The following is a 60,000-nucleotide window of genomic DNA, read 5'->3' as shown; positions in this document are numbered from 1 at the left end:
TATGTAAACCCCAGATGCTTTCATGCACAGATAGGGAATTTGATCTCCTTGGTATTAAGTGTTCTGTCAACACAATCGACAGTACGAACCAATGAGAGAGCTAGAGAGGCAGAGAAAGAGAGAACGAGAGAACAAGAGAAAGAGAGAAAGAGAGAGAGAGAGGTGAGGCAGATGAGAGAGAAATCCTTGAGGTCTTCTTTGTCCATTTGTCACAGAGTTACTGATCTGGGAATAAGATCAAATTTGGTCTTGTAATGTCAAACAACAGCACAGGACATTGTTTGATGGTGAATAGTACAATCTGCTACAATAAGCCTTTTGGGGTTTAACTAGGACACATTAAATAGAGAGACACCTCCTGATGGGCTCTTGCTGAGCTGACTTGCACTCTTGCACACACACACACACACACATGCACACACACACACACACACACGCACACACACACAGAATGTAAGAAACAGACCCAGACAGCTCCGTATTTCACATTTATTAGATTAAACATCAAGAGCAAGTCGTTTCCTGTTGACTGTGGGGGAAGACAACATATTCAATACTGCATGACAACAATTGTCAGCACATCTGTCTGTTAGCTATAATGAAGTTATAAACTTTTGGATTCAGAAGGGCTTAGCATATTGTCAACTGAAAAGAGATGATATGCAATAAGTGATGGGTGAATAGGAAACACGTGCAGCATTAAATCAAGAATGCAGTTTTAAAGGTCATCCTCAGAAGCTTTAGCCCCATTACATGTCTGCCTAGATGTAGAATACCATAGAATAAATGTAAAAATGCCACAAAACTATAGCAGATGTTGGACAAAATCCAAGATGTACATTGACTACGCTCAAAAGGGGTAAATTTAATATCTGCCCAAGTGATGTTTTGAACACACAGCTCTTCATTTAGGTTGTAATAGACATACAGACCATGGACTCTGTGTATTCACATCCAAGCTAAAACAACTGGGGAGATAGAGGCTGTTTGTGTGCAGCTCATGTAATCGACTGCTGCAGTGCTTCTGAACATGTAAATAACGACATGAATATTAGATGCTCAAGGACTTCTACTTGCGCTGCTTGATCAGCACAAGCGGAAAACATTTATGAATGGCTCAAGTCAGCTTTAATATAAGAAGTGGCACTGAAATTTAGCAAATTTAACAAATTTAGCCCCAATTTGATAGCTGAATTTGAGAATGACAAATTCCCAATAAAGTATCACAAAAATGTCCATGCTGAGTTTTGGTTTTTATGGATGTACGTGTAGCAAAGCCAAAACTTAGCAGGCAGTGTGGTGTTATGAGAAAAGGACTTGTAACAATCAGTGATACTTTCTTGGCAACTGATACACACTTTCAAATGTACGAATGATTGGAGGATTTTTTCCAAAGAAACCAGCCAAGTTTCCAAAGTTTGGTCTAAACAATACTAAATGAAATAATGAAACGAATAAAGAAACCTGTCATGTCATAGTACTTCAGCATAATCAGATGTGACTCACTGAAAAGTTTGAAACCGCATGCTAAGCTGGTGTCATGCAACTTCAGTCTCACACAGACACACACATTCATTTACATATAGCAAACAACACATGTGTGTGTCACTGTGTACTTGTATATTTTGTATATTTTGTACGTATCATCATACATCATTTCATAAAGGCCCTAGAAATTATTTAAAATGGAACCCTAAAAAGATCTATATTTGTAGACTACGGTTTGATATCCCAGAGAGAAGGCCCTGATTTCTAGTGATACTCTGGCAGTAATTAGTTATGAAACGGCTGGTGGCTGAAGATGGATTATGCTCTTCTAATCAGAAAAAGGGGATAGTGGACTTGCGTTCTCAAAAGAAAGACCCCTTTCTCTGGTACCTCCCTCTTCTTTCTCCTTCTACTCCTCCGTTACTCATCCTCTCTCCGCCTCCTTCCCACAAACCAGGCCCCTTTTCACGGAAGGAGAAATAATATAATGGGACCTGAGACAAAGCCTTAATTCTGCAGGCAATTCAAAGTAATGAGGTTCTGCTAATTGAATCTCATGATTAGATTTGAGATCATCCTGAGAGATAGTAGACGTAGTCACACAGAGGTCAGGGGGGCAGGGTGAGGGAGAGACCACAGCTAGGTGCCACGGTGCTGGAGGAGGACTCCAGCTAGGCCACGCCCTGCGGGAAGAAACCCTGGATAGGTTGCATGACACTGGAGGAATACCACAACACAGAAATAAAACAACAAAACCCAGTGAACTAAGAAGAAGGCCTCAGAGCATAAAAGGAGAGCTCAGTTGGACATTGAGGGAAGACCCTGAAAAAGCATTCCATAATACAGAGAAAGAAAAAAAAAAAAAAACACACACCCCACAATGCAAGGCAAAGACCGTAGCTGAGCCACACAGTGCAGGAGACCCCAAAGGAAGGCCCCATGGTATTGGAGGAAGACAGCAAAAACATGGCATGGAGGAAAACCCAAAAAGATCCCAACTATAAAGGCCCAAACTTTCAAGTCTCCAAGCTCAAGCTGGAAGCTTGGTGAGTCACCTTTGTCTGACTCCTTTCCTGGCCTGTAGCCCAAATTAATAATTAAGTGACTGCATTATTCGGCCATTTACTTTTCATTGAAGTAATAACATGACTTAATACATTTTGCTCAGCCAACAGAAAACATATGTCTGGGCTTGCATCATGACAGCACGGTCATAAGAGGTCTGTAAATACTCAAAGACACATTCCAGGTGTTATTTTGTGATGAAGTATTGTGTTTTTTTCTTTTTACCTCAACCTGTCTTGTCTACTTCTACTACTTCAGTTAGTGAATTCTCATGTTTTCCAGAATGACTTTTGACAGCCCCCAGAGAAAGGGTTTCTCTGTGCTGGATATGTGTAGGTGGAGAGAGTGAGAAAGAGAGAAATTGGCATCTCTTCCTCTTCTACGATGGATTTCTCTCTGTATGACTGTTGAACGTCGGTGCAAAAAAAAGTTTACCTTTGATGTTTTTGATAGTTGAAAAATTCTCTGCTATTAAACTCCATTGTAGTTGGACCGGAAATACCTCAGTGTGATGTCACATCATCTGCGGTTGGCCAGTAATATTATTTTCTTGTTTTTGTTCTCCTCTTTCGTCTGATCTGTTTTTTTTCCTTTTCTCTATTTGAGAATATTGGTGACACTTTTATTCACACCAAAAACTTGTATAACATGAATACCTCACCCAATGGGGTGGCAGCTTCAATGAGAGTCTCTATCCCCTTTTTCACCAAGGAGAGCTGTGAAATAATCATTTTTGCCAGAGGTGGAGAGGTTTCTCACATCTGATTCTGTTCTGCTGCATGCGCTTGCTAGCATCTTTCTGAGTCATGTGATGGCTTCCTGGATTGCTGTGGAAGCTGTGGAAGTCTCGTTTGATTTTGCAGATGTGATGATGAAAGGATGCAGACGAGCAGAGGCGAGAAGCTGCTGTGGACTGCAAGGAAACCCATGCAGTGTAGCTGTAGCGGCAAGGGAATCCACACCAGCACGAGAAAGTGTCCAGTGGCATTATGGGAAGGGAATGTGGAGAGAAGAGGTTGCTGTAGCCTCCTTGGTTGCAACCTCTGAGTCCACTCACTTAGAAAAGGAGGAAGTGGAGGATTCTCCTTTACAACCGCAGTAGTACTGTTCCAGGAGGAAAGTGCGTTGAGGCATTGGTCAGCTTTGGCTGAGGAGGTGACAGCTTGTTTGGTAGCGACTTCTTTTGAGGGCAGAGATTTTTGTCACAAGAATAGATGGTGGCAATAGGATTTTTGGAGGTGTGATCCTGGCCTGCAGAGGTGGGAAATTGTGGCCTGGTCTGTGGGAGCAAGCTCTATAGCAACCATGAGGCCAATCCACACCTTCTAGTTGTGGGAACCTTTTCAACTTCCAAAGCTGTGGTAGCAAGAGGATCCCACAGAGCATGGCAGGGAAATTTTGCAATGGTGTTGTTTGACACTTTGCTTACTAGCAAACTCAAGAGGTCAGCCCACCAGCTTTAGGAATTGGAACCCCTTTGCTGGCAGATATGTGGTGGCAAGAGGATCCAGAGAAGTTGAGCTGCATGAGAGACTCTGCCAGCGCATACTGGATTGTTTTGGCAGACCCAATACCAACCTCAAAAGCCTTGAAACTGACATTGGAAGTTGTGGAATCCTCATTTGATATCAAAGATGTGGTGACGATATGACCAAAGAGTGGTCAGAAGCTGTCCAGTCGTTACATCCTTGTATGCTTTGGCTTTCCATTGCAGGAGCATGTGAAGTGGGAGGCTGGTTAATGGCGATCTTGGCAGAGGCTGTGGCAGCCTGGTTGGTTGCAAACCCAATGTGAAAAGCCTAGAAAAGCCTTAGAAAATGTGGAGTCCTCCTTCACAACTCACTCATTTGAGTGTCGGATGGTGCAGAATCATCGCTCACGGTCACAAATGACGTGACAAGAGTACCTGAGGTAGAAAGCCGTAGCCGTTGACACATGTGAGTCTAGCTCACTCACTTCAGCCTTTGAGGGTATTAGTCCCTCCTTTGCAATACCACATGTGGCAGTGAGAGGATTAGATAACGGATATTTCTTGATGGAAGCAACGCAGGCCAGTTTATTCAAAGCAGCTTGGGAAAATATGGTTGCTATTTCCTCTCCATCGGTGCACCGAGGCTAGACAATTAACTCTTGTTTCCAGCCAATTTCTTGATTTGCCTGTTTTTTTTCAGCACGTCTCTGTATAGGTGCTCATCATGAAGATATCCATAAATTTCCACCACTGCCATCTCTCTGATAAATTGCGTGATACAATCAGGAGCCAAAGGTTCCTCAACTGTATTATTCGTTAGCATCTTGAAGCTCCTTTGCCATTCTTTCAGCAACCTTAAACACATGGCCAATTTATTCTGTCGAGGAATATAAACCCGGGTGAAGAAGCCTAGAAGGGTCAACAACTTGAACATCAAAGGTGGCCATCTTCTCTCTGTCAGAGGCTGATGGAAAGAGACGGCTGAGGATGTTATTGAATATTGTTGTGATTGTAGCAGTCTGTTGCCATTGTTTTTTAAGATTCATTTTTTGCCAATTGAGCCACAGGGATGCCCAGGAATACTGACTTCTTTACATAAAAAATCAGAGTTAACTTCTATTCATCATCATAATGTATCATGCTGAATAAAGAGGAATCATTGTTAGTTTTCTGTTGAGGAGGGATTAGAAAAATTCCTTTTGAAGGTCCAGTAATATTTTCCTTAGTCTTAAAAGCATTTTCTCGAGCAACTCTTGAGCAGAACACATGGTTCAACACTCTCTTGTTTCATGCGTTATACTACCTTCAGTTAATTACCTATCATTTCAACTGCACATATCCTACATGTGAAAAGGGAAATGTGTTAGAGTGGGCCTGTAACATCTGCAGTCTCTTCCTACAGTATCTTCCATCAAAGTCATGGGGTATCTTCCCATGTTTTTTCATTTGGTTATTATAACCTCAGTGAAGGCATAGTGTCATTTTTCATCCTCTAAAGCAAAAGTTGTTACCTCTATCCTGAAGCTATTTTCCTCCCACTCATGAGCTACGCTTGGGTTTGCCATCACTCTGCTGTCTGGAGCCTGAAGTGTCCTGAAGAGTGAAAATTTTTTTTACTCAAGCTGCCACTGACTGACAGGTTCCCAGAGGAACATAAAGCCACGCTAAAAAAGCAGTTACTGTATAACTTTAAGAGCCAAATTCTTATCTTTGTGTGTGTTAATACGAACACTGCTTGCTAAAAAAAAATCTCTAATGTCAATCATCAGAAAGTATATAATGTCAAGGCGTTATATTGAATTCATCATTGACTGTTGATCAGTTAGATCTAGTTAGGCTCATTCTTTGTTAAGTCAATTGAGACATGCTTCTAATAAAGGTTTATATAAATAAACAAACTTGACTTGACTTGATCATTCCCACACAGTCAAAATAAAGCTAAAGGCAATTTGACAAAGGTCCCAGCTCTGATTAATGTGGGTAATGTGCAAGAAACACAAAGACTCAATTCATTATCATCAAACCTTTTGTTTTGTCACACTTGAATAATACACTATATTTAGACTTTACAAAACTATTTTATTTTTATTTTAAACTAAATTATTACATGGTTGTCAATATGTAGTGCATCTACAAAACCCCAGTATAGTTCATTTAATTGCATGTTGTGGGGTAAATTGAGAATATAGACTCATATACAGTAGAATACAGAGAATATATAATGAACTCAGTAACTCCCTTGTGGTTGTAGAGTATTTCAGTATTGGAGACTCTAAATATTCTGTTTGTAACCCACAGTAGGCCACAAAAATCCAGTCAGTTTTGCAAGCACAGCAGTGGTTCAGCTATCAGTGCAACACCTTCACCTCTGCATTATCTCTGCAAAGTTATCTCAGTTATCTTAAGTGTAAGACTGAGATAGCTGTCTGCATGTGTGGATAACACACAATTAAAAACACATGGCAGACACATGCATGGAAAAAAACAGGGAAGTGGTCTATTTTTCATGTTTGTTTTTTCCCTGTGTGTTTGGAGCTCAGACCGCTTTTGGTCTCTGCTCTTGTGTGTTCATAAGTTCAAGTGCAAAGTTCATTTTTTATATAGTGTTATGCGAAGAAATAGTTTCCCAGCCACCTGTAGCCCAAGCACCAAGATAACGCGTTTATGTACAAAACTAAAAAGGGAAACATTTTGACATTAAATAAAATGAAAACTGAGAAAATGAATGTCTCTAGGACCAAGTGCCTGTGGTATGATTGGTGACTCACACCCGAGAGAGAGAGAGCGAGAGAGAGAGAGAGAGAGAGAGAGAGAGAGAGAGAGAGTTGTCGTCAGTGGAGCCCCACAGTCTGCAGCAGCATCAGCATCACAGGAATGAGTAACAGTGCGCAACTCGCAGAGGCAACTAGACTGACGGGAGGCGCGTGTGTTTCTGCTAAATGTCTCTTTACGAGCCTGTTTGTGGCGGTGTGTTGAACGTATTCATGAGGACGTAAAGGTGACAAAACTACACGGACACTTTTTTTTTTTTTTTACCAGGAGGGAGCCATGGATTATGTGAAAAGCCACACTAGTTATCTCGTCATCGTCATTTTGATAAGTAAGTAAATTGCTCTGAATATCAAACAACACGAACTGTTTAACTGCACTAAAAGTTTTTTCTCCCCTAAGTTCCCTCTTTATTTTTTTCCGTGAAGGGTTGAATGAATCAATTTGCCAACAATGTGTCAAATTAATTAGAGCAGCTGCTGCTGTAGGCTGCTGCGCACAGACAGAGCACAGGGCGTTTTTATCGTGTTACTCCACTTCAATTAATTGGGATCAGCAGTTCAGTATTAGACCAATTAGACTGAATCTATTGCAGTTTGATTTCATTTCTTTGAGTGGCTGTGAACATAACCGCCTCATCTCCACGCACACCTCCTGCTGGAAAGGAGGGGGGGTTCACGTCCACTTTGAAAATCAGTCAAGGTGTCATATTCTCCTGGGACAGGCATCAGGGAATTTGATTTACATTCATTTACATCGCAGCCGAACAGCAAAAATTGGCAGGGAATGTTCTCTGAAATCTTTCCAACAGCTTTCCTAACACTTCAGATGCAAAGTTGGCTGGTTTGCAGTTTTATTGTAGGCTACTGTTTAGTGAGTGAAGTCAGGTTAGTTAACCCACCTCACGCTGTTTGAAATGTGTAATTTTGTGGACCTGCTGATAACAGCCTGTGTAATGGAATATGTTTTAGTTTGGAATAGTTATGTTTCTTATGTGCTTGAAAGTTTGTCCCATCTGTAGTAAATGAGGGGAAAAAACGACCTACAGACAATCAGCACATTAAGACCATAATATTTCTTCACAGTGTCAGGACCTCCATCACTCCAGCTGGCACCGTAACACCGCACCTGGTCTCTCTTAAATTTGTAAATTTTCTTTTCAAGTCTAAAAAAACACATCTTTTACTGGGCCAAAATCATCTAAATCATCTAATCATCAAAAATCTGTACATACTCTATGTCTGTACATGCTTTTTATTTAGCAGACCTGTTAGGCATCATGTCATATGACTGTAGTGTGTGTTTGGGACCAGCAAGTTAGACCTTAGAGGCATCTGGACATACAGATTATGATGAGCTCACTTGGATTCACCACAGCTGGCCCACTAGTATCACTGCACTTCTCTGGCTTTAAATATTCACATGGAATACATTAGTTCATATCCTGTATGTTGATTCCAGTTTTTGATGACTAGCCTGTTTTGGTCACTAACCAAGTTTTTATGCCAATCAGTTTTTGAGAAATTGTCAGCAGCCTTCTGGTAGTGCACATGTGTTAGTGATTTTTGTACAAATTATTTGATACAAATCAACGTACTTGTCCTTGAAAGATGTCAGTGCTGGTATAAATTCCAGAATTTCTGTGCATACACTTTGTACATTTTTTTTTGTTTGTTTTGAAGAATAGCTTGTTGCTCCCTCTAGTGGCAGTTTCCTTCTGGAAAGTTGATAAACCCAGGTGAAGAAAGGTGGCAGAGTCCTGGATTGATACGTATGTCTTCCTGGCACTCTCTGCTCTCTGCTCTGTGTTTGCTCTCTGTTGGTACGCTTTGTGTTGTGAGGAGGATACAAAACAAGTAATGCAATCAATCCAGGAAGCCAACTTTAAGCCCCTGGTCCATTACTTTGTCCCGTCTGATGTCATACAGCAGATACGGTCCCCGCTCTGGACTCTGTTAACTCTTCCCTCCTCCCCTGCTCCAACAACGCTGCCAAACCTGCACTGTTGCATCTTTCAAAATGGCATAGAGGGGAAAACAGCCAAAACTTGACTATGCAGTTACTCTTCAAGAGAAAGTGTTTCTTTGCACATTCACTCACACCATCATTGCTACAGCACCAAATGCTAATAGGAATCTGCTGCCAGTTTCCTAAAAGTATGCACTGGCAAAGAAAGCATTTGCTGTCTTGAAAGGTTTCATTTTAAATTATGAAAAAGGATTGGCCTCCTAAGACCCAAACCCACCCCATCACTCTGGGCATTTGAGTGTGTGTGTGTGTGTGTGTGTGTGTGTGTGTGTGCACGCGTGTGTGTGTGTGTCTGCACTGTGTGCCTTTTAAGTATGCAACCCTGTAGCTTCAGATAAAATAAAGTTTTCAAAGAGCCCACAAGAAATTACATCCATGGATCTCAATGTAAGACTCGGCATCAGAGGTTCTGGTTTTGATTTGACTTTAGCTTTTAGTCTTATTGAAGAGGATCTTGCCTGGCCTGAACAGAGACTCCAAACCTGATTTGGCGTTACGTCAGTGAATATCGCTTATTCATTCTGAAAAATAGCAAGGCTCTTAGCGAATGATGAAGTGGTGCAATCAAAATATGCACTGAAGAGGTCAACATGGGTCTGGTTCTTATAATAAGTGAACAGTCTGATTTTGTTTTGGTTGTTGATTGGATGGCAGTATGAACGCTTACAGGGAGGAGTCTTCAGCCTCAGTCATTCCTCTCAAACCAGCCGTCTCTATTTGTTTTGCACTTTTCAGCCCCTGAGTGTCTCTGTGAATTTTATAAAAGAAGGGTCTGATCTCCACTTAACCATCACTGTTTGAGTCTCATTAATGATGACAGTGCACAGAATAGAGCACACTGGTGTATCAAAGCAATTGAGTGATTCGCCTCGTCAGGTCAGTAATTAGATTTTATCCGGTGTGGACCTTTTAGAGTTGATGCTGTGAAATGTCTCTGGATAAACACACACGCAGCTCAAACATTTATGTTCTATTCACTCAATTTAATTCTGTTGGTTGAATTTAGGTATGAAATTTACCCTGAGATTAAATAACAACTGCTAACATACTCTATTTATTTATTTCTTCTTGGAAAGCAAATATAGCTTTTAAAGGTTGACCCTCGTTTGACCCAGCTCTCAGAAACGTGGTTTAAAATAGAAATAAGGTTTGGGTTTAGGGGTAAATTGATTAGTCCTAGGCTCAAACATGGCAGGGAATTAAGAATAATTCTTGCGCTCCATCTTAGAATAATATCTTGGCAGCCAGAAGTCTTTCTGGCCTGTTATGTGAATATGGTCACTGAGTTCAAAAGGCTTTTTTATGATGTACAAGCTTTTGCTTCTGCATATTTTTCTCACTTTTCCCTGCCACATGTCTCATTTCTTTGCTGGTTCTCCTCGGCCTGCATCTCCTCGGGGCGCGTTTCTCTGGCAGACGCTTGGGAATGTGTCTCTGCAACCGGTGTTTATTCCGATCCACCTGCCGGACCGACACAGAGAGACAAGAGACAAGGAGAGGGTATCTCCTCTTGTGTTCTTGTAGTGCAGATGCTGGATGAGCGCCTGAGGTCTGTTGCTCAGGTCTAGTTAGAGTGCAATAGTGCGCCCGCAGTCTGTGATCAGAGAGAGGCAGCAGATCAAAGCTCTGCCTCGGGGGCGTCACTCTGCTGGCTGCTTGACAGACAGATGAACATGCAGCTGTGAGTCTCTCACATGTTCAAGGACGATGGCGGGTCGGGACAAAGCCAGTCAGGCGGTGTTTAAAGGTTTTGTTTTTTTTAATCAAACTCCTGATATTGGAAAAATAATACAGAGTGAGAGAGGAAAGAGACAGAGAGAGAAAGAGAGAGAGGGAGATGAAAATAGGCAAGGAGACAGTTCAGACAACATACTGTTCAATAAAGGAGCTACATTTAGAAATAAAGCTGACTGTGGGCAAGAAAGCCAAAACAAGAGCGAGATCTTAGACTTGGCAAGAAATGATAAGAGTGCAATATGTCACTTTGTGTTGTCAGGAGGCAAAACTGAAGAAGCATTCAAGCCAAGAGATGAAACAAAGGAAAACCAATTCCATTCATGCTGCTAAGTTTACAGTTCAGAGGGTCACACTTTATACTGAGGGAAGCAACAGATGTCACAGTTTACTGACAGTTGAAAGGGAAGCTTCTCTTTTTTTTCTTTCTCACATTTGTTTTATAATTGAGATGTTAAGCAAATGCACAGATAGTCTGCGGATCTAATAGTTTTTCTTAATCGTGACTCTTTTCTAAGTGAAAGAATGAGTTGTTATCCCAGTATTACAGGTGAATATTGACAGGAGGACTGGAGAAGATGGAAAGCCATTTTGCAACACAGGAGAATATGTTGAACCGAAGATCATGCGAGTGTGTCCATTCCTCATAGCTGGATTTCATTAGCTGAAATGAAAATGTGAACGGTGCTGCTTTGGAATGACGCTAATGGAAATGAATTTCCTGAGATGTATTCACAGAGAAAACTAAGAGGACAGGTTTCTGTGTCTCAGCGGGTGAAGTTATTGAGATAATGCCGGGAAATTGCAGCATTCTCCATATTGGAGCTGCGCAAGTGGGTGAGAGGCAGCGAGGATGTAACAGAATCACACGCAATATGCAAATGCCTGTTGGGGCCCTGATAATAAACGAGACAGAGAGTATGAGTGGGTAGGAAGAAAGAGGGACTGAGAGAAGAGAGAGAGAGACAGAATCTGTGTCAAATCACACACACGCACGCGCTTCTTTCTCATGTAAATACCATTTGTTATTTAACATCTGTGCTGTTATTGTTTAGAGATCCATTTACATGTTGCTTATAAACAGGCATTCATTTGATCTGGAAACATGTTTACATAACAATTAAAAACTTTCAATATCTTGCCAAATTGTTTAAATGTGGGACGATCACATCTCATCTCTACCCTTCCCTGATGCAGGAGGCTCAACGTTGATGGGCCTGATCACAATTCAGTCGACATTAATAGAATTACAGAAAATCCATTACAGGTTTTAGCGTCCCATCACACTAAAACTGTTTCTCTGCTTGCTGTAAAACTTATAACAGAACCTGTGAAATATTCAAAATGATCCGAGGCGCTTGTATTACATGAATTATTTCTTAACCTGCTGTGGGAAAAGCGTTCATTCAGCTTGAAAAAATTATCACTCACATACAGTGTAAATGTTTTGGAAAAAGCACCAACCAATCAACACAAAATGAATAATTAATGGCATAGAATAGCTAAAGAGAAGCAGCTGAGGATACTAATAGGACTGGTGTTTGTCATCATGTCTAACTTTCTTAAGTTAGTGCGAGCTGAGAGAATCCCGTCAGTTTCTCTGGCTCTGTCCTTTGCATTTTCTAACATCTGTGCAGCTGTCCTCCACAGTGAGTGTTTTTTTTTTTGGAGATAACAAGGAACTGACTGAAGTCCAGATATAGTCATGAAACGCTTCACATTTCACGGGCCCTCCTGCACATGTGGTGAAAAATAACTTGGGGAGTAACTTGACATGCTTGAATGAAAACAGAGGCCTCTGTCAGGAAAAATGAAAAGGGACAAAACAGAACAGTGTCCAGTGTCAAGGACTCAAGTGCTCATGGTGATTTATCTAGAAGTTTTAGATTTATTTTCGAGTGTTGCTGCATTCTGTTCCAGTGACCAGAGTTCAGTGTGTGCTGTAGTGTTATTGACTTGTGTTACACCAATATTGTGATTCATGACAAAAGTATATAAGATAAAGACTTTTTATAATTGTTAGTCTGCTAGATTAGATTTTGGTCAATAGCAGAGAGCAGAATAGAAACAGCCGTTCAGAGAAACAGAGTCCAGTTGATTTGCATTGCATTGCATTTATTAAGACAATAATACACAGAGCGTCATTTTGGGCAACACTCGGTGCTGAAGGAGATGCTTGAGCGTTCTTGCCTAAACAACACAGGAACATCTTGGTACCAGGAAACATTTTGATAGATTTGACCCTGTGTTTTCAATTGCTTTCCTGTCTCTGGGAACATTGCCTTAACATATTGTCAAAAAGAATCACCATTCAGTTACTGAGCAGCAGCTTTTATTCATGTCCAGAACAGCAGAGCAGTGACTCATAGAGGAGACGGCATTCACTCCGGTTGGTCACGGTAATATCCTGGCCTAATTTATGCCTCACCGTTGCTTTGCAAGACATAGTGAGTGCTCTAAGTGTGTGCACTCCTCCCTTAACACACAGTATAGTAGTAGACACTCTTGACAGATCACTACAGAAGAGGAGATTAACATGCCATTCACACTGAGTGGGTGTTTGACTTTGAGGCTAGAGGTGGGAGGGGCTACTTTTGTCCTGTACTTCCATCCGTATACTGTATATACCAGAGGGAAACTGGTGCTATAGCAGTATGGCCTCTGGTAGCTGGTACAATTCATGTCTTCAAAGCTGCTGAAGTGCCCTTGAGCATGGCAATGAATTCTTATTGCACTACAGCTAACCCTGCTCTGTCTCATGAAACACACGATACACAATATTATACAGAATGACAACCCTCTTTGTACAGCGTGGCTGCACAAAGTCATCCTATACTATAAAATGAGGAGAACTCTGTCCTTCTGTCTGTCTGCATCCATTTTGCTCCTCAGTGGGTTGGCAAATCAATCTGAAACTGTACATGGGCATTGAGCATTGGCATAGGCAGGGACTGACGAAGCTGATGTTTCCATTTTCCTAAATTTACGCTGTTTATGCGCATTTTTGGCAAGTTGTGGCACGCGCATCCCCGGGTATGGACAGTTTGTCATATTTACCATTTTTCCACATTTCATCACCTTGTTGTGACAAATGGCTGAAAGCTCTGCTGTGCTGCTCTTGTTTCTGTCTTATCATTATACTAAGATTTACTGTTTACTTTTATTAACCACATTGAAGCAGAAGGCAAATTTCCACGTTTGGACAATTACATGTATGTTTTTCTATTCTATTCTACTCTACTCTATTCTATTCTATTCTATTCTATTCTATTACAGTTGTGGGAGTAAACGCTTGTTCTTTTACAAATCTGCAGTGCTTCACCACAAGAAAACACCACACAAGTTTGAAAAAGGCATCGCAAACATACATCAGATGAATGTTACTGAAAGCTTTTTACCATCGCTCTACGCTTTTAGCCAATGCAACCCTCATCAAAGCATCTAATCACATGTACTGTGTGCTATCTCTGTCCCGAGTCACCTTGGATAAAATGCCTATTAGTTAATGTTCTGCTGCATTTTATCTTCATATCCATAACTGGCTGTCAGAGAAGGGGGAAAAACAGACAGGATGTCTGAAAGTAGAGTCATGTTGCAGGGTGTTTTTGTTGAAAGAGGAAAGTCCGAGAAGCGCCTGCTTATGGTATACCATCTAATTCAAGCCGAGCTGCAACCAATTAAATTATAAATTGAGTTATGGGACTTAATTCTTTTGGAAATGCCAAAAGCCTGATTCACTGCACATGAATGGGTCTTCAGAAGTGTGTCTGGATGGAGACAGACGTTTTTACGGTCTCGACAGCAATACGCATATTTTGACGTGGACATGCTCTAGTCTAATCCTTATCAACAGTGTGATATAATGGAGTCTCTGTCCAAGAAGGAATGAACCTCTTGGCCCTCCTCCACCTAGACACAGACCTAAAGGGGTGAAGAGGTATGAAGTAGTTTCTTTAGTTTCCTTTTGGACAAGCAGGAAAGTCTTTGTCTGCTGATCGTCTTGGCTGAATAGAGAGAGTGAGTCAGTGTGAATTAATTCAAGAGAAGATACATATTATTTCCATCTTGCTTATTCACTTCAAGTGGATTTCAATCAGCACAGCATTTCTGAAGCTGCTAGATAGGGATTGTTTTAGTGAGGAAACTGATATAAATATAAAAGGTGAGATATAAAAGCGTTACGTAAAGATTTTTCCTGTGGCTATTTTTCATACGTCTCTGGGTTGTCACATTGAGAAAAACCCCTCAGGACACAAAAAAGTGAAAACTCAGCTAGGGTGAGAACGATCTGAAAATATACTTTGAGTCTTGGTTGTATAAGAACGAGGGAATGTTTGGGAAAACAAGCAACAGCATTTTGAAACGTGTCCAGTAAGAAGGAGATATGTTTCATTTTCAAACTGAGATAACCTGATTTTCTATTTCCTCTGGGTGCTGCGCCAGTTTACTGGTATTGTTGATGAGTCCAGTGAATTTGTCCACATCAGTTCTGTTATTTCAAAACTATGACTTTGACACATCTAAAATTTAACACTTAATAAAATACTGCTGATGTTCTGAGATGAGACACAAAGGAGACAGTCAGGAGGAGACGAAATAAGGAATCGCATATCCTCACTTGTATCCAACAGAACTGCTATACACTTCACTTTCCATTTTGATTCTTGCGCTTTCCTTGACTATTTCTTCTCAATGTGCAGTTTGTAAATGTAAGAGGGAAGAATAGTAGAGTGTAGATGTGTAGAGTATAGAGTAGAAGTGGAAGGAATAGAAAAATGAAACGTGAAGCATTAGGAGGTCAGACAGTAAGAAATTAGGAATCCATGACCCTTCCCAGTAAATAGGAATCAGAATTGCATCCATTGTTGTTTCCATCATTGCTTTTTGTCATGGGTTTTGTTAGAAAATGAGGAAAAAACTTTCAGACCGATTGACAGCACACTCATAATGCTGCCTTGACCTCGATTTAGATACAGTGGATGGATAAAGCTGCTCTGAATCCTTCTGAGCCTCCAGCCAATACAATACTGTAGCGCCACTCATAGGTTAATAGAACATAATTTGTGTATTTGTGTATTAACTTCTGGACTTCACTGAGCACCATAATGAATTAGTGAGGTACTGTAAGTCAACTCACGCTTTTGTTTGTTTTTGGTTGAAACAGAGACAGTTTTGTTTTAGAGACACACAGTAGGTGGTTTAGCTTGTCTGGGGGTTTCCTGCTGACCATAATAGCAGCCCAGTGATTCAATAGCTGCAACCGAACCCAAAGCAAAGGCCGAGCATTAGCTTGGATTTCCAGTCGTAATGAAGGATGTCAGTAACCGCGGTGAATATGAGTAATTCGCCAAATGCCCAAAGGTTTGTTCTTTTTTTTTTTTTTTTTGCCCTCATTAAACCTCAGATCTGTATAAAAACACATCATAGCCAATTTGGAAGACTTCAGAGCGGTTTGAGTTTTGAGCTCTCTACATTACCTCTGCTTTCTAATCACACTGCAGAGGATTGAAAAAAAAATGTAGATTTATGGTTGAGAGTCGTGCAGGTATGCACTAGTGGTTTCCAAAATCTGTGTGTGTGTGTGTGTGTGTGTGTGTGTGTGTGTGTGTGTGCGGTTTAATGGCTGAAGTTTCTGGAGGTGGCCCTCTGAGGCCCTAATTAGAGCGCAGATGAGAGCGCAGATGTGGTTTTGCTGTGTGTGAGGGGCAGATCAATCAGGAGAGACATGAAATGCGAGCATGCAACAAGTGATACATTTCGAATTTACACACCAGGTTTAAGTGGCTTGTTCTTTTGCTACATATTGCTGTTAAAAATAAACTAAAATAAACACTGAACTGAAATAATCACACTGGATGATGCTTCTACAGGCGTTGCTCCCTCAAATGAAGCGTCTCTGCCTGATCATCTTCAGAGCATCAGTATAAACAAGCTGCTTCCATCTGGTAGAGAGATTAAAATACTTTTGAGCTGCATTTTTTGGTGTCACACTCAGACACCAGATTTTGAAAGCCTGTTGGCAGGGGCGGAGCAAGGCTGAAGGGCTTTTCACACCGACGCTTCATTTCACTGATTCTTCCCAGTTCCTAATAACAATTTACAAGTATTTCAGTGCTTAAAATATTGCAAACGGCATCTGCGATACAATTAGAGACATAGGAGAAGCAAACAGAAAGTGTCGAAAGTATACAAGTCTGACCCTTCATGCTTGCTTTCTTAAATTTCTCCCTTTGTCTTTTTTTTGTAACATCTGGCATCAGCACCAATAAGAATTGACTAGATTATAACAAATGACTTACAGTATGCATTTAAAAGAGTTAGATTAGATTATATTGAACTTTGTTAATCCCTGAGAGGAAATTGGATTTACATGACAACATGAAAGACAGAGATACAAATGGTCAAAAAGTGGCAGACCTTTAATTGACTGAACAAGAGAAAAATGCAGATGGACGATGTTTTCCTAGTCAGTTCCACCTCACAAGAGGAACTAATTGGCTAATACGCTTCGCAGCGAAGCACATGTGATTAAGTGCTGAATAAGTACGTCCACATTTTTGATCCGCACAGGGTCTGACTGCTGAGAAAGCAAAGGAAGAAAAGAAAAGGTGAAGAGAAGGGAACAGTTACAGAAAAGAGGGAAAATATGTCAAGGAACTATGAATACCAGTGCAGCAAGTAAATCTTTAGAACAGGCTTACTTTTGTTTTCAAATATTACATTTTATTAAGATCAGTTTATTACATAAGACTTTTGTTTAACCTCTAAAGTCTCACAACTTTATAAACACTCAGTAAATTTTAACACTAGAATCAAGAGGATTACCTTGGTGTTTCCAGCTCATGAAAATAAAGGAAACTGTGTGTGCCTGGTACGCAAATTAGATTTTTGTGAAAACAAGAAAACACAATAACAATCAAGAATGTCCTGTGTGATGAGGGGAGGTACTCTCTTATAAAGGTCATGCCATTTTTTTCAACACATTCATGTGACTAGTTTGAAACCACATAGATTGGTGTTACTTTTCAACACAGCACTGTCAACACATGTTCTTGTGTGTTGTGTTGAAATTGGAAATAGTGGAATTTCTCCTGTAACATCATCCTGGGAGGTCATCCTTTTGGTGCCTTGAAGTCCATACAGATGATTTAGGGTTATTTTTCAGGTATTAAAGTCTGTTGGACCTCTTTAACTTCACATATATAACTGAATAATGGGAAACAATTGTGTATTTGTTTCCTCATCCTCTATATTCAATATTTTCTTAAGCTCTTAAAAATGAAACATGTGGCACTACAACACATATAACTTCTCACATTTTGAAATATGCTACGGTCTTTCCATGTGGTCACTATGTTTACCTACTGAGCAACTTGACTAGCTGTTTAAAGACATCTGAATGGTTTATAGATGTCTTGGCTAAAATTAGGATACATGGGCTTTAAAAGTGAAAGTTTAATAGATGTTTGTAGACTACATCTTCTGAGGTATATGACAAAATAAAGCATTATCTTGTACATATGGACTTCGCTGGTGCATATTTTTGATATTTACAGCTGTTTATGTATTGCTTAAATATGTAGTCATGTATTTACTGCCTGGTCTAAAACTGGGCTATACATAGCCAAAAAAGATCCTGGGCTATATGAGAGCTAAGGATAGCTGCAACATTGAAATCATGTCTAATGCTCCGTGGGTAAGCGTTATTATGTTTCATTACAGATGGACCAAGCTTAGTTGAAATCCAGAAATGTGGTGATCTTATAAGGAGTTAATATATGCATTATTGGTGATAGATATTGCCAGAATTTGTCTGCCAAACTGAAATCCAACCAGATGCTTTATGCTTTATGTTTTTCCAGGTGTGTGTGTGTGTGTGTGTGCATTTGTGTATGTGCTTGTGTGTATGTATATGTGTGTTTGTGTGCTTGTGCATCTGTGTACACGTCTTTGTACATGTGTACAGGAGTGGTTCCACTGTCTGCATCTGGAAAGCGTCTCCTCTCCAAAGCTTCTCTGTGTCTTAGCACGGCTCGCCTCTGTCTCAGCCGGCCAGCGCAGCCTCACACTGAAGTTGGTTCATATTCAAGGTCAACCAAGTGTACTGCTTAGGTTTCAGATCAAATGTGATATGTTGACATTACATGAACATTTAAACTGCATTTGATACATTTGGCCTTGCAAAGTTGATGCATGGATTAAGCTCAGTTGTTTTGAAAAGCAAGCAGACCGTTTGACCCAAGTTTCTGAACCCAGAAACCCAGTTATTTCCTGTTTCAAACACACGGGGATAAATGGTTTTTCAAATGGTTTTTTTTTTTTTTTAAAATAATGATAAAATGAGGTTCTCCAGTTTGCAACGAATCTCTGGGTAGTAAACTGGATCCCTGCCAGTGTCATTTCTCAAGTGTAATTATCCAGACCGTCACTGTGATCTCATTGTTTGAGACGAGAGTAATGGGGTTGCATTTTAGAGAGTGTGGAGCCTTCATCAAAGTATGTTTTATTGGCTAAATCCTATTGGCTGAATGAAGCTCTTTACTTGGCCTGTGGGGCAGATGAATCAACATATGTTAATAAGATGCTGTCATGTTTTTTTGTTTTGTAATTGTAAGTATTGTAATCAAAACTTGTAAGTCCTGAAAATTATTAACAAGCTCCATATGCACCAGTGCGTTGTCCAAAGTGTGTACAAGCATGACATGTAGAGTAAAGCTTTGGATCCTAATGTTGAGTTTCTCTTACCTGTCAAGGCCCATTCATCTTGACTGTTCCCACATAGTGTTTTTTTTTTCTATAAACGGTTTTGGCTTATTTTGAGTTCACTCAAAACACTTCATAATTTTCCTTTGAATTTTGAGGTCTTTCCAATGACTTCCCTTGTTGAATCACGGTGATAAATGAGACTGAGCTGTGGGACGAGCCTTCACCACTCGTTGAACTACATTTGTAATTAATTGTGAATGCATCGTCGAAGCTACTGCATGTATTCCACCCTGGAGGATCAGCTCTCCATCTATCTCTTGAGCATAACCATGGATATAAAGTGTCAGTTCTCATGCTGGGTGAGTTTCGCCTGTGTTGCCAGTGTGGTCGTTACGGCTAATGCATGCCCTGTTGTTGTAGGCAAGCAGGTCACTGAACCTCTGATTGGTCTGTTATCTGCCTGGCAGCCTGTCTCTTTCTCTTTTTCCGTCTCTCTTTACAATGTGCTTGACTGAAACTAATTTGTGAATGATTCACTGTGTGTAAGAGTGCAGCATCTATCCTCACACACACACTTCTCTTACCTCAATAGCTGTGGTAAATGGCAACGGTGGATGGGAGGACAGGGCAGTGTTGTAATTTTACATTCAGTTTTACGTCATCTCTTCTATTGTCACTGCGGTGCCATCTGTCTCCCAACCGTGTCACGAAAATGACGCACTCATCCTTTGAATGTGTAACCAGTGTTGTTCAGGTAGAGGACAATTTTCAGGCATTTCATTGAGGTTATGTCTCTTAAAGCTTAGGTTTTCAAATGTATGCTGAGGGTTTGGTTTTGTGATAGACACAACAGTATATCCTCCTTTTACGTCATTGCCAGTACTTTGATCATATTGTATTTCATGCTTAGAGACCAATGCAAAAGTCAACCCCTTCCTGTGTTTGTGCTTGTGTGTTGCCACAATGGATAGCAAATGTTTTGTGGGAAAGATGCTTCATGTTTGGCTCTTTTTCTCTGCCTCAGAAGAGAGGTGTGAGATGCAAAAAGGACACATGCAAGCAATTATATCTAGGCTCAAACACTCTCCAGTTAACAAGGATAATCAATTTACAATGTAACTTGGCGAGAACTTTTATTATGTGAGCTTCGGTACTGGAGGCATTACCTTTGAAGTTTCCCCGAATGTGGAGGTCTGCTTTTCTGTATGTATGTGTGTGTGTGTGTGTGTGTGTGTGTACAGATATGTCTGTATCATTCTCTCTCTCTCTCTCTCTCTCTCTGTTTCCCATGTCATCGTACCCCCTCCTAAGCCGCCATCTGTCCTCGTACCTGATGCTGAGAAGTTGTCATTGGATGTTTTAGATCACGGCTCTCTATAGTCAATTCAGCTGTCATGTGTCTCCCCGGTGGGAAAAGGGATAAGAACTGGGAGGGGATGAAGGATTGGAGGGGATCAGGACTTTGTTGGGCAGGCGGAGAGACGTTGCTTAGCTCCCAGCAGATGATGACTCAACATAAAGTACAAGGAGATGATTTCTGGGCCTGCGTTTATTAGCCTCTTAGGCTTCTGTGTTACACTTACACATTTAAGGGATTCGTTGGAAATGTTTTATTTTAGTGGTTTTTGCAACTTAACACTTTTCTGCACATTCACAAGGTGCAAAAGCCATACAACGCTCATCATCGACATGTTCAAGGTGTTGCCTTTGGCAAAGCAATTACAGCACTGTTTTTTTTAAGGAGGCAACCATGAACTTTGAGATGCTATCGATATGAAAATTTCTTCATTGTTTACTGAGCGGAAAACTTCACTCACGTTTCCTAAAATGTGACAGAGTGATTTGTAAAGTTAATTAAAAGTCTCAGAGACAAGTTTAGATTTGTTTTCATTCAGTAATTCATTATTCAGAAGATACCATTCACTCTAGACACTCACAACTAAAACTGCTGTATTGTTTTTACTGTAAAAATGTTCCCCAAACCAGATACTGGATGATTCATAGTTCACAGGAAGAGTCAAATAAAAGTAAGAATAAAAGAGCATTCAGTACACTTGGCCTTGCAAATAAAAGTGCAAGTTTGTGGGCCTTAAAATCACAGTTCTGATCTGAGACATGTTTACCTCTGAAGCCATCGTGTTTGACTGTAATGCAACTTGACAGGCAGTCAGTACTCAGACCAATTTTCCAGGAAGCTTTGTGAGCAGGGACCCAGATTTCTTTATGTCAGACATTTCTGTGTGGAGTGAACTAAGTCACTGAGGAGGAAACTGAAGGGAGAGAGATGATGACGATGGGAAAAAAGATGAGAGATGGCCCAGAGAGAATAAGGGGAAAAGAGAGAGGTTTAAGAAGAGGAGAGGAGAGGAAAAGAAGAGAGAAGAGAAGAGAAGAGAAGAGAAGAGAAGAGAAGAGAAGAGAGAAGGCAGCCAGGTTCATCATGTGACAAAGCCGCCCCAGCTTTTCTGCTGCCTCTTTTGCCAGAAAAACATCAGATGCGCTCTGTTTCCTGAGCCATGAGCCATGCAGCATCTGCAACTTCCAGGATGAAGCCCCAGAACAACACAACCAGCAGCAGCCGTCAGCCTCTACAGTCCCACCTCACTTGAACCGGCCCTGGTCCTTAGCCACACTGAAGTATAGCAGCACTTTACCTGCAATACATAAACCAGTCTCAAATACAGCCAGCACCCTCAGTTTAGCCTACAATACAACTCTGGCCCTGAGCTAGTCTAGGACAGTGGTTCTCAACGTAGGGTCTGGGGACCACCAGGGGTCCTTGAGGGGGTTCCAGGGGGGTTAAACTTTACCATTACTTCATTTATAAGAAGTTAACACAATTAGCGAATGTAGAAGAATGATTGTTTTGATCATAGTTTCATTGTTATCTCTCTGCTTACAATACAGATTGTCTTGAAATTCTGGACAAAATCGTGTCTAACACTAAAAATATTCTCAGATTTGGGTCCGAGAGACAAAATCTCATCAAATGGTGGTCTGTGGCCCTAATGTGAACTAAATTAGGGGTCCTTGATATGAAAAAGATTGAGAGTCAGTGGTCTAGGATACGGCCCTAGTCAGCCTCATCTTTCTACAGTATGTGTTCCTACTGACTGCATTCAGTCAAGTTCTGTCAAAAGCCTGCGGGGCATGACCAGTGCAGCCGCCTGCCTGGACCATCATCAGAGTAACTAGTTGCTCCGCTGGATAATGATGCGCCAGATCCTTGCCTCTATTTTTTTCACAGACTGGAATATCATTATATGTTTCTGCTTTTTATCTTTTTCAAACTCTAAAGTTGGCCAGAACTGGAACCAGAAAAAAGGGGACGAGTGTGTGATGAAAGGCATTTGATTCGATTTTGGGGGGTTTCCCAAAGAAACTGTTTGGCATCTTATGTTAATAATAGTCTGTTAATCTTAGTTTTTTGGCTCAAACCCCCCATTTTTGAGCATTCCATTTCTCCGGTTTCCATATTCAGGCATCTATCCCTAGCTGCCTTTGTACTATAATTACCAATGAATGGCTTGGCTGTCATTCATCTACATAACCGCCACCTCCCCAATAATATCGCTGTCTGCTTTTAATAAACTGTCTTTTTAGTAATTGAATTTGTCCTGCTTGACCAGTGTGACCGTGCCCCGCGGGCATCGGAGAACAGTCATGTCCCTGTTCAAAGGCCACTGCAGGGGTTAAGTGGCGCTGACCCACTGGGACATCATCATCACGTCTCTCATTGTCTGCTGGTCATGCTGGTTGGTTTGGTGAATGCCACATCACGTGTAAGGTCCCCTCCCTCCTGTCCATCCTCCCTCAGGGTGTCGATTGGCAGCAATGTTTTCCATGTTCCAGACCCATTCTCCAAAAAAAGACCAACTCTGTTGCGCCAACATCTTTGTTTGATGCAGTGACCTTGTTTCTCCATAAACTCTGCGGTTAATCTGCTTACTAATATTTTAAATCATTTTCAGTTGCTTGCCTCACATACAGCAGGTTTTGGGAAGCAGGTTTATAGCAAATCTAGATCTGTGGGAGTGAATGATGATCCCCAAAAGTATGACATCAGCACTTAGATATATAGGCGTAATAAGGGCAGTTACATGGGTAATAAGTTACATGATAAGGTAACCTAACAGGCTCTTATGAGGAACGGGGCGCAAATGTACCATGGGAAACAGCTGGCAAATTGCCTCCGCATTGCCTCATCTACCACAAATACACAGAGCGGCTGCTCACACAAACTAAAGTGCCTACTGTATCATCCAGGCAAATGAAATGAAGGAAGTTCAATCACTGTGTAGCATATCTTCCATAACACTCATAATTGGTGGTATTTTCAGCAGTCTGTTTGTTGACAATCAAACATATTAAATAGTCTTCCATGTTTTAAAGCCGGGTTTGACCTCAGACCAACAAAGAGTATCAACAAGTATGTCTCTCTCTCTCTCTCTCTCTCTCTCTCTCTCTCTCTCTCTCTCTGATCCTCAGTTAGCAGAGCCAGTCACGCTCTTTTGGACCGATTTCTGGAGGAGAACTTCACAGATCAACTGTTTCCTCATCATTTGGACTCAGAGGATGATAACCAAAGTAAGAACACACACACACACACACACACACACACACACACACACACACACACACACACACACGGCTACTCATCCATCATGGCTGCTACATGGAACCATGCTGGAAAGCACAATTAGAAGAGGAAACTTTAACTTTAAGTAAAGGATTGCGTGCATATAGTAGTTGAAAACATGAACATGTTGTAGTTTACAGTTCAAGACTGACATATATCGCATTTTTTGGACACTTCAGCACCCCATGGTGTGTGATGGGAAACTACTCGACATTAATTGCAGGTGCAAGATAGATTGTAGGTGGAGCGGTACGGCTCTGGAAGAACAAAGCAGCACATAAAGAAGATGTTGACCCCAGTGAAACAGTTTGGCAGTGAAAAACAAAAGCCCACTTCATTCTTAGGTCATGTCTGGTCAGAGGAAGCTCTGTTTTTAATTGATTTATGGCAGATAAAAAAAATGAAGTGTGTTATAATAAAATAATAACTTAATGATGCTTGTCTACACATCTCAGCCTGGGGTATTTCTGTCCTTTATGCCCCAGAGGGTTTCCTGTGGCATTTTGCCATTTCAGTGCTAGTTTCCTCCTCGACCATCACATGATGCCTCCTCCTCCTCCTCTGTCCATCCTTTCATCTTTCTCTTCCTCCTCCTCCACCCGCTGTCCCCTCCGCTTCCTATCCATTTTGCTTTCACCTTCTTCAACCCTTCAACATTGTTTTTTTCTTTGGGAATCATAAATGCCTTTTTTCTCTCTCCAACTTTTGTTGCCAAGTTGGTTATGATTAATGAGGATTTATTACTTGTTACTTAAACATGCTTATATCATCACATCTTATAGGGGATCTTTCTGGGGAAAATATTATGAAGACTTTGGCACTATATACTGTACAATGAAGTGATTATATAAGCACTATTTTATAAAACTCTGACAGGTTTCCCCTTTCCCCCCCTCTCCAAACCCCAAAACAATTTAATTCTTGCTTAGCGGACAAAAAATGAGACTCTGTTATTCCACAGACCATTCTGGAAATATTTGTGATTTATTCTAATAATTGTAAAAGTGCCACATGTTATAGTATTTACTCGATCAAACACTGAGTTTTACAGTCGATCTGGATTCAGAGTTTGGATGGAGGACTCTTGTGTTGTTGGGTAAATTTTTTTTTTTTTAAATCATGGCTATATTGTATACAGATTCATTATTTCAGTCAAGGGCTTGGTGACAGAAAATACGTTTTTCACAACATCTCAGAAAGCTTTTACTACCTTATGTTTAGCTGCAAAATCTCCATTTGTACGTATCTCTTGCAGTTACCTCCTGTGATTTTGAATCACTGTGCCACTGGACTTTATCAAATCACAGCGCTCAAAGTGACTGGAGCGTCGTGTCGCCACAGCAACCTGGAGCGAGCGCCCAGGCCGGCGTGACGCCCGTCACCGACCACTCAGTGGGAAACTCTGATGGTAAGAGGCAGGGACTCATTGGGAACAATCTGACTTAGTGCTTCAGCATGCTGCCCATATGCTCTCTGCTGTTTATGAGAGGAGTTTAGAGGTTGGACAGCTGCTTGAACGATCTCTAGTCTTCTGTTTGGGACAAACACACAAAGCTTTTTGAATCCATGCTTCTCCCCTGACAGTGACAGCTGTTTGAAAGTGTGCTGAACAGTTCCACTCTGAGATTTGTTCCAGTGTTCAAGCATTATTCAAATGATCACCAGCACTAGAATGTCCTATACTCAAGTGTACTCAAGTACTGTTACTTTGCAGATATTTTACTCAAGTAGAAGTAAAAGTACTGGTGTAAAAATCTAGTAAAAGTAAAAAGTAGCTTGTTTAAAATGTAATCAGAGTAAAAGTTACAGAGTTATTTTTTAAAAGAGAACATTGTCATCTTTCCCATGCATACATAGTTCAAATTTGATTCTCGATTCTTTTAATTGGAAAAATGATAAATTACAAAATAGAGTGCACAAAGTAAAGCCAGATTACTCTTCTCACTGTGATTGGCTCCACAATTGGCCAGTTTACTGTACATTGGTCTGGTTTCTGTCTCTATGGAGAGACAAAAATGTGTCCTCTGGATGTGATTTCAAATGTAGCTAAGGACAACACTTTCGTAAAAACGTACTTAAGTAAAAGTAATATTACTGACTTTAACAAATACTCAAAAAAGCACAAGTACACAAAAAAGCTACTCAATTACAATAAGTTGAGTAAATGTAATTATCAGCTGTGTTCAGTTAGGGGAGCTGCAGTAATACAAGGCTGCTGTGAAATTGTCAGTTTCTTTCTTTCCTCCAGGTCACTTCCTGCTCCTGATCTCTTCCCCTGCCGCCGAGGCTTCTGGGAGCTGTCAGTATAGCTTGACCAGCCCGGTGTTATCGGGCAGCGGCGGGCTGTGCCACTTGCGTCTGGCTCTGTACGCGGCCGGTCCGCTGGCGGGGGACCTCACCCTCCTGGTCAAGCCGGTTCTCTCGGGTTCAGCCGTCAACTCCATGGTTCTCAACCACAGGAGACAAGATGGCGGCAGGTCAGCCAACACATACTCTGTTTTTCCTCTTTTTTTAAATACCCAACACTCTCTCTCTGCCTCCACAATGCTGTGTTTTTATGTGCAGAGTAGTTATTTATTTATTGGTGTATTTATTATTTATGTTGTGCAATATGTCAGCTTCCCTGACACAACGTCAATCGCAAAACCTCCCGTCTTCACTGATTGATTGAAGTGCTTGTCAAGTCGAGGTTTAGTCTGTAAACCATAGATTCACTGCAGTGACTGAATGAAAGGTGACACAGGCCTTAGGACACAGCAAGGGCACACAATCTAATACCTTTTACCTCTGCAGTACTGAAGTTATGGCAAGAAAATCTCTCTTACCTCATGTGGGACAAAAGAGTAGGATTGTGACTCTGGAGACGGCTCTCCCCCGAGTATCTATTGTTTGGGACAGGTATTTCCTATTGATCTAATGCTGAAGTACAGCCATCTTTAGACCGGCTAAAAGCAAAAATGAATTTATATATAATTGGTTAGGACAGAAGAAGGATGGATGGGCATATGCAATAAGGTTGTACATGGCCTTTGTTGGTGACTGTGCAGTAATGGACTGTGCAATTCCATTACGAGAGAGGATTTAGTGAAGCCACAGACAGTAAAAAACAAGCTGGTTCCATTTATTCAGCCCGCTATTCATCCCAGACTAACTTGTGACTTCTGTAAGCACTCTCCGTTGAAAGCGGTTTCCATCCGTAAGGGCTGATCATTTGCAGTAGTATTGTGTGTGTTGTGACTGTCAAGATGCCAACAACAGGACTGAAATCAGGTTTTTCCCACACACCACAACATGAGCGGCTCCTGGAAATGGTTGAAAAGTAACTGCCGTACCTGCACTGTATGCATTATTTCCATTATACTGCACATAACTGCTTATTAGGCCCCATAGAATGAAAAATTACTCCCCCATTCTCCTAAATACATTTGAAGCAATGAGTCAACAGCATCAGAGTATTTTTAGAAATGGACTCAGATAAGTGGTTTTCTAATGTGTGAGGTTATAGGCTTGGTGAAGGTGCCATCAAGTAGGGAATTTAAGGTGACTTTCTGAGATAGAAAATGGAAATGTCAATAACTTAATGTGCTCAGTCCTGGGGGAAGTGCATTCCTTTCACAATATCTGTTTAAGTTGTACAATTCTGTGGCGTTTGGCACTGTAAATGTTGTTCATACTCAAACTGTAATAAGACCGTAGCAAGAGCAGAGTTACATGGCCCAGCTCTGCCCAGTCGTGGCATGAAAAGTCACGTGGATAAAATGAATTTGATGCAGTGGCAGATGGAATACAGTACAAAGTACATTAAGCTCTGAGTCCCACCAAACTACTGACTGGAAGAATTTAAGCTATTGTTTTGTGAGGGGAGCCAATCAAGATCTTTGAGTTTTTATATGAAGTTTTAATATGAAGTTTTAATATGAAGTTTTAATATTCTTTCATTGTTGTAAAGTGTACTGAGACACCCTGCTGTGATATTGTACTTGAAATGACTTTGACTTGACTTGAAAAAGATGTTCTGTTTTTATTTCAGTAACTTTAAATTTAAACATACTGTACAAACAAAATCTAATTTTAACAATGCCTTAAACATCTTTAATCAAATGTGTAATATGTATATAAATAGAGGAAAATTTGAATTCCTATGATAGAGCCCCTTGAATACACATAAGCCCCGTTTCCCTAGTCGTTTTAACCAGCCCTCGCTGACTTCCCCTTGGCACTCTTCCCTCTCTGGGGGAATCCCTGCTGCCGTCTGAAGTGCCGTTCCATTACTCTGATAACTCAAGTGAACTTTCAGAGATCGACCCTTTGAGGGCCCAGGCAGCGAGTCAACAACAATGTAGACTTCAGTAGCGCATCTTGCCCAGAATGCAAGTGGCCGCTCGCGTGACCTATGGTGCTACGTACCACCAAGTACCGAGAGAAAGTCAAGGAGGGCATGTTAGATGACTAATGAAATAGGGTTATAAGCTATCAATATGGCAGATGACTTTAAAACACACTCTTCTCTGTGACTGGTTAATGAAGGGCTGAGTGGGAGGTTCTGGAGGCTGTGATTGGCCAGGTGGACGAGCCCTTCCAGGTGACGCTGCTCTACACCTCCTGTCTGGGAGAAGAGGGAGCCACTGTGGCTCTTGACTCTCTAGAGCTCCGACACTGTGAACTGGGTGAGTCCAACATGTGGTACAGATCTGTGGTTCTCAACCTTGTGCCGTCATGTCCCAGAGTCTGCAGGTTTCCAACCAAACACCACAGCAGCTGTTCTCACCTTAGCATCTTCGGCCAGGCAGGAGGAGCTAATCAGCTGCTTTCTCTGTTTATTGAGATTTGTTTGTGGCTGTTTTTTGTATTGCAGTTTGTGCTTAACACTGAGCCTTTTTTCACGCTCATTACATGTATAACTTTACAATGCTATACCAATCATCATAAAACTTTATACTGTATGTGCTAAGCCAAGACTGAAAAAAGACATTAAAAAGCCTGCACACAACACATGCTGAGAAACACACGTTTGCTGGCCTTGTTTGGTTCCCAGATCACCCCTCATATGTGGGGAGGGGAGGGGGTAGCTGGACACCACAGGTGGACAGGAAGGTTCTGTGGATTGGTTTATTGATGACAACAGGAATATTCAATCGCAAGGTATCAAAGGTTCATGTAAACAGCTTAACCCACACATGATCCTAACTGGAATATGGCCAATAGCTGAGTTACTCCATGCATGTAAATGTCGCCAGTGAAAGGTGCTGTAATTCTGTGGAACAGTGCAGGCTATTTAAAAGCCAGTTTGTCCAATCAGATTGTGTGTCTAGAATTGCTCTTCTTGAAGTGTACAGTACGCTGCAAAATAACCTTAAAGAATGTAGTCTCATATTCACTCTTAGTCATTTTTAAATTTTTCAAGATCAACAAGTGATAATTCCATACATTTTCTAGAAATAAATGTCAGTGTTTTCATATAAAGCATTATAAGGCAAGTCACTCAAGAAAATGACATTCAATTGAAACAAGTTGATTTGCATTGGAAACAGATTAAACTATCCTATTGGCAGAAAAATAACTAACTTAATTGACTGTGAATATAGTAGATTATCTAACAACAGTGTTGTAATTATTGGTTCAGCATGGTAGTAGTTGTGTATAAATGTTGTGTAAATGCTGTATAATTGCTGTGTGTTTGCTGCGATGCAGGACACCAGGATGCAGAGCTGGGCGCAGAGTGTGAAGACGATTTCCACTGTGAGACCGGAGGCTGCGTCGACCAGAGCCGAGTCTGTGACTTCCACACCGACTGTCCTTTAGGAGAGGATGAGGGCTTTATCTGCGGTGAGTTTCATTTATTTCGATTTTTAATTAATCTAGCTTCTCTTTCGAGTCATTGAATGCAGAATAGAATTCAGCTTTAGTAAGTCAGTTTTAGTCATATCCTTGAATTTATATTAATAATGCTCTTCATGAAAATGCACTTTTGAAGTTGACTGCTGTGATTTTTCCCAAGGTTTCCCTCATACAATGAAGAAACCATTTTAAATTTGATTTGGCCCGCTATAAATCTGCACCATTAGAGAGACCATGAGAGACAGCGTGTGAGAATACTATGAAAAGCAATTAGATAGAAATGTATGTGTGAGTGCTTTAGTTTGTGTGACTGTGGGTGGATGGAGAGGTGTGTGAGGCGTACAGCAGTCCAAAAGGACAGAAAGTGGAGCTACTGGCAGGCTGTCTGCCATTTGCATTAGCTGTATTAAAGTTTAAGGCCATGAAAAATTGTTAATCCTTTGACTGGAGGCACCAGATTAGCCAACCAGCCAAGTGCCTCCACTACACTATGTGTTTAAAGCACAGAGAGTAACTGTTACGTTGACATTTACATTGTGGAGCCTGATGTGGTGAGTGCAGCTTCTGTCCTTGCCTAACTTGCACCAAGGTCTTTTCCTCAAGTAGATTTCCTTTTCATTAGCCAGAAATTCCTGGACAGTATTTTTAGGAATTTGATATCCTGTTTTTACAGTATTCGTCTTGAAATCATGCCGTCAAATTGTGCGAACTTGAGCTATTTTAACGATTTGTTACAATATAATGCATTCCTTAGGGCTTTATTAATGTTTTAAAGGCCCAGGTTTGAAAATACACAGTGGAGAAAGTGTGTTTTTAGACAGTCAATCACTGGCTTTCATTTCCTCCCATTATCCACTTCGCAAGCTCAAATGTGACGAGCCGTACTTTTCCATTCTCTCTCCCTCCCTCCCTCTCTCTCAAAACATCAATCATTCAGTGCAAAGAAAAACACTCCTCCCTCAGACGGAGAACTTGCAGGTCCTGCTTCACTCAGTAATGGGATCAATGGACTCGGAGCTATTTACAGGCCTTGAACTGTGGCTCCCTGGGGGAAAGGAGGAGGGTCACAGTGGAGGTGTAATATCTTGAGTGGCCCATTGGTAAATTCTGTGCTATAACCGCCTGTAAAATACCTTATCTGCTATTAAATCCTGAGTGGGTTGTTTGGGTGAAACCGAACAGACCCGCTGCTGACCTGAAGTCGTGACATTTGGAAGCAGCCGGGGGAGTGACACGTCATACAGGGTGCAGATGGTTTTGGATTTCGTGAAGGCAAAATTGAAAGACGATTCCAATCTATGAGTTTGACAACACACACACACACAGGAGTGGGACGACAGAGGAGGACAGAGATGGTGGGGGGTCAAGGACATGATAAAGAGAGAGTAAAGGAAAGAGGCACACAGACTTGCTGACAAACACACACTCCAACACACACACACACACATTTCCACATCCAGAAATACGGTACCTCTCGAAACATATGAAATGCACTTAGCTGATTCCTCCAATATTCAATCCTCTCTCTTTGTCTCCAGACTGGAGGAGAAACACCTGGAGAAAGGCAAAGATGGACTTCTTAGCAACTGTAATATGTTCTATATATTTCTATCAGTGCGAATGATGATGACATACAAGTCTCCCTCTCCCCCAGATGCTCTTCCGTTCGGCGCACACTGTTCGTTTGAGCGGGACACGTGCGGTTGGTCCGTGTCCAGGCAGCCGTCAGCCTGGAGGAGGGTTGCGGGAGACGAGCTGATGGAGAGAGAAGACACGCAGGGCATCACGCTGCAGAGCACACCAGGTTGTTTTTGCGTGTGTGTGTGTGTGTGTGTACGTGTGAAAACGAGCATATGCATACATCATACCCTGATTTTATTACTGGACTTGTGTTTTCCTAAGAAAGATATATTGTCTGGGGTGTCCTCTTTCCATGCAGTGCCATTGTGATGAATTGTTGGGCCGTGTTAGGGATGGATGTTAAAAACCCCAAAACGATCCGCGGCATTTCTTTCCACGATTCTCACATTGCTGACTGTCGAAAGCCATTATTTTCTTTTGTGTCTCAAACAGGCTCTGCGTTTATATTTGTATTTTCTGAACATTAATTATAGCCTAAAGGATTAGAGCAGGAATGCCTTGTGAGATTACTCCCATATGAAATTACAAGACTTTAAAGTTCATATAGATGGCTTGAATCCAGCTGCAGAACATCTGAGTGCTAATAGAGCCCCGGCTCAAAGTGGCTTTATATTAAACCCACTGTTACTAAACTGATTTCCATCCACTGAGTACAGGGTTTGTATTTTATGGCTTTCTGGTTCTGGTCCAGCATTGCTTGAGCACTAAACTGAGATTTTGAATTTATGGCTTCAGTGAGTAGGACTAAAAGGCATCCCCCTCCCCCACCCCCCACCTCTGATGTCCATCCTGTTGTTGACAACCGCTGTATGTCCCTCTCAGCTTTCTGCTGTGTCACATACTGTATATTGTTCACCCACAGGACACTTCCTATTTCTACGGGTAAGAGAGAGTTATTCCCTTCAGGAGGCGTCCGTCCAGAGCACTTCTTTCCCTCCTCCTGTCTCTACCAATGCCTGCCAGGTCAGTTAACCAGTTACTTAATAGATAGACAGTTAAAGTCCCCATGAAATGAACTCCCATTGCTTTTACTTCCTGGAAGACACAGTATCTTTAATGGTGACCTCATGCTGCACTAGTATGTGTAAATATACATTTTTAACTAATAAAACCATCAGATTTTTGAACAATCACGCCCCTTCATACCCTTCCCATCAAATACAATTTCCTTTCTGTCCCTGACTCATATTCCGTTGGTTTAGACTTTTGAATGCATCAAATCCAGGAAGTAAAGATGCCGTTTCATGGGGTCTTTAATAAAGTTTTGATTCATTTTGTTCTGAACATCTGTTGCTGTGGATGGTAAGTGTTTAGTAGCGGATCAATCAATAAATCAGTCAGTCAGGCAGTTGTTTGGTGATAATTCAGTCACACTGAATTATCACTAAACAAATGTTCATTATGTGAAATCCTTCCTGATCTTGCGCTGCATGTCTCTGCACAGCTGCGTTTCTCTCTGTACCTGTTTGGGGAGTTTAACGGGACGGTGCTGGTGGCTATAGAGGAAAATGGCACCGCCGCCTCTCCTCTGGTCTGGGAGAGGAACGGTCAGTGGACAGACAACTGGCAAGACGTCGCCCTGCAGCTGACCGGCCTTCATCATGGGTAAGGCAGGAGGCAGGAGGAGGAGGAGGAAGGGTGGTGATCGTAATGATGATGAGGAGGAGGAGGTGGAGGATGAGGAGGACAAAGACTGATGATGAGAACAAGGAAGAAAAGAGATTTTTGTGCCTGAAATTTTGTGTGATTTATTCTTTCTTACAAGCTATTTTTGTAGCCATATGATTGGACTACTGCTTCCCTTCACATAAGGAAAAAAACTGCTCTATACACACACTCCATATACAGTAGTTGGATGCAATTTGTCCCTAAAGCAAAGATCTGTGCTTTGCTCCAGGTTCCACGTCAAGGTGACGGCTCTGTGGGGAAGAGGCTCCAACGCTGACATTGCCCTTGATGACATTGCAATTGGGGCAGCCTGCTTTGACACAGGTAAGGTATTGCTGAGATCACGAGATACTAGTGACCGGAACAGAGACTCCACTATTTGATGACGCCGTGACATACGTTTGTTGCAGTAATTTCAGAAATCCAAAACAAAAAATACCTTCTTTTTTCATTTTAACCCCCATTTTTATACCACAGACTGGTAGTTATTTATATAAAGTTGTATATACAAAAAAAAAAAAAAAAAAAAAAAAATATATATATATATATATATATATATATAAAAATTAAGAGACCACTGCAAAATGATCAGTTTCTGTGGTTTTACTGTTTATAGGTATGTGTTTGAGTGAAATGAGTAAAATGAACATTTTTGGTTTATTCTATAAACTACTGACAACATTTCTCCCAAATTCCAAATAAAAATGTTGTCATTTAGAGCATTTATTTGCAGAAAATAACTGGTCAAAATAACAACAACAAAAAAGATGCAGTGTTTTCAGACCTCGAATAATGCAAAGAAAACAAGTTCATATTCATTTTTAAACAACACAATACTAATGTTTTAACTTAGGAAAGTGTATTGGAGGGGCATTGGGATTGGACGTACACCACCAACTTGCATGTGTTGTACCAATTCTCATTCCTCAACTTCTTCCCTGTGGGTACAGTCAGAGACATTTGAGGTTCACAGACAGGCTCCAGTGTGCAGGGCGTGCCATTGTAAACCCTTGTATGTGCTGCAGTCAGAAGTTGCTGGACTGCTAACTCACAGCCAATGAATTGTTGTTGGTCTGCTTACTCAAAGTCACTGGCCATACTTCTTGGTCAATCTCCTCAGCTTAGGGGATAAGCCTCAAGGCCACAATAAACAATTAACCAGTCAAGCCCAAGATGAATGTCTGTCCATGTTAAAGAGTGTTATTTCCCCTGTAAGTTTTTCTTGACATTAAGGACTTTTAACCAGCATTTAGACCGTGTCACTCCAAAGCTGTCCATTGTAAACAATTTAAAATCTTTTTGGCAGGCTGCAGCTTCTCCAGATGGGTGGCCCACTCTGTCTATTCAATAGAGGGAAGAAGTAGCAAAGAGATTAATTTTAGACATCAGTTGCATCCTCATCATTGCTTTCATAACAGTTGCACCCAGGACAAATTGATGGCTCAATTCTACGGCATTACAAGATAAGCTGCTATATGAATTATGTATTCTCCTCGGGATCGGAGCTCCAGATATACAGCGTTGTTTCTCATCACTCATGATTTTTACATGCCACCGTTGAAGACTAGACTGGAGTTATTTGTCAGCTTTATAGAATCACTAAACCCCTTATTGGATGACATGCAAAGCGGAGGAGTACAGGGAGACATTTTAACTGATGCGACTGACACATGACTAACCACTAACCGCTGTTTTTCGCTAGGAGCTGGAGTGGTCTCCTGTTGCTGCCTTGATGCAGTCTTTCCCTGATTAGTTCTGAGTGGAGGGTAACCGACGGGGAATGCTCTGCTGCAGAGGCAGCACCGCAATCTGACAATAAAAAAGTGTGCCAAAAACCCAGTGCCAGCACCATTACAATATGTAATTTATCGCCAGACAGTCCTGTGAAAAGAAACTTTGCTCTGCCCTATTGACATCCACCATGATGAATTCTATTAATTAGTGTGATACTGTATAGACTTCATACCGAGCAAATTTGATCAACTTCTTCACTGCATCGGTTGACAAATGGGAGTCTGTCTGTCTCTGGGTTTTTGTTTGTGTGTGGTTGCGGGTGAGTTGGGGTGGGTGGGGGGAGATGGTTAAACGGCTGAAGAGAAACACAGTGATGACAGTCTGCGGGCATGTCGCAGATGCTCGGCGCCAGTTGGAACGAGAATTGCTAGCCGATATCAGGGTCGTTCCAGGATCCCAGAGCTGTGTTTTATGTTTGATTGGACCTCCTGTAAGCCATAACACATCTTAAACTTGTCTCCCTAACTCTCACGATGTCCTCCTACTCAGAAATGAGTCTTTATAGATGTCCACTCCACCCATAAATCCTTATCTTATCCCACCCTTCTTTAAATTTATGTTCACATGTCCTATTATCTGCACTGCTGTCTGTCTAAAATATAATTTAAGCTCCAGTAGAGAACTTCGCAGACCAGTCTCAGATTTTGAAAAGAAAACATAAGAGGGTCTACCTTCTGCAGATGGATGAGTCTGAATCTCTCTCTCTCTCTCTCTCTCTCTCTCTCTCTCTCTCTCTCTCTCTCTCTCTCTCTCCCCCCCGGCTCCCTGCCTCTCGCTCTCAGATCTCAACTCTCTGCTGCTCAGCCACAGATTCTTTCACGGCATGGAGTCCATGGGGGACTTGGAGGATTTCTTTAGCCCTCTCCCAGAGCCTTCGGCCTCAGGTACCGTACAGTTCCAGCTGTCACCGTGGATACCTTGAGAATTTCCAGAGCATCCTTTATCTGCCGTATCACTTGAAGAGGAAGCTTTTAATCTGTTCTCCATGCAATATTTAAATAACAGGTGTTGCGTCGTATATTCATGTCATTTCCTTTGACTCCCCCAGCAGATGTCGTCCCATATGTTGCGGCCTTACTGATTACCTGATTACCTTTCTGATTGTATCAAATTTTCTCTTTCCTTCTGCTCTTCATCCCACCCGTCATTCAATTCTTCTTTCTTTCCTTCCTTCCTTGCTTCCTTTGTTCCTTCCTTCTTTACCTCCTTTATCTACATGAATGCACCCACACTCACCGACACGCTCGACAATCCTTCAAACCCATTCCTCCTCCTCCTCATGTCCCCATTTCTTTTCCTCCTCATCTCCATCTTTGCAGAGGTTTCTTTGATGACGTGGTGGTTTACGTCCTGCGGTGCCAGCGGGCCCCGGGGCCCGACCCAGGCCCAGTGCGACAGCGCCTACAGGAACACCAATGTCAGCGTCACCGTGGGGAAGGACGGCCCCTTTAAAGGAGTCCAAATATGGAGAGTACCTGCTACTAACAGATACATGTAAGTGATAGAGGGGATGGTTTTAATGCTCTTCTGTGCTAATGTGGGTGCCTTGAGCTGAAAATTTAAGCAGAAAATCTGAGCCACATTTCCAAAGAATTCCCTGTGGTTGCACACCAATATCAGAGGCCAGTCAATTATTCTTTAAAAGTAATACTACCCATAATGCAGCAGAGGCACAGATTATGTTTTCCCAGTGTTATCTGTGGTTCACAAGTCCCAGGAGCTCAGTAATTGAGGAAACAACATTCATCCACATGTGTTGATATCTTTGCGTGACACAGAAAGCAGGGCGGGGTGAGGGCCGAGTGTGCTTGGAGACTAAATTATTCTCGCTGTGCTCATTGTAACCGACTGCGGCGATCTGCCAGATCAAGAACTGTTTTATATTGTATTTGTGGAGCCAGTTATGGGACCTCATTATCACGCCCCCGACATGGGCTGGTAAAGAGATGGGGGAAGAGGAGGGAGGTGGTGGGAATAGATTATTGGATTTCTATGGTATTACTAATATACACAGCAGTTCTCCCCACCGATATCAACACAGAACATGTGTTTGTAAGAGCAAATCTACATAAAACCACAGGTGACTGAGCATAGAGTGTCTACTGGTTCATACTGTATGTTCTGACAGAAATCTATATCCGTATTGCCGTCTATCCAATATGGTATATAGAGTCTGAGCCAGAAATCCATTTCTTTCAGTCACAGCGTTTAATCCCCTGGTGGTTGTAATGATACTTATAGCTCTGCTGGCTCACACTGACAGCAGCTGAACTGTGTGTCGCTCTCAGGATCTCTGCCTATGGGGCTGCAGGAGGGAAAGGAGCGAAAAACCACAACAAGCGCTCCCACGGAGTCTTCATATCCGCCATCTTTCCTCTGGAGAAGGGAGATATCCTTTACATCCTGGTGGGCCACCAGGGAGAGGACGCATGCCCAGGGGTGAGTAGGGTGAGAGGAAGGACAGACTGGAGCGGGTTTTTGATATATGTGATGTCCTAGTGGGAGCGAGAGGGGAGTCGAGGGGGACCTAGATACAATTTCTTGCCCCCTGGATTCATGCAGTTGTTAACCAGATGTTGTGAAGGCTGCCTCTTTTTCCCAGACTGGAACTAAGACCTCCCTCTTCTCTCTCTCTCTCTCTCTCTCTTGATTTGGCCTCTCTTTCCTGGGGTGCAGAGAAACCCCCTCACCCAGAAGATCTGCCTGGGCGAGTCGTCGGTGATCGAAGACGACCTCAGAGGGGAGGGGTCTGCAGAGTGGGCCGGGGGAGGAGGCGGAGGTGGGGGAGCCACCTACATCTTCAAGGTGACAGCTAAAATACACTGCACTTGTGTTTACATTTTGTGTGCCGAGGATCCGTGTGATACAGTTACGGCAGCAAGGCAACTATAGCTCCAGCGGATTAAGCACACATACCGATAAGCATCAAAAAATGTCCACAGGCATACTGAAACGATTCAGCACAGCCTGAGAATCTAATCCATGGGTTTAAATATAGATAAGATACATACAAGAGGTCAGAAGGCCATCATATCACATAATTGGCATGAAAAGAATGTTAACTTGCCCCTGTAGTTGCGTTCTGCTTTCTGATCTTTCCTTCTGTAATAAAATGGCAGTTTTCCAAGTGTTTTGCACTATGCTATGTCAAAAATCTAATTCTGTTCCATTTGCACTGAAATGTTGAGTATGTATGTGTGTTGTCAAAGAAGCCTCGGGTGTGTGAGTGTTTCTGTGACGCTGTCTTGTCAGATGGAGGGTGGCGAGCTGGTTCCCCTGCTGATCGCGGCTGGCGGAGGAGGAAAGGCCTACCTGGAGGACCCCGAGTCCAGTCTGGACCAGATACCACTGGAGCAGTACGAAAACGACACAGTAGCAGCCAGCACCAACGGTCGGACCGGTGCTGGAGGTACTGTTAATACCGTAATATAATACTACCAGTATAGTTAATGGTTTAGATTAGTGGGTCTCAACCTATTTGACTCATGTCCCCCTAAAAATACAGTGATGCCTACTTGATTCAGTATTGGAATAAGCCTTGAGGTCTGCAAATATTCATTATTTCACAAGAAAAGGGCATTTATTACAAAGATGTTAAGAAAATTTGAAATATATTTTTTACGGATTCCATGATTTATTTCGTGACTTCCCAAAATAATATCGCGACCCCCAGGTTAGAAAAAAGCTTCAGAAGAGAATAGAATAACTGCAGTTTTCCCTCTGCAGGGTGGTTGTTGCTGTTGACGGTTACATTATGGTTAAGGACAGATAGAATACGTCTTGACTGCTGCAACAGGTTCTACTGTCGATTTTTGGGGTGAGAAAAACAGAATGTAATGGAGTAGAACAGAACAGCACAACATAAATGACCAATACAATACAACAGCTTTGTACTCCCTGATGGTAGTTATTTTTCTGTTGCCGGTGTTGATGCTGTTGATGTGTTGAAAAGTAAAGTTAAGGCACTCAGAGAATTTCACTTGCACACTCAGTCATACAATTTATGATTATGGAGCGCTCAAGTGTTTCAATAAAGAAGATGGTCCTGCTTTTCTCATCAGGTTCAGAAGCTGAAGAGCTATAATCTCCTGTTGACAGTTAGAGCATGTGTTGTATAAAGCCCTTTACAGATAATGACGGGCTGCTATCTTCCCTCTTTTCAACCCTACACCTTTTTCACCTTGAAATGGAAAGAGCTCGAACTGCTTGCTGTGTGATACCTGGTATGCATGGCTTTCATTTCTCTAAAAGGTAGCGTTAAAATCTGCTCACAGAGACATGGTAGGTGAAGGCCAGGAGTGGATTAACTTCTGTACACATACACACACACACAAAACAACACACACGGGCATGTACACACACACACAGAAGGATGTGTTTGGCCTGTGGATGGCTGGGTGCTATCTGGGACGTATTTTTAATTTCTTGACAGGTCTTGAGAAGAGGACATATATGGCAGAAAGGTCTCTCTGCTCCTCCAAATGCCTTCTGGAACGTTCTCAGTAAATCCTCCTTGACCAACGGAGTCTCAACATAGACCATCTATCAGCTCATCTTATTGAAACCACTGTGGGATTGTTTAGATAAAGATCTGAGTGTGGGGGGAAATATGTGCCTCTTAGCTCTAGAGGTGTGTGTGTCTGTTTTTATGCATGAGTGTGTGTGTGTGTGTGTGTGTGTGTGTGTGTGCATGTGTATGTGTGTGTGTGTGTGTGAGAACATCTGCACACATGTGTGTACTTGTATACTGTGTCTGGCAATGTTTAAAGTGTGGGTTGGGAAAAAAAATGCATCACAAGCCTCTTTCTGGTCAGCCATCACATGAGACTAGAACTAGTATGTTATCATTCTACTGCTGGGTCACACGAAGGGATTTCATTTTGCAAACTTGGGTCCAAGGCTATAAAGTTTTAAGAACCCTGCTGCATGTGTGTGCCTCTGGGAATTAGCTAAACTTGTGTCACCTGGATAATGAGTAACAGTTTTTGAATAGCGCTGTCGCTTAGGTGTTGTGCCTGGAATAGCTCTTTATTTTTTTTAGTGCTTTAGTCAACCAGTTAAAATTAATTTTATCTGCTAATCAGACTAGACCTGGGTGTCTCATGGTATGCTGCTTTCTACAAGTTCAAGTTTGTTTATTTATAAACAGAGGACTTTACAGAGAATGAGCCTAACTAGATCTAACTGATCAAGCAAAATGAACAAAATGATATAGGAACCTAACCTTCCCTACCTGTTGTACTACACTTAGTGTTCAGTCCTGGACACCCTCCTCTTCTCCCTCTATACTAAATCACTTGGCCCTGTCAACGCGCAACTTCTCCCATATGCTGACGACACTCTACTTTTCTGTCTTTTTCTCTTACTCTGTCTTTTCCACCCTCTGACCCTCAGGTTGCAGTGTGCATATCTGCTTGTTTTGCTGATATCTCCAGTTGGATATCTGTCAAAATCAATCTCAATAAGACTGGGCTCCTCTCTTTCCATGGAACATCCTGCCTTCTACTAGACCTCTCCATCACTTTTGACGAGACCTCAGTGCCTGCTTCCCGACTATCATCAGAGGCTCACATCGCAGCTACAACCCGATCCTGCAGGTTTGCACTCGACAACATACGTAAAAGACCTTCCACAGTAGGAACTCAGGCCAGCTCCTTGTTCAAGCTTAAGTCGCCTCCCGTTTGGACTACTGCAACTCTTTGGCCGGCTTCCCGAAACACTCCCTCCAGCCCCTTAAACTCATGCAGAGCGCAGCAGCCCGCTTCGTCTTCAACCTCCCCAAATTCTTCCATGTCACTCAACTCCTACACTTCCTCCACTGGCTTCCTGTGGCTGCTTGTATTGAATTCAGAAACCTGGCATACGAGGCTGCGAAGGGATCTGCAGGATGCGGTCCAGCCCTACACAACCAGCCCGTCCTCTGCGTTCTGCTGCTGCCAGCCGTTTAGCTCTCCCTTCCCTGTGGTGTGGTCATCGCTCCACCCAGTCTGGACTTGTCTCCCTCCTCGCTCCCCGATGGCAGAATGAACTTTACTCCATTTCAGCAGGAACAGCAGAGCCGCTCCATGCGCTGAAAACACATCTGTTCAATAATTTCTAAACACCACCCTCTAACCACTGAATCATATTACCTCTCCACTTCACTCTAATTGCTCTCAACAAATCCCTTTTTCCTCTGTCCTTCGCTCTAATTTCTTTTCCTCCAGTAGCACTGCAGTGTAAATGTGTGTAATTCTGGTTTCATGTTTATCTCCTCTGGAAGGTGGAGGTGGAGGCTGGAAGGACAGCCCCAGTCCTTACCCAACGGCTGGCAGGTCTCTGGTGGAGGGTGCCGAGGGGGGGTCTTCGTGTCCCTTGGCCCTGTCCAAGCTCAGCTGGTCCACCTACGGGGGCTTCGGAGGCGGAGGCGGGGCCTGCACAGCCGGAGGAGGCGGAGGAGGGTACAGAGGTAAAGTGGTTGTCACAGTATGCTGTCATCCATTCTCGATGTGTGTGTGTATGTCTGTTTCTTTTACACCATTTTACACCACCCACACCTCTTCATTAATCACTCAAATCACTTTTTCTGTCTGTCCGTTCCTCTCTTTCTCTCTCTTTTCTCTTTTATCCCACTCACCCCATTAATCTTCTTCAAGAAGAATATTTACTGCTTCTGTGAGATTTACCATTCTGTGTGTCAGTCTAAGTCTCCGCAGACTCCAGTTCTTACCTCTGGTTTCTCCATGGTGAATCTGATGGGGAATTTATAGTGAGCTAGGGAGCGAGATATCCTTGGAGAGAGGGTCAGGTCGATAAATTTCATGGTTGTTACTGAATACAGTATGTAATGATGGTGGATCAAGCATAGTGTTTTACTGTCTAACTGTGATTAGTTGAGTCTTATTGTGATACTGACCGCAATTCCTCACTTGCTAAAATGAAGCAAGTGATGCAGAAAAATAAAATTCTGCTTGGAAAGATTGAGCTGCTTCGCTTTGACTCCTGCACGCTTTTCCTTACAAAATCCACAGAGCTTGTTCATCACATCCTAATTTTTTGTAATGACTGTGATATCTGTCTTTCATCTGACTCCCAGGAGGTGATGCTGCGTTGACTGATGACATCACGGCCGACGGTCAGGATGGAATCTCATTCGTCCATCCAATGGGGGAGATTTTCCTGCAGCCACTGGCAGGTGAGACTGAGTTTTACACATCACATAATATCATAATGATGTGATGATACTGATGATAGAATAGAATAGAATAGAATAGAATAGATGAGAGGTCACAATTTAATATGTAAAAAGTATCTGTCAAGAGCTCAGTAAAAGTGAGCAATAACATTACAGTTTTTTTCGGGAACACACACTCTTTGGAATTCATTTCAGATTACTTCATGCTGTTAGTAACATGAACATTAACATTACTGAAATTATGAAAAAGTCCTCTGCAATATTTAGTAAAGAACAGAATAGTGCATGTGAAAACCACATGTAACTCGCTGCCTAATAAATTCTAATGAAACACCCTCTGGGGATTTTGAGTAGGTGTGAGAAGTGCTTCAGCCTCCTGTGGGGGAACACTGGCCAACTGACCTCTCATGGCTTCTCTCACTTCATTTTCATGAGAATGGAGCAGCTCTTTTGTCTGTGGCATTTAATAATGTCTGTTGAGGGTTTCTTCTGGAATAATGATGTAAACACCAATAATAAATAAATAGATAATTAAATACTAAGATTATCATTGTTTATAGCCATTAGAATGAATAAATATTCATGTAGTAAAAATAAAAGAATCAAATAAAACAATAAAAAACAAAAAGGCAAGAATTAAAAGGCAAGCAATTTCAGTCAAAGAATGATAAAAAAAACAACTTTGAGTGAAGACAATTCTTTGACGTAAGGTCAGAAAGTAGTGACATGACTGAAAAGTAGTCTGAAAGACACATTTCTTATTGCTTAGCATAGTGAATAAAAGGTAGTATTTAGCCATTCCCAAACTGACATTGACAGAAGTAAACTAAAAACCCATTAGTAACAGATTACTTTCATTCATGGGGAATTGGTAATTTCATTTTTGGAGGAATCTGCCCAACATTAAAGGAAAACTAGGCCATTTGTTGCCTATTTCTGAGCCATGCTGAACAAGCTGAAGTTGCCATCATTGCCCTGATTCAATCCACAAACAAGTAGCATCAAATTCAGCGACTGCTGTTCCCAAAGCAAAGAGGCATTATCAGTCTGAAGATTCAAGCCTGGGTTTGTATGCACTGTGTTCTCTGACCAATTGCTCCAATCAAGGCCTCAGGGTGTTCCTGTGTGTGTGTGTGAGGGTGTGTGTTTGTGAGTGCCTTTATCTGTGTATGTGTGTGTGTGTGTGTGTGCGTGCGTGTGTGTATGTGTGTTTGTACCTGTTTGTGTCTGCCTGTCATACAGTATATGTAGTTGTGTTTTGTGTGTTTGCGAGAGTACCTGCCATCTGATTCTCATTATTTAGACAGAGGGAGAATAGAAAGGCATTCAACTAATTCACAGCCTCATGGAACCTGTTGCCTTTGGCGCCACAGTGTCTTTCCTTCCTGCTGATGTCGAAGAGCAGACAGACCTCCATTCTCTTGTGCGAGACATTGTCGCTCATGGTTGCGGTCGCTTCCAAACACAACAGCTGCCTCTGTTGTGTTCAGACAGAAAAACACAGCTAGATCTGATCTGACATGAGAAAAAAAGAGCTTGATTTAGTGATAAAAATGAGGAAAATTGAGTTTTAAGGCCAATAGTTTTGCTGTTATGTAGTTAGAATATCTTCTCATCTTTAACTCAGTCATGAGGTTTAATGTATGGCATGGGACTTTCTCTTTCTCGCTTTCTCTTCCCTCTAGTCAGATGTTGAGTCAAGGAACAGAGATTAGCATTGCCATTTTAATAAAATCTTATGACTTTAATGGGGTTTGAGGTGTCTAAAGTACACTGTCGTACACTCTGGAAGGTTACACTGGTAATGAATTAGCACAAAATGGTTATTAGTAATTCAATAAAAAAAAAAAGAAAAAGATGCCAAACAGCAGTCTGATCTATCTAGGCTAGAATAACATAGGACCCAAATGTTGTGTCAGCACTGACATTTAAATTTACTGATGAACCCTGGTACTGTGCGTTACATAAATATATAATTTACACATTTAGGCTACTAGAGAACAGAAATCAGGTTTGAGACAAGATGTTATGTGTTCAAAGGGAGACTCAGAGCTGTTTAAACTTATTTTATCAGAGCAAGAATGTGAAAGTTAATGGAAAAATCTCGTGTGTGTGAGTATGAGTGTAGTGTGTGTGTTTGTACACGTGTCTTTGCATGCCTGTGCTAATGTGTGTTTATTGTCCCCCCTAGCCATGGAGAGTCATGGTGAGTGTGAGATCAAGGTGCAGCTGAACTGCAGCCACTGCCAGACGCAAAGCTGCACCCGGGACGAGGACACCCGCCTCATCCTCTGCCTCTGCCACAACGAGGAAGTGCTGGCCAGTGACAACGTCACATGTACAGGTAGCTATGGAAACGCCCCAGACAAACTGCAACGATGAAAACCTTTTCCCCCGTTAGTTGTTTTGGATAATAGCTTTCAGTATAAGATAATTATTAGCTATTGGTTCATTTTTATGTCCTGCCATAAAATCCAAAATAATGTTCCCACTATAAAGTTGAACTTTATGACAGATACAATATCCCAACAAAAGGAGAACAGTCTGTACTTTGCAGTGTTTCCGTCACCTAGAACTAATTATAATTGATGATTTTCAGGTAGCTGATAAAATTCAGGAACTGCATTTTTAAATAGGTCAAAATATGTCCTTCTTATACTTTCATATTTTTTACAGTGAAAGAAAAAGTGCACCTCTGTCTCTAGCTCAACTGTCACTCTCTCACTCTCTCACTCTCTCTCTCTCTCGCTCTCTCGCTCTCTCTCTCTCTCTCTCTCTCTCTCTCTCTCTCTCTGTCTCTCCCCAGCAGCTCCTCAAGGCCCGGCTCCGGAGGGCCAGCTATCGCTGTCCTTGATCCTGGCAGTAGTGGCGTCCACTGTGGTGACGGGCATCGTCCTGACCTGCGCCAGCCTCACGCTCAGTAAGAGACTCTTCCAGCTCTGTGTCCAGTCTGTGCCCTCCACCTTCCACCGGCTGTGAGCTCAGCCCCGACACACAGACACTGACAACAGTACCGTGAACATGCTCGATAAGTGTCGCTTTCACTGGCTGCGAACCAGATGGTTAAAGGAACTGTGGGATAGATTTTAAGGATTTGCTCTGAGCTGTGCAACGCTTGCAAATTTAGAGAGCAACAGTATGAACGGTTTGATTACAAGCACTTCTTTCAGGCGATGTTCTCCTTCCACTGGCTGCATCTGAACTTGGTAGAAATAAGGCAAGATATGTTTTTGTGCCAAAGAGTGTGAAACAAGATAGAAATGTGAAATGCGATAAAGTAAGTAATTACAGTTATATATTATATTGTTTATATGCTATATTCCCAAGAAGAAGTGGAGGAAGTTGTGCACTTGGTGGGGCCTACTGCAGAGTGACTGCTCATGTGAATGGAAGCTATATGGAAGCATGAAATGGCAAAAGATATAAATATCTCACTGTATGCATTTGAAGTGTTATATCAAGGGCTATAAAAAGGACAGGCAGAAAGGTTTGACATTTAGTTGGCAGGTTTCAAAGCATTCTCTCAGCTGGAGATGTGTAATGATAAATGAGATGAGAAGGGAGCGGATGGCAGAAGATATGATTCAGCTGTGCAGAAATAGCTTTGAAAAGACAGAAGTGATCATGATTATACAGAAGCATAGATCTCGACGATTCGGGAAAATAGAGATTGGCCTTTCGCTCAACTCGGGAAATGGACATTGACACACGCGGGTTTATCTGAACCGACGGGCATTGATTTTCTAAGATGACAATCTTAGGATAGAGGAGATAGACTTCATGTGTGATATAGAGAGGTGTTTGCTCGAGGGAAAAAGATTTGGTGTGAGACACCTTTCACTTTCCAGCCACACACTATAGGTCTTGCTCAAACACACTGTGATATATTTGTGAAAGTGGGGTGTGGGAATTTTGGTGGTTTGTAACATGCAGTGTCTGTTTCTGAATGGAGAAGTAAAGACATTGTCTTGGTACGTTGTGATGATGACGGTCTACGATGAACATCATTAAGCTACAGTATTTACTGTACTGTATGTTTCAGAGAGCTCACTATTCATACACATAGTCATTAGTGTCCTCTCACACCTTTGCATTACTTGCATTAGTTTCAAATGATACTCTAATTTGACAGTAAAACATGCTATAAAATGCTTTATACTTGCACAAATAAAACGGCTTAAACAAGGAATAATTAGGGAATTAACAATTAACTACTTTTTATACATTTAATTTACTACTCAAAGGTAATTGTGCTCTTGGAAAGGAAGATAATTGAGGGATAAGAGAGAGCCATGATCTAATTTATGATAATATTACAATATTACGTGATGATACTAATGGCATTAGTATTTAACTTGGTCTCAAGAAGATTAGTATCATATAAAAGCTGCTATGTAATATACTGTATTTAATGTTGACTTACATACTAAACCATCAATGGCCTTATTAACCACAGACACTTTATATGAATATGGATGTAACAACTACATATGTTTTTGCAGCAATATAGGACAGTGAGGGATTAGACAGCTAATATTACCTTTTTTTTTTGCACCTTTGTCACCTTTTTGACAACCATCGGCTGCGGAGAAATGGGAAGGGAATCCTAAGATTTCAGTCGAGCCACTAATCCTCCACCCAGTGCTGTTTAATGTGTTTAAGTATAGCAGATTTCTCTCTCTCTCAGATTTTCTCTCTCTCTCTCTCTCTCTCTCTCTCTCTCTCTCTCTCTCTCTGCTGTCCCCTCTCTCTTCAGCTTCTCCTTAACCTTGTCTCTTTCAACTCACTGAATTTGAGAGTGCTGAATATTAAGTGGAGCTAAGTTGTGGCAGACTCCCATTCCCACATCTTTGGTGAATTCATACTTTGTTTAAGAGCCTCTGGAGGGATCTGAACAGCCTTCCTGTAAAATGATATTTTCAATATTTTCAACTCTCTGGGCGTGTACACTGTCTGAGAAGAAGACCGGGCATAACAAAACAGTTTAGGGTGTTTTGATTGGACTAATACAATTAACTCACTAAAATGCATGTGATATAAGGTAGAGCTAACAAATTGTAGGAGCAACATTCAATACAGAGATTCTGCTGAGATTCTAATCTTGTTCAATCAGATGAATCAGCTGTACCTTACTTCATATTAACTAGTGTTTATCTATGTGTATGCTAGTACTGAGTGCCACATGAAATGATAGTGATATCGGTTGTGGTTGCTAATATCAATAGGTCAAATGTATATTGTAATAACTTCTATTATAAACCATAGAAAATATTGAGAAAATGTCCGTTCTGCTAAGTGATCACACAATCCAAACAGAACTCACAACATGCTGTAGGAGAGCAGTGTCCTGCTGTGAGATGAAAGATGGTGAGGTGGGACTACTTAGCACTATTGATATTTCAATGACATGTATGTCAATGGGAAAATGGGAAATGCATTCAAATGGAGAGGACAGGTTAGCAAGAGTTTTAGAACAAAGCTATAAATAAATTGGGCTTTTTGGAGAAAAGATGGTATCTACATGAAGCTTTGGACAAAAGAGTGGTAGAAAAACATAAAAATAAAATAGCCAGGTGAAACAAAAACGTTGTAGGTCATGCTAGATAAAGTTGAGCAGGGATTCTCTCTGTTTAATTAGCAGATTCTCAATTATATTAGTTGCTGATAAGACTGCCGGTCATGAACAAGCAGCTGTGGAGTCTACCTGCCTGAAATGGTCTTCCAAACAAATATTTTGTGCAACTGGACTGATCTTCATGCAGAACATTCATACTGGTGCCCACCTCCATTTTATGAAGAAGTGATACATTGCTGAACTTTTTCATTTGACTTCTGCACTAACTGCATTGAGTGTAACTGTGTGTGAATTTGCCAGTTTTGAATAAATCAACTAGTAAAACAAAGACTGATTACTGAATATTCCATGGTGTAGTTACCTACATGTAGCTTTCTTTCTCTTCAAAGGAAGATGTTGTCAAGAGCTTTTATATTCAATAGGAGCTACGTAGCTTCTCAGGAGCTTAAATAACAGCAGTGAGAATGTGCATGCAGAACACACACACACGCACACACACACACACGCATGCACACAGGATTAACAGAAGACACAGGGTGTTTGCAGTTCAAAGGCTATACATGCTGTGACATAAGTACTATAAGACTACTATAATTAAACTATAAGGTGCAATGGTGTAGGCCCCCAGTCACCATATACACAAGTACTTGTGCAGCACACACACACACACACACACACACACACACATACACACATACACACACACACACACACACACATACACACACACACACACACACACACAAACACACACACATACACACACACACACACACACACACACACACACACACACACACATCCCCAGCCTACAGGTTAATGGTGTCTCTTCACCTGAGCTCTCCCCCATGCAGGGAGGTAGTCTGTTCCCTGGGCGCCCCCCATCTCCTCCTCCTCCTCCTCCTCCTCCTCCTCCTCCTCCTCCTCCCCTTCGTCCTCCCTTTTCTCGTCCTCCTACACCTCCTCCTCCTCCTCCTCCCCTGTCTCACCCGCACTCCCCCCACCCCCCCACCCACTCCCTAGCATCTGCACCGGGCGATGGCTCGACGGCACCTCTTACCTGCACGCAACGCCCCTCCCTGGCAGACTACCAACCTGCATCGGGGACGCGGGCTGCCTCCGTGGCGGGTGAGTCCAAACTCACTGGCACAGATAGTCTAGGAGCAGTAACCAAGGAGAGGACAGCAGTCGCTATGTATCCCACAAAGCATTGTGTTTGTACGCGGAGGGATTCCTCTTCTTGAGACCTCAATCACAGTCCAAATTAATGGACATCAATATCCGTATCTGTGACGAAGGTCTGCGAGACAATTTATTGACAAGCAGTCAAACTATTTTACAACTTTTTGTGGAAATGAAGGCGGTTCAAATACACTTTGACACTCTCAATTTCCAGCATAAATTCCCAATGTTAATCTCCCACATCAGAGCACTCCACCGGCCCCATGAATGTATTTTACATTCAAAAGCATCCACCAACATGATGCTGCTTGACCCCTCCTTGTGTTACCGCTCCTACAGTAGCACATAAGTTGCTTCTAGAAGTTACATGCAGGTACGGGGTCACGGTTCACAGTTAGGGTTATGATTTTAAAAAAGTACGAAACTGCGAAGTGAAATAAGCTTCTTTTTCTCTCCGTCTTTGTCTCGTCTTTTTTTCTCCAGTTTACTACCGTAAGAAGAACCAGCTCCATGCAGTGAGGGTGCGTCTGCAGAGTCCAGAGTACAAGCTGAGTAAGATCCGCTCCTCCACCATCATGACCGACTACAACCCCAACTACTGCTTTGCGGGGAAGGCCGCCTCGCTCAGTGAACTGAAGGAAGTGCCGCGCAAGAACATCACACTTCTCAGGTACAGTACACCAGAAAGCTACAGAGAGAGTGTGAGGTCTGTGCTCTGTTGGCTCTTTGTCGATACAATTGCATAAAAACATAAATGCTTTGTCAGTGCTGTTTATAACACCCACTTGCTTGGTTTTTGTGTTTTATGCAGGGCTCTTGGCCACGGTGCGTTTGGTGAAGTCTATGAAGGACAGGTTCTGGGGATGAGCGGTGACAACAGTGCCATGCAGGTGGCCATAAAGGTCAGTATACACACACACATACACACAGGAAGACAACTTACACCTAAATGCTAGCTGAGAGCACCTCACTCTGAGTTATGTTCATTACATCTTTTCCAATAAACAGCATCCCACAGGAGCGCTTGCACTGCTTTATCTAAAGATCACGCTCTCATGTTGGATTTCAAATGACAAGGTTTTCTAATGCTTTTACTTCGACAATGATTCTTTGTTGGCTTCAATCTGATTATCCGAGCAGAAAATGTGATATGGTTTGTTGTGTAATAAGTTAACATCATGCTAAAGGTGGAATAATGTACTGCATAATCATCATGATTACACAAAATCATTGTAAAAAACAGTAAAAAAAAAAAAACAGCACTGCAAACTTGTTCAGTCAGTATCCTCAGGCAACTTTGCGTAAAAACGACACAAGAGAAAGAGAAAGCTGCCGATTGCTCCACATGTGTCTGCCTGCTTTCCAATAGCCTGTTGATTAGCCATGACCCATTCTTAGCTCTCGACAATAGCAGTTTGTAGTGTTCACACACATACACACACACACACACACACACACACACACACACCTCTCTTACTGCTGTTTCTTTCTGCTCCACAGACTCTTCCGGAAATCTGCTCTGAGCAGGATGAGATGGATTTCCTGATGGAGGCGCTGATTATGAGGTGCGCCGGGCTGGAACACACCGGGGCTCGTCCTGCAGCCGCACACCATACCAGGCCCCATATCATACGCTCACATCACACCGCACTCACATATCATTCAGTTCACAGGTTCACACACACACACACGTACACCCGGCGCATCCCTATCCCAACACATCCCTCACATGTGCGAAGCAGCAGGCCCACCAGACAAGACACAAACAAACACAAACGCGCTCGCATCATCAGTCAACCGGCTCAGCTTGCTTCACAGCTAAACATGTTCTTCTCGTTGGGCTGCTTGTTTTTGTAACCATCCTCCAGCTGTTTTCTGTTATGGCAAGTTAGCTAATTCACTGCATGTTTGTGTGTGTGTGTGTCAGGGGAAAGGGGAGGGTGACAGCTGGAGCTGGTTGTGAGAATACTCCTCACTACAAATCAAAGCAGTGATAAAATATAGCATAGCTCTCAAGCAAGAAGACCCAGCTAAGTTTACTAGTGGACACCACAGGACAGTCATGTGTGCAGGCATGTATTTTGGGTTTATGTTCCTAACTCAGATATATGACTGTAATTCAGTTAATTCAGGTTTATGAATTGAGTGATAGTATGCGTATTTCCACACATCTGTGAGGAATCTTTCTTTGATCAAAGATTTTTTAGTCTAGACAAGACAAGACTTAATCCGTGTCTGGAAAGCTGGCCTGAAACACAGTTTTAATGTGCTGTGGCATTTTCTTAGTACACAGTTGCTCAATGTTTTGTCCCTTCCGTGCCAAACCCTGGTGTTTCTCTGGCACTTGTATAGTAGGCTATAGTATCAAGCACATGCAAACACACACGCAGACAAACACAAAAGCCCAAATAATCACAAGGACATGAATAATGTTGACCCACACTTCCACACAGACACAAACACACACAGACTTGTACAAAATGTACACACACAAATGTAGGAATGCTAACCCATGTGTTGTCCATGCAGTAAATTCAGCCACCAGAACATTGTGCGCTGCATTGGAGTCAGTCTGCACATCCTGCCCCGATTCATCCTGCTGGAGCTGATGACTGGATGAAGAGCTTCCTGAGACAGAACAGACCGCGAGCTGTACGTCTGTCCCATACCTTTGTGTATGTGTGTGTGTGTGTGTGTGTGTTTCTAATGCTAATATATGCTGTGCTGTGTCCAGGGCCAGGTCACATCTCTCACCATGCTGGAGCTGCTACACATGGCCAGAGACATCGCTTTTGGCTGCCGCTACCTGGAGGAGAATCACTTCATACACAGGTGCAACGCCGCACCCTCTCACTACTGCCAAGCACTAACATGAGTCCCACACTCACTTGAAGATCAAATTCAAGGACTTTTCCATGACTTTCAATGTGTTGTTTGGTGAAATTCAAGGACTCAAAATCGGCATTTTTTGGTGTAAGACATGACATTGGTCAAAATTAGATATCATACCATCTTTTACTCTTGTCAAGTTAAGAAATCCTGGTGAAATCTTTCATTTTAACATACTGATGAATTTGAATGCTATACTTTCATTTTTTAAAAATGAAGTACTTTCAAGGCCATCCATTCATTTTCAAAAACATTCAAGGCCTTATTTCATTTTTCTCAAATCCACAAACCTGTGGGAACCCATATGAGTTGAGTATTGGGATCAACCACTTCCCACACAGACACAACACTACAACATATTATAATTGCAATACTATTCACTTTGTATAATTGTGAGAACCATCAGAAAGGTTCAGAAACTATTGTCAAGCGCTGGCTGAGGGGATATTTGGAGCTGAAAGGATGCCGCTGCTACAATGGCAAAAACACTTGAACTTCATATCATGCCATAAATTAATTTGATGGGTCTTGAGAGTTTGGTGCCATAATGGATCTATGTAACAGATACTGTGTATTTCAGAGACATTGCTGCCAGGAATTGCCTGCTGACCTGCCCTGGGCCAGACAGGGTAGCCAAAATTGGAGACTTTGGCATGGCAAGGGACATATACAGGTGTGTATGCTAAGTCTGCAACGTCATACTGGCAATCCACATAGTAAATCCTTCAAGTATGGTTTATGATTATGCGTCTCAGGAGGACAGGAGTCCGGGCAACAATGGATTGATTATGGTAAATGGGTGACCAGATGAAAGCGATCTAATTTTCCTCCATGGAGCTAGATTCTAAATTTACTTAGAGAGTTCATGGCCTTGTGATATTTACCTCTTCTTCTAAACTGATAATAAATGTCCATTCCTAATAATGATAGCATTGCTCTTCTTCTCCAGGGCCAGCTATTATAGGAAAGGGGGTCGTGCCATGCTGCCAGTCAAATGGATGCCACCTGAAGCCTTCATGGAAGGCATCTTCACCTGCAAGACTGATACATGGTATAAATGATGCAGACTGCATGATATAAATAATTGATGGTGGTTAAAAGAAGTAACACTCAGCTGCAATCATAGTTAACAAATATATATTTGTTAAAAAGTAGAACAACCATACTATAGACTGCTAGTAACTATCTGCTGGTAATCTAATGTTTGACTCTCTCTAAGTCAACTTCTGCTCTTAATCAAGCCAAAACAATATCTTCAAGCAGTTCTAGGACTCTGGCATCCTTATTCTTACTGTAAGAACATTTCAGTAAGCAAGTCTAGATAAGTAACACACTGTCCAGTGAACTCTGTTCCTTGATCTGTGTCTCCCTCTGCAGGTCATTTGGAGTGCTGCTGTGGGAGATCCTTTCCCTGGGATACATGCCGTATCCCTGCAAGACCAACCAGGAGGTGCTGGAGTTTGTCACCAGTGGCGGCAGGATGGACCCACCCAAGGGCTGCCCCGGACCTGTGTGAGTACCGGCATATATTGGGAATGCATCAACTGAAATGGGCCTGGATGAGTGGATGTGAATCCAGGCAGGGCAGAACTGGGCTGGTTTGAGCTAGACTAGGCCCGGGTGAGTTGCACAGTTACTTCACTTGAGATATCTTCACAGTCTCAGCCGGGTTATGTGAGTGTAGATTAGACAACCATGGTAGCTCCTCCTCATCCCAAGATAGAATGCTGTCATGATGCAAAATGGAACATAAACTTTTCTTTAACTAACCTAACTTCTCAGCAGTAAGAACAAGGACAGTTATGATTATACCATGATAATGCAATTTGTTTTAGGGTATTACTTTTACAGTACGGTTTAAACAGCATACAATTTAAACAGTATGTCTATGCTCTGTATCTCTTCACCTGTGTGTAGCTATCGGATCATGACCCAGTGTTGGCAGCACTGTCCAGAGCACAGGCCCAACTTCTCCACTATCCTGGAGAGAATCAACTACTGCACTCAGGTACACTACACATTGCACAGGTCTACACACACAATTTCCCATCTGTGTTCTATACATTTTATTGTTCAAATACATTTTTTGTTCTTCCTTCATTCCTGCCTTCCTTCTGTTCCTCCTCACTCCCTTCTTTCCTTACTTTTTTCCTGTCTTTTTCCTTTCCTTCCTGTTTTTTCCATCCTTCCTTCTGTTGTTTTTTTAATTACCGCCTCCCTATCTCTTTATCAGGACCCAGACGTGATCAACACTCCCCTGCCAGTGGAATACGGCCCCACCATGGAGGAGGACGGTGGCCCAGTAATCCGTCCCTCTGACCACACCTCCAGCAGCCTCACTCCACTCCTGGTGTCCCAGGACCCCTCATCCCAGCTGGGCCCCCCTTCTCTGGGCCTGGGTCCCACCCCACTTCCCCCACAGCCCACCAAACCCCGTCTGCTCCTCCAGAGAACCCAACCCATCCACCAGGAAGTGACATCATACCGTGAGGCATTGGAGCCATCTTGGGCTGAGCCTGTTCCCGCCCCTGGTTTGCCGCTGTCAGCAGCGGGGGTGTGTGCAGCAGGCTCCTGGCTCCACCCTGAGCCTCTCCACCACCGACCTTGCTCCAGAAACAGCTCCTGCTCAGGGAGCCAGAGGCTGAAGAACAAGACTAAGAACCTGTGGAACCCCACCTACGGCTCCTGGGTCTTGGAAAGCTTCAGCAGGGGGAAGAAAACACTGGCTCACACTCAGTCTATGCCTCTCTCAAGCTCCACTTCCTCCACCTCCACCACCTCCAACACCCAGGTTTCTTGCAGCCCAACCTCAGAATGCACTGATGCTGGTTGCGATAGTGCCAACAGCACCCATCTCAGCCCTTCTGCCCTCTGCTCTTCCTCATCTCCATCCCCTTCCTGCCAGGCTCAAGCTGCCTCAGGCATGTCCTCCCATAAGACCCCACCAGGGGGCGCCACCACGGGAGCCCCGACAGCCGGTATGGACCTGGCTAAGCTCCAGAGCTTCCCCTGCGGCAACGTCAACTACGCCTATGATGAGCAAAGCTACGAAGCAGAGAGCTTGCCCTTAGTTATGCCCAAAGTCCCAGAAGCCAGCACAAGCACCAGCTCTGCCCCCAGCTCCTCCTCAGGGTCTAGCCTGGGACTTGGCATGGGGTTGGGCCTCCATACCTCCTCCTCTTGTATGCCCAAGCTGCTGCTGAAGCGCCATGCCAGCTATGGACATGAGGATGTGAGGAGACACACCAAAGCTGAGAAACCCACACGCGACCGAGACTCTGGCTTTTCTCTGTCTGAAGACCTCAGCGTCACGCCGGTCTGAGAAACAGCTCGCCTTCGCAGGGATTCTGATTTAGAATAAAACACTGGAATACTGTCTGGAGCCCCTCTCACTGTGGGACTCTGGATTCTAACAAACACACAAACTGAAACTGGAGTTCTGGAGTTCCGGAACACTCGCCTGGAGTTCTGGAACACTCTTCTGGAGTTCTGGAACACTCGCCTGGAGTTCTGGAACACAGAGTGTCCACAAGGTTCTGTCATGGTGGAAGAGCCACAGCATTAAATAATAGAGTTCCTAGAATGCTGGAACGCACACACGCACACACACACACACACACACACACACACACACTTGAACGCACACACATAGACAGACACACACATGCACACTCTCACACAAACGCTCCTCAACACTGTGATTGGAAAAGCCAACACTGGAGTCGAAGCCCGTTGCTGGGCTTCCAGTACACTGGTAGCAGAACACTGAAACTGAAACACTGAAACACTCAGCGCTGCGCTAACTAAATGTCCACCTCACTGGAGATGGCTGCCATAAAGAACTGCTGTAGTTAGACTCCTTTTGTACCTATTTTCTTTTTTGCTGTATTTTTTTCATGAAAGCTTTGGCAGTAGTGATGTTGCATTATCATAAACAATAACAAGACACAAATATTGAGCCATCTGTAAGAGAATCTCCACATGCGTGCTTTTCTTTACCATGAAATATAACTTTGTGGTTGAGCGGTATAAAATTTTGCAAATTCCATGGCCATTATTAGAGAAACTAAATCCATGTAGCGACTCTGAATCACCAATGAAGAATGCAGCATTTTATTCATTAATAGTTTTATGCGTCTTCTTAGTTCATAGTTGCGCAAGTACATCTGTTCACACTTTACTGATTTGCTTTCACCCCAAATAATGTGAAAACACATTCACATCCAAATTATTTCCAGCATATTTTTTGAAATTCCTTTGTTGTTGTTTTTATTAATTTTTCCCTTTCTTGGCTTTGCATATATCGAATTATTAACATGTCTCTTTCCTCATGTCCCAATGTTTACTTTTGACTGCAGGTCTCATAAGAGAAGCTCATAGAAGGCTATAAGTATTGTATTTTTTGTTTTTGTTTTTTTTAGCTATTTTTGTATACACTTCCTTACACTGGACTAACCTATAGCATTTGTAGCTATTTGACTTTGTGCCATTTATTGTGTATTTCTGTTTATCTGTGTGTTTATTATGGATCCATTTGTAGTTGATCACTGCCATTAGATACCACTACACTGCATCTGCACAGATGTAGTGCTGGTAGTACCTATGTTTACTCAGCAGGGGGAGGTATTCACATTTGAAATACCAAACAGGTTGCTGCAGGTATCTTATAATCAAAGATTAAATAGTGGAAATCTCTATTCGGTATTTATATGTTTTGAGATTATTCTAATTTAATCCATTTGGTAGCTGTATTTGATTTTTATTTGTCTTTATTTTAAACCTAAATATGTCAATAGTTTATTTTTGAGTATGTTGAGAGATTGGTTAAATTTTGATAAGGGTTCTGTAGGCTTACTGTATGTTCTTATGCCAAGGCCTACTGATATTACAAGTGTTTACTTCGGTTGTTACTTTACAGTAGTTAAACCCCCGTACGTCTTATAGATAAAGTAAATAACCAAAAGGCTCACAGTTTCCTAAAGAATTTTTTTCTTCCTTGAAGAGATGTGCAACATTTAGAAATATTTGTTACTGTGGGAGTTCTTTTACAGAATTTTCATGGACTGAAACATTCATGCTGACCCCATCCTCATCCTTGTCTTGCTCACAATGAAGATTTTTTAAGGCCTGGTGTATTTTATTTCACACTTACTGAAAACTGCATCCCTTGTGTAGCCGAAGGTGTTGTGCCTCAATCCAACTAAGACTATCAACTCTATGCAATATACTGTATTTCACATTTTCATCTACCCTAATTGTACCCCAAATAAATGAACATATATTGACCTTTGTGTGTTTGGATCAATTATAAGCCATACTACATAAATTATCAAGTACAACTGTGTTGAAATGACTGCGTTTCTGGATTTGCTTTAGTTGGCTCATGTTTGCTGCACACAGTACATCAGGCAGTTTTTAAACAGATCTCAGATGAATATCTTTAAGCCATCTAATTCAAATTGTATTGTATAAGCCATAATTGTGCGTCGTCCCCATGACAGAAAATGAAAACGAGTGAATCACAGTGATGTAAATGTTTTTTATTGTTTGATATCCCAGTGAACATCCCAGCCCTTGCTAATAGGATACTGCAATAGTGTTTTACTATTTAAAAAAAAGTATCTTCCCCTTTAATTCCATATACATGTTTCATTCATTTCATTAACATGACACTTTTGGCATGTCAGATTTTGAGGAACGATAAGACCCAGAAACGTACAGTGCAGCATCTTTGTCCAACAGGTTTTTAAACAGAGCACAAGAAATAACTATAATTACAAGTTTGATTAAAGGAATAAAATGTCATTCAGTGATTGAAATAGGCTATACATTGATATACATTGAAAGACAAGTGTCAGACTCATGAACAGTGACACTGACAATACACTCTCATCAGTGTATGCAGTATTGTAGTCCTATGACCTAATAGGTGTGTGACACAGTCAAGGTTTTCATGCTGGACAGAATTTCTCCTTTAATGTTAAACTCAGGGATGTGACATTAAAAAGTCAATAAGGTATGAAGTGAGATTGAGTTTGTGACCTGTGACTGCTCACTTTCACTCTTTCATTATCCATTTTATGAGCATTTCCTCCACATCTAACATCACATCCCTGAAATTAAAAAGTAGAACTCCTACACTTTCAACTTCTGTTCATGTCATATGAAGTGGCATTAGTGTCAGTTCATTTGCTCATTCATTCAGTAACTAGTGACAGACTCGTTGGCTCCGGCTCCCTCTGTTCAACGTCCATCTCTGATTTCTGTCAGTCTCAATATCAAAGTATTTCAACATTTTCACTTACTGTTTAGAATGGTAAGAGCCTGAGCTCTGGATTACTGTGGGTGCTGGTCTTATCTCCCTGCAGTTTATCACAGCGGCTGTAACCTAGTTCTTGGGCTACACAACACGTTCATTGCTTCTTTCTTCCAGCATTGCTTTACTCGTTTTATCACTGCTCACAAAGCTCCCAAAATAAATCATCCGATACTAGACCTCATTTAGGGTCTAGTATAAATAGTTTGAGTTCTTTTAACACAAGTCAACAGTCATTCGTCATCTGTTTCCCTAGTTGTGCTATTTTCTGTGGTGACTGAGGTACAGGTTGCTTCCCCCGTCCCGTCACTGCTCACAGACTCCAGTGTGTGGATGAGGTTGTCCAGCCCCCACAGGTAGCCGTCCTCCCGGTTGCCCTCCTGCCAGGGAATGGCATGGTTCAACATTTGGCCCTCTGGTAACGCCGTGGTCTTGCCAAAGTCAATGAGCCAGACCTGAGCGTGACCCGTGTGGTCATGGATAAAGAGGAGAGAGCTGCCGATGACCTAGGGAAAACCAGAAGGATTTATTATTAGCCTTTGTCTTGCTTTCCTCGCCTGTTGTCCATCTCTCTATGCATCCGGACACCAGCGATCTCACCTCATGTCTCTTGAAAAACTCGGACATCTTCAGGGCCTGTTGGATCTCCGTCAGTCTGCTCAGGTAGGACTTCTGTGTGACAAGGAAAACAGAAGAATGTAGATGTTAAAATACTGAGATTACCAAGACTATCAAGCCCATTGGATGAGTCATTGAATTGAACTACACTACAACTCAAAGTTTAGACACATGCATTTTTCCACATTTTAGAATAATAGTAAAGACATCAAAACTATGAAATAACACAAATGGAATTATGCAGTGAGCAAAAAAGTGTTGATGGAAAGGCAAAGGCTTTGGAAAGAAATTCATACATAAGCATCAACTTCACTATTTATATTTGTCTAAAAAATACATTTCAAGCATTTAAGCATAAGTCTTTCGATCAAAATGGCTTTAAGATAATGAAAAACATAGTACATTCAATCATGTGTGTCCATACTTTTGACTGGTAATGTATTTAATTTTAAATAGCTTTTACTCTGAACCCCTGGCTCCTAACCACCAAAGCAGATACAGTTGTAATATAATGGGACATTCACAGCGCAGGTTCAGGATCCTCCTGCCATAATCAAAAACTCAAACAGTGTTTAGGTGGGAACATTTACTTTGTGCCATGTGGTTGGATTTACTCTCTTTGTAGTTCATGCAACTCAAACATCTTAAAGCTGTTTTTACTTATCATGAGACTGGGTTGGACCTTTTCAAATGTGAGAAGGACTAAGCATACAACATTAGCATTGTACAATCATTCCTGTAAGATGAAACATGAATGCACACGGATGTGAGAGCTGACTCAACAGGTGTGCTTGCAGTTGGTGTCGTCTTTTAGGTAATGCGTGCAAGGGTGCTTTATGTTGGGTATGTGTGTGTTGTGTTTGCCTACAGAATGTACACATATCAGCGTGTGCGATGTGTACAGTAGCTAGCTGACTGTCACATACTATGATGTTGACGTTCCCTCCTACAAAGTCCGTGAACACCTGGGTGACATCCTCCCTCGACCGGGTTTTCTTGAAGTCCGTTCGACACGTTCCATCAGATTTCTAGAGAGGAGAGAGGGACTGAATAAGAAGATCGCACAATATTAAATACAATGACTTCTACTTGAGGTGTGGATATATATTTCCTATTTACAGTAATAATGAATTTTGTGTGTGCGCATGCATGTGTGTACAGTTAAGGTTAAGATAGAGGTAGACTATGTACGTGTGACTGCATTCATGTACATTTTTTAACTTTTATTACTGTAATGTAGGCAATGTTTTGCTGAGCATTCATGCTCTTTCTCAGCAACATCCTTCTTCACATTCACACCTGGATAAAACCGAGTCTTCTACTTTTGGCCACCAAACATTAAGTGTCTGGCTCAAGAGCACCACATCTGTAGCTTTTCCATTAACTTTGTGGTTTGTCTGCAGTG

General features: G+C 42.0%; 2 protein-coding genes across 2 annotated transcripts; one reads left to right on the top strand and one right to left on the bottom strand.

Annotated features, from left to right (window-relative positions):
* The first annotated feature begins 7,072 nt into the window (after positions 1-7,072).
* ltk (leukocyte receptor tyrosine kinase) lies at positions 7,073-54,983 on the top strand. The gene is given in 30 exon segments (XM_071535215.1): positions 7,073-7,124; positions 23,750-23,848; positions 25,156-25,308; positions 26,149-26,377; positions 28,428-28,567; positions 29,592-29,726; positions 31,393-31,542; positions 32,242-32,342; positions 32,824-32,984; positions 33,277-33,371; positions 35,624-35,725; positions 36,161-36,335; positions 37,130-37,280; positions 37,518-37,646; positions 38,094-38,250; positions 41,104-41,289; positions 41,917-42,015; positions 44,207-44,359; positions 44,822-44,935; positions 49,256-49,442; positions 49,584-49,674; positions 50,273-50,337; positions 51,302-51,387; positions 51,390-51,424; positions 51,507-51,604; positions 52,242-52,334; positions 52,611-52,712; positions 53,039-53,173; positions 53,579-53,669; positions 53,895-54,983. Coding segments are annotated over 30 exon segments (4,653 nt in total).
* A 2,203-nt stretch (positions 54,984-57,186) lies between these two features.
* LOC139657402 (inositol-trisphosphate 3-kinase A-like) lies at positions 57,187-59,817 on the bottom strand. Its single transcript, XM_071535216.1, has 3 exons — positions 59,522-59,817; positions 58,578-58,649; positions 57,187-58,483 (listed from the first exon to the last, which is right to left on the bottom strand). The coding sequence occupies exons 2-3, from the start codon at positions 58,602-58,604 to the stop codon at positions 58,211-58,213; spliced, it is 300 nt and encodes a 99-aa protein (XP_071391317.1). The 5' UTR covers positions 58,605-58,649; positions 59,522-59,817; the 3' UTR covers positions 57,187-58,210.
* Between the last annotated feature and the right edge of the window lie 183 nt (positions 59,818-60,000).

This window comes from Centroberyx affinis, unplaced genomic scaffold (assembly GCF_046629955.1).
Source record: "Centroberyx affinis isolate AG114_WGS23_722 - 3 ecotype Tasmania unplaced genomic scaffold, CSIRO-AGI_Caff_v1 ptg002679l_1, whole genome shotgun sequence".
NCBI lineage: Eukaryota > Metazoa > Chordata > Actinopteri > Beryciformes > Berycidae > Centroberyx > Centroberyx affinis.
The sequence above is the reverse complement of the archived record's forward strand: the minus strand, read 5'-3'. Positions and strand labels throughout refer to the sequence as shown.

Coding starts and splice junctions, on each gene's coding strand:
- LOC139657402 (XM_071535216.1), bottom strand. CDS start 58,604: ATGTCCGAGTTTTTCAAGAGACATGAG. Junction 58,484..58,577: donor AGTTTTTCAAGAGACATGAG/GTGAGATCGCTG, acceptor GGTTTTCCCTAG/GTCATCGGCAGCTCTCTCCT.